Raw genomic sequence first — 63,769 nt, 5'->3', positions numbered from 1 at the left:
ACACCCTCCCCTTAGTTTCTGTGAGTCTGCTATCCCCTGACATTTCCTCTACGTTTTGCTTCCTTGCGGGCTCCTCTGTTTTCACCAGTCTGTTGAATGTGGTGGGGCTATGTTCTCTCTTCTCACCTTGGGGCCACCTTACCCTCTTTCATGGTCTGTTTCCTATCTCTGTGCAGATGACACACTCTGTCCTTAGCCCTGACCTCTACTCTGAGCCCTAGACCTGGAGGATCCAGAGGCCTCATGGACAATCCCCTAACCCCAACTGGGCAATCCTTGCGCCCTTAACACTCACCATGTCCCAGATTCCAAACATGCTCTCTCAGCCTTTGTCTCAGGGGTGGCCCCTCCAGGCTCCAGGTTCTCAGAGGGAGCCATGGGCCTCATTCTGAATGCCTCCCTCCCATCCCTGCCCCCCGTCCAGCCCATCAGCTTCCAGGGCTTGTCCTCTGGGACTGCTGGACGTCTCTCACATCTTCTCCCTTCTCCCATTTTCCACTCTGCCTTGGTCCAACCCGGTCCTCTCCCACCTTGTCTCTGCCTGTCCTCCTCCCTGGGCTCTTGGCCTCCCATCTCACCATTTAATGCAATTAAACCTGTTGTAGGGGGAAAAGTAAACAGGAAAATAAATCACATTATGTGTCAGCTTAAGATGAAAACAACTTTCAGGAATCACTTTATTACTTTAAAAAATCTACAGCAGTAGGAAGAAAACTGAGGCCCATTTCTCTTTACACTAGGGTTGTCACACCAGAATGAAATTTTAAGGATCACTTATAAGCTTCCTTTTGAGTCACATTGATTAAGAGAATCTTCTATATTAATTATCACAATTATCCTTATAAACATGACTTACAAGGTATCTAAAAAATGTCTCACAAGCATTTAGAACAACTGAATTGTATAAAAGGATTTTGTATGTGCAAGAGGGAAGTTAACTAGATTATTAATATTGGCATTGGGAGAATTCTTCCACTCTGATATCACTGGCTGTTGGCACAGTGAGTTCAGTAAAGAGACTTATTAGTGGGCTGGGAACGGTGGCTCATGCCTGTAATCCTAGCACTTTGGGAGGCCGAGGCAGGCGGATTGCTTGAGCTCAGGAGTTTGAGACCAGTCTGGACAACATGGTGAAACCCCGTCTCTACTAAAATACAAAAGAAATTAGCCGGGCATGGTGGCGTGCACCTGTAGTCCCAGCTACTCAGGAGGCTGAGGCAGGAGAATTGCTTGAACTCGGGAGGTCGAGGTTGTAGTGAGCCGAGATCGCACCACTGCACTCCAGCACTCCAGCCTGGGTGACAGTGAGACTCTGTCTCTACAAAAAAAAAAAAAAAAAAAAAAAAAAAGAAAGAGAGACTATTAGTGAATGTGCTTTGGGACATTTTGCAGTTTTAAGCCTGGCTAGCATAGGCTTTCACAGTAACTGCCCACATTTGTATGGTGCCTTCTTCATGCCAGGCACTCTTCTAAACCCCCAGCTTGCATACATCCAGTAATCCTCACATACCCCTTAGGAGGTAGCTACTGTTATTATCCCAGGTTTTCAGTGAGGCATTTAGAGTTTAAATCAGTTACTTCAGGTTCCATAGCTAGTAAGTGCCTGCAACAGGATTTGAACCTAGGAGTCTCAGTTCTATCATGCGTGCCTTTAACCACCTTCCTCCTTGACTCTATTCTGAAAGGAGAAACTCATATTTCTGATCTTACAGTTTCTTCCTTTGGAAGAGGGGCTTAAATTGCTTTCTTCTCCAGTGACTAGAAACCTTTCAACATCACCAATTATTTGTAAAGAAAAACATTTTTAAAATGCTGGGCACCATGACTCATTCCTGGAATCCCAGCACTTTGGGAGGCCAGGGCAGAAGGATTGCTTGGGGTCAGGAGTTAAGACTGGCCTGGGCAGCATAGTGAGACCCCTTTCTCTACAATAACTAAAAAAATTGCTGGGCATGGTGGTGCAAGCCTGTTGTCCCAGCTACTTGGGAGGCTGAGGCAGGAGGATCGCTTAAGCCCAGGAGGTTGAAGCTGCAGTGAACTAGGCAGTGATCGTGCCACTGCACTCCAGCCTGGGTGACAGAGCAAGACTCTATCTCTAAAAAGAAGAAGAAAAAGTAAAACACTTTTAACTTATTTTAAGGGAAAATTTCAAACATACATAAGAGCGTAGAGAAGAGGCTGATGAACTCCCACGTTCTCATCACTAGCTTCTGCAGTTACCAGCATATGGCCACTGTTGCTTAATCCATACCTTGCACATCTTTTTCTGCTGCTCAGATTTATTTATTTATTTATTTATTTATTTATTTATTTATTTATAGACAGAGTCTCACACTGTTGCCCGGGCTGGAGTGCAATGGCACGATTTCTGCTCACTGCAACCTCCGCCTCCCAGGTTTACACAATTCTCCTGCCTCCTGAGTAGCTGGGATTACAGGCGCACACCACCACACCTGGCTAATTTTTTTGTATTTTTAGTAGAGACAGAGTTTCACTATGTTGGCCAGACTAGTCTTGAACTCCTGACCTCATGATCCGCCTGCCTCAGCCTCCCAAAGTGCTGGGATTACAGGTGTGAGCCACCGCGCCCGGCCTATTATTTTTAAAGAAAATCTAGATATGTTTTGTTAAGGGATTTTTAAATTTTCCTAAAAAAAGATAACCTGCAATTTCTTGCCCCAAGTCATTCCTACTGACAAATTGCCCACCTTCCTGATTCTCTGATCCCCTCCTTTCTCCTCACTTTCCAAATTCAGACAAGTCTGTGCATGGGGTGATATCACTGCACCAGCTCTGTCCCTGGCTCATTTTCTGTAACCCTATACTCCAGGCGTTTCTCCACATTTCTCTGAAGCCTGAAAACGATCCTTCTTAATGACCATGAATGGGCTGGAGTTGCTTGGCAATCCCGTCCTCTGCAATAGGACATTTAATCTGCTTGTGGCCTTTCGCCATGGTGGTGGCCTCTTCCCTTATTTGGGTTATTTTTCTGGATCCCTTTCCACTCAAATCGGGTCAGACCTTCCCTGACACTCCTTGTACACTGCAAATTCACATTAAGCATATTATGTTTCACATAGTCCAAATGAAACAGTGATTTGGCTACTCATTTATTAACTGTCTGGGAGTTCCAGCAGGGTCAGAATCAGGTCTGTCTGTACCGTCGGTGAGTCCCCAACATCACCCAGCACAGGGCCTGGCACTCAGTAGGTGCTCAGTAACCATGCGCTGAATGAACGAGTAAATGAAGGAGTGAATGAACGATTGCCAAGCTCAATAGCTGGACATTTATCATGAGGGCAGTAGGAAGCCACAGAAGTATTTTAGGCAGAACTGGGCCCATTTCTCTCAAACTCTGATGTGCATCTGGGATTTTGAATGTAGATTCCGCTTCGGTGGGTTGAGGAAGGGGCCTGAGATTCTGCATTTCAAGCTCCCAAATGATGCCAAGGCTTTGAGTAGCAAAGGTGTTGCCCTGCTCTTCAGTACAGTACAGGAGCCACTGGCCACATGTGGCTCCTGGGCACTTGAAATGTGGCTCGTGTGACTTGAGATATATTTTAAGCATAAATACCCACCAGATTTAAAGACTTGGTACAAAAAAATGTTTTATATTGATCACATACTAATATGGTAATATTTTGGATATATTGAGTTAAATAAAATATATTATTAAAATTAAAATTAATTTTATGGTTTTTTTAATTGGGCTATTAGAAAATGTTTAATTACCTTTGCAGCTCACATGTATGGCTCGTGTTACTTTTCTGTTGGATCATGCTGGTCTAGAACACTCCAGACTCCCTGTCACCTGTGAGCATTTGTACATGCTTCTCCCTCTTTTTGGAGCACGCTTCTCTCACCCACCTCCCCACAACTAATTCCATATACTGTTCAGGTCTCCTTTAGGAAGCCCCCTTGGTCCCCCAGGGTGGGTGGGGGGCCCGTTCTGAGCTTCCACAGCTCCTGGGGTTTCTCCCATCCCAGCCTTGACCCATCTGTCTGCCTCTCCCCTATCCCACCTTGACCAGCTGTGATGTCAGCATCTCTGCGTCTGTCTCATCTTTGGACAATAAATCCATGAGCATGGGGGCAGAGTCCATCTTGGTTGTCACATTATCTCCAGAGCCTGGCACACAGTGAATATACTGCATTAATAAATGACACGTGAGATGTGGGTCGTGCACATTTCACAACTGGACTGTGAAGCCAGCCTCGGAGGCCTCATTCTGATGGCCCAGCCACCAGCACAGCATCTCCTGCTGCTTCGACTCCTGCTGGGCGTGCATAGCCATGCCATGGATCGCATCTGCCTTCTGTAGAATTGCTCTGCCCACCTGTCTCTGAGCTACCCTGTAGCTCCTCTCAGGATTTGCCCTTTACCAATGGCACATTCCTGAACGGGGGCTTGGTCTTTTCTTTGTTAAGTTATATCAGTTTTGGTTACAACATAGATTGTGATAAAGAGATTTTTTTTCTCCAGAGATTTATTTAAATTGCATAGAAACATTGCTTTAAATAAAGTAATTTTTAAAATAGTCTGTCGGTCTTTTCCTTTGAGATTCTTTGGTTGCTTCAGTAGTTTTGTAATTGACATGAAAAGATGTTCCAACTCATCCCTAATCAGAGCAAGACAAAGATCAGGAAACTAAAATCCACTTCCTCTCATTCCAGCTTGCTTGTTCAAGTACCACCTCTGCTTCCAGCGCAACCTCCAGGCCACGTTCCCACACTCTCCCTGTCCATCATGGCTCTCCTTTTTCCATCCCACCCTGCCCACTGTCCCCTACCAATTATAGATTCATCATTACAGTCACCCTCTAAATTCCCTTCCTCCTCAATCTTTTGGTCCCAGCCATCTGACTAAAAGCCAGCCCCTAATTATATGGAACATCTAAAGAAAAAAGGCCACACTAAAATTCTGTTTCACAGCCTCAAATTGACAAAAGTTAAGATGGCTGTAGGTGAGGATGGGGATTCACAGGACATCTCATATGTTGCTGATAGGAGTTCAAATTAGTACAACCCTCTGGGAAGTAGTTTGTTGTTATTTTGAAAAACTGAACCAAATTGAAAATCTGAATCCCATATGCTTGGCATTCCTAGGTCCTTACCCAAGAAGAGATATTTGACCACATGCATCGATTGAGATGTTAAAGTTCATAGTATCTCTTCTCAGCCTTTGGCTAAGATCAAGTATACAAAGTTCATTTGTCAACTTTTGTATGCTTTTGTAAAGCATTTATCTGATAGCAAAAAGAAACACACCTGATGTCCATTTAAAGGAGAATTGATAAATGTTAGTATATCTCACATGACGGACAATTACACAGCAGTGAAAATGAAGGAACAACAGATGTACAAGAAAAAGATGAATTTAGGCTGGGCATGGTGGCTCATGCTTGTAATCCCAGCACTTTGGGAGGCTGAGACGGGAGGATTGCTTGAGGCCAGAAGTTCAAGACCAGCCTGGGGAACATGGTGAAACCCTATTTCTACAAAAAATGCAAAAATTAGCTGGGCTCAGTGGCGTGTGCTTGTAGCTCCAACTACTCGGGAGGCTGAAGTGGGAGGGTTGCTTGAGCCCCGGAGGTCGAGGATGCAGTGAGCTATGATCCTGGACACTGCACTCCAGCCTGGGCAAGAGAGTGAGAGTCTGTCTCAAAAAAAAAAAAAAAAAGAAAAAGAAAAAAAAAAGAATTATAGAAACATAATGTGAATAAAACAAAAGACTCCATATAGGATGATACTATTTATAAAGCTCAAAGCCAAGCAAAAGGAAACATTTTTAAGCATACAAAAATATGTGATAAAACTGTATCTTAAAATCACAAGGGATGAGGGAAACTTTTGGGATTTATTGCATTTTATACTTAAAGTGGGTATATGTTATTGCATGTAAATTATATCTCAATAAAGTTGAATCACAAAAAGAGAGAGAGGCTAGAGCAGACTCCCTGTTCTGTCCCTGGAAATGCCGTGTAAGCAGGTGATGCTGGGGCGGTGGCCACCATCTGGTGATGCAGGTGTCATGCTGAAGATGGCAGTGCAGAAAAGACAAAGGACCTAAGTTCTTGATAATGTCACTGAACCACCTAAGGGACTTTGCTTTCTTCTATGCTATATCTCCAGATCCTGGAACAGTGCCTGACAATCGGTTGGTACTCATGTATTTTTAAATAAAATTTTTACTGAAGTAGAACTAAAATGTTTGAATAGATAAATTAATGAATTTAACAACCCTGGAACCCACCTCTGCTTTTCTTGCTATGTGAAACAATGCAGTTCCTTTTTTGTTTCAGCCCCTTTTGGTTCAACCCCTTTTGGTTTTTTTTTTTTTTTTTTTTTTTTTAGATGGAGTTTTGCTCTTGTTGCCCAGGCTGGAGTGCAGTGGCATGATCTCGGCTCACTGCAACCTCTGCCTCCTGGGTTCAAGCGATTCTCCTGCCTGAGCCAAATGAGTAGCTGGGATTATAGGCACGCAACACCATGCCTGGCTAATTTTTTGTATTTTTTTTTTTAAGTAGAGATGGGGTTTCCTCATGTTGGCCAGGCTGGTCTTGAACTCCTGACCTCAGGTGATCCACCCGCCTCGGCCTCCCAGAGTGTTGGGTTACAGATGTGAGCCACTGCACTGCTGATTTGGGGCCATTTAGCTGCAGTCAAACACATGTTATCTAGTGATCCACATGATACACACGTTAAAACTAACATTTTAGGAGGCACCTACTATGCATCAGGACCTGCATTGCAGGCTTTAACTGCATGAATCCTTACAACATCCCTGTGAGGTTGGTTCCAGGTCCCCCATTTTACCGAGTGGGCTCTAAAAGAGACCACAGATTATCATGCTTGTTCTTGCCATCCATTGGAAGCCTTCTGTGCCTAGACACACTGCTGTTTCCACCCATCACTTTTAAGAGATTTCCAACATTGCAGTCATACATTTAAGATCAGGAGAAAGTTTTCGATATTTACAGAAGCTGTTGGAGGCAGCCCACGGTTTAAGTTATCTACTGCTACACCAAATTTTGCTGTTGAAAACAACTTAATTATTATCACTCATGGTTCTCCAGGTTGACTAGGCTCAGCTGGGCGGTTCTCATGCCATTGCAGTTGGATATCAGCTGGGACCACAGTTATCTAAAGGCCCCACTCTGAAGGTCAAGATGACTCGCTCACATGGCTGGAAGCTGATGCTGGCTGTGGCCTGGAATGCCAGACATAACCTCTCCAGGTGACTTGGGCCTCTCACAGTATGATGACTGGGTTCCGAGAGGGAGCGTTCCAAGACTGAGCTTTCCAAAAAAGCCCAATCAGAAGCCACACATCTTATGCTCTAGCCTCGGAAGTCCCAGAATGCCACTTCCTCTGAATTATATTGGTCAAGTAAGTCACTAAGGGCAACCTGGACTCAAGCCAAGGTATGCCAACCATCCCTTGATGGGAGGAGCAGTATGTGTGCCCCGCCAGGGATCTATTTTTTTTTTTAACAGTCACTGCAACCTCCACCTCCTGGGTTCAAGCGATTCTCGTGTCTCAGCCTCCCAAGTAGCTGGGATTACAGGTGCCTGCCACCACACCCAGCTAATTTTTGTATTTTTAGTAGAGATAGGGTTTTACCATGTTGGTCAGGCTGGCCTCAAACTCCTGACCTCAGGTGATCCGCCTGCCTTGGCCTCCCAAAGTGCTGGGATTAGAGGCATAAGCCACCGCGCCCGGCCTTCACCAAGTGTCTATTTACGTTGACTTTTTACAGTCAGTTATGACTCATCACCAAGAACTACCTAGCACCAACCCCTTCTTTTCTTGCTTCTCTTTCTCTCCACGGTGCCACCCCCTCTCCAGGGCTCTTGGCTGCAATCTTCATCTGGCATCAAGCCTTCTGATGGGAGGGCCAGAAGTGGCTTAAGTTTCATGTTTTTTTACTATATCCTGACTTTTTCTCTGATGTCCTCTAGCTTTGAAATTTTTACCGTTTTTTTCTTAAGTAAGCTTTTAAAAATTATTTTTAATTTTTCCATTTTTGTGGGTACATAGTAGGTGTACATATTTTTGGGGTCCAGGAGTTATTTTGATATAGGTGTGTGTGTAATAATCACATCAGGGTACATGGGGCATCCATCACCTCAAGCATTCATCATTTCTTTGTGTTATGAACACTCCAATTGTACTCCCTCAGTTATTCTAAAATGTACAACAAATCAGTTCTGACTGTAGTCACCCTGTTGTGTTATCAAATACTAGATATTCATTTTGTCGAACTGTATTTTTGTACCCATTAATTATCTCCACTTCCTCTCCCCTCCACTACCTTTCCCAGCCTGTGGCACCTATCCTTCTACTCTCTATCTCCATGAGTTCAGTTGTTACATTTTAGCTCCCACAAATGAGTTAAAATATGTCAAGTTTGCCTTTCTGTGCCTGGCTTATGTCACTTAATATAATGTCCTCCAGTTCTATCCATGTCATTGCAAATGACAGGATCTCATTCTTGTTTATGGCTGAATAGTACTCGGTTGTGTATATGCACCACATTTTCTTTATCCATTCATCTGTTATGGACACTTAGGTTGACTCCAAATTTGGGCGCTTGTAAACAATGATGCAACAAACATGGGAGTGGAGATGTCTCTTCCATATACTGATTTTCTTTCTTGTGGATATATACCTAGCAGTGGGATTCCTGGATCATATGGTAGTTCTATTTTCAGTTTTTCTTTTTATTTTTTTTTTTTTCTTTAAAAGCAATTTATTTCTGATTACAAAGTACAGGTGAGGAGCACGGGCGATGCCTGTAACCCCTTGGTTGTGCATCTTCCCAGTCTATTTCTGCTTCTAGAAATACCCTGTGTACAACAGCAAGCTCATGCTGTCCCCAAATGCTTGCACATTCTAACAGCTGCAGAGTATATGACCAGGTGGAAAGTCCAACAGATGCCCCACTCACAAGATAGGGCCCTCCAATCAGTCTCCTGGCTCCCTTTCACTCATAGTAACTGGTTGCTCTTCCTATTGGTCATAGATAAATGACACCTGCACAATTCTCCGAGTGCTTTCAAGCAACGTCGGGAGGCAGTGACTAAGACCCTTTCCTTGCTCCCAGCTTCCTATGTCCCAGGCTGCCTGTGGCACCTGGACTGCTGCTGCCCCTGGGTCCCGTACATTCCAGGGCGACAATGGAGGAAAGGTAGGCAACGCATGAGGAATTAACAGTCTTTATTGGGCTCAGACCAGGAGTCCGTGGGTCTTGAGGACCTCTGTGTATTTGTCAATTTTCTTCTCCACGTTCTTCTCGGCCTGTTTCCGTAGCCTCATGAGCTGTTTCTTCTTCCGGTAGTGGATCTCGGCTTTCTCTTTCCTCTTCTCCTCCAGGGTGGCTGTCACTGCCTGGTACTTCCAGCCAACCTCGTGAGCTAGGCGCCCCAGATAGGCAAACTTTCTTGTAGGCTTCAGATGCACGACCTTGAGGGCAGCAGGAACCACCATCCACTTTTTCTTGTCGTAGGGCGGTGGGATGCCGTCAAACACCTTGAGACGGTCCAGAGCGGCCTGGCCTCGCTTGGTCTTGTGGGGCAGCATACCTCGCACGGTCCGCCAGAAGATGCGGCTGGGGGCCCGGAAGTGGTAGGGCCTCGGGAAGGGTTGGTGTTCATCCGCTTGCGGAGGAAAGCCAGGTACTTCAACTTGTTTCTGTAGAAATTGCTAGAAATGTTGATGCCTTCACAGCGTACGACCACCACCTTCCGGCCTGTTTAGCCACAATGGCCGCCAGGCGGCCCAGGAGATGGCCTCGACCATCAAGCACCAGGACCTGCACCTCCGCCATCTTCGGCAGCCGCTTGGGAAAAGCTTTTTTTTTTTTTTTTTTTTTTGAGTTGGAATCTCGCTCTGTTGCCCGGCTGTAGTGCCGTGGTGCGATCTCTGCTCACTGCAACTTCCATCTCCATGGTTCAAGCAATTCCCCTGCCTCAGCCCCCGGAGTAGCTGGGATTACAGGCACACACCACCATGCCCAGCTAATTTTTTTGTGTTTTTAGTAGAGACGGGGTTTCACCATGTTGGCCAGACTGGTCTTAAACTCCTGACCGCAGGCAACCCACTCGCCTCAGCCTCCCAAAGTGCTGGGATTACAGGCATACAGGCATGAGCCACCGCGCCCAGCTATTTTCACTTTTTCTGAGGAACGTCTATACTGTTCTCCGTAGTAGCTGTACTGATTTACATTCTCACCAACTGTGTACGAGGGTTCCCTTTTCTTCACCTCCTCACTAGCATTTGTTATTGCCTGTCTTTTGGATGAAAGCCATTTTACTTGGGGTGAGATGATATTGTAATTCTGATTTGCATTTCTCTGATGATCAGTTATGTTGAGCACCTTTTCATGTGCCTGTTTGCCATTTGTATGTCTTCTTTTGAGAAATGTCTATTCAGATCTTTTGGCCATTTTTAAATAAGATTATAAGTTTTTTTTTCTTATTGAGTTGTTTGAGCTCCTTCTATATTCTGGTTATTAATCTCTTGTCAGATGGAGAGTTTGCAAATATTTTCTCCCATTCTGTAATACATGTTTGGTGTACAATTGAATACATTTTCACATCTCATTCAGTGGCTGGGATACTGAGGTGAGTAAGACAGATTGTTACCTGTCCTTGTGGAATTTGTGGTCATGGTAATAGTCTCTGAAGGTGGTCCTGGTTTTCTGGGGGTTTTCAAGACAAACATTTTAGGTGTAGGAAAATATTAGAAAGTCTATTTACAACCACTTTTTTTTTTTTTTTTTTTTTTTTTGATATGGAGTCTTACTCTGTTGCCTAGGCTGGAGTGCAGTGGCACCGTCTCGGCTCACTGCAACCTCCGCTTCCTGGGTTCAAGAGATTCTCCTGCATCAGCCTCCTGAGTAGCTGGGAATACAGCAGCGTGCCACCACAAGCGGCTAAATTTTTTTGTATTTTTAGTAGAGACGGGGTTTCACCATGTTGGTCAGGCTGGTCTCAGACTCCTGACCTCGTGATCTGTCCACCTCGGCCTCCTAAAGTGCTGGGATTACAGGTGTGAGTACAACCAATTTTGTCTCATCCTTTAAGCATTTCTGTCTTAGCGTATGTTTTATATTGTGCCTATTAATACTGTACAGTTTGTAAATTACCACTGTATCCGTATATATGTACACACACACATACATACAGCGGAGATGCAGCTCATGGATGTGATAAAAAATCTTTGAGGACGGCCGGGTGCGGTGACTCACGCCTGTGATCCCAGCATTTTGGGAGGCCGAGGCGGGCAGATCACCTGACGTTAGGAGTTCGAGAACAGCCATGGTCAACATGGTGAAACCCCATCTCTACTAAAAATACAAAAAATTGGCCAGGTGTGTTGGCGGGCACCTGTAATCCCAGCTACTTGGGAAGGCTGAGGCAGGAGAATTGCTTGAGCCTGGGAGGCGGAGGTTGCAGTGAGCTGAGATCCGCCATTGCACTTCAGCCTGGGCAACAAGAGTGAAACTCCGCCTCAAAAAAAAAAAAAAAAAAAAAAAAAAAAATTGAGGACCTCTGTCCTAGAGTGGAGGGTAGACACATAACCTGGACAATTTAAGATAAGGTAATATTTACTATAATAGAGGTATCACTAGGCCTCATGGAGCTGAGAGAGCAGAGGTTATTGAGGGAGTTTAGGATGTCATTAGTGGTTTTGTGAAGGAGAGGACAGTAAAGCTAAGATTTGAAGGAATTAATGGAAGTCTGGAACTCTGGAAATGACATTGTGGTGTAGTTTAAAAATTAGGCAACTGGGTTGGGCACAGTGGCTCACACCTGTAATCCCAACACTTTGGGAGACCGAGGTGGGCAGATCACTTGAGGCCAGGAATTCGAGACCAGCTTGACCAACATGGTGAAACCCCCTCTCTACTAAAAATACAAAAGTTTGCCAGACATGGTGGTGCACACCTGTAGTCCCAGCTACTTGGGAGGCTGAGGCACGAGAACGGCTTGAACCTGCGAGGTGGATGTTGCAGTGAGCTGAGATTGCACCACTGCACTCCAGCCTGGGCAACAGAGCAAGACCCTGTCTCAAAAAGAAAAAAATTATGCAACTGGCTGTGAGCAGCATGCAGATTTAAAAAACACAGCACTAATAGCCCCCCAGAATCCCCCGCATGCCTTCCTTCCAGTCATTGCCTCCCTGTGGCATACTATTTTACAAAAAGGACGGTGACAATCAATGTCTCCCATTCCCCCTGCTCTTCTGATCATGTACCACTCCCATTCCAAGAGCTGGAGTCTGTAACCACTCCTCTTGATCCTAGGCATCAAGACAACCAAGAGAGTATGGTAGAAATGACACTATGTGACTTCTGAGGCCAGGTCACAAAAAGGCAACACAGCTTCTGCCTGGTTCTCTTTCTTGGAATGCTCACCCTTGGAACCAAATTGGTATGGAAGGAAGCCCAGGCCGCATGGATGGTTCACATGAGTGTATTCTGGCCAGCAGCCAGCATCAACTGCCAGACATATGTGTGAGGAAGCCTTCAAGATGACCCCAGCTCCAGTCACTATCTGACTATAGCCACACGAGAGACCCCAAGAGAAAGCCTGAAGTGCAGTGACACTATCATAGCTCACTGCAGCCTCAAATTCCTTGGCTCAAGCAATCCTCCCACCTCAGCCTCCCTAGCAGCTGGGACTACAGGCATGTGCCACCACACCCGGCTAAATTTAAAAAAAAAATTTTTTTTTTTTTGAGACAGAGTTTCATTCTTGTGACCCAGGGTGGAGTGCAGTGGCACAATCTCAACTCACTACAACCTCTGTCTCCCAGGTTCAAGCAATTCTCCCACCTCAGCCTCCTGAGTAGTTGGGATTATAGGCACCTGCCACCACGCCCAGCTAATTTTTTATATTTTTAGTAGAGATGGGGTTTCACCATGTTGGCTAGGCTGGTCTCGAACTCCTGACCTCAAATGATCCACCTGCCTCAGCCTCCCAAAGTGCTGGGATTACAGGTGTGAGCCACATTGCCTGGTCTTTTTTTTTTTTTTTTTTTTGTAGAGACGGGGTCTCACTATGTTGCCCAGGCTGGTCTTGAACTCCTGGCCTCAAGTGATCCTCCCACCTTGGGCTCCCAAAGTGCTGGGATTACAGGTGTGAGCCACAGAACCTGGCCTGGGTTTTCCCTTTGATCATGATCTCTGTGCTTGGGCCCATCCTTTGAGAGTTTAATGTTGAACACATTTTGTCCTTTGAGGATGGTGTAGTGGACATTGGTTATATTTGCCTGCTCAACATTCATTTCCTTTTTTGGCCCCAGCACCCGATTCTTCTACCCTACTCTTGATCTGTGTGCTTTTAGTGCAGCTCAGCCCACTTTCTGGCTCTTTAGAGGTGAGCCCATAACCCAGGCCTAGCTAATAAGAACATTACATTTCCTTGACCACAATGATTGTTCAGAAATGCGCCTGTGATCCATGTCTGGCCAATGACAGCCAGCATGTGCTTCTGATGGGATAATAGGAAGGGGTACTTGTGGGTTTCTAGCTGGTGGAATCTAAGGCCAGAGTTGCTGGGGGCCATTGTGAGGGGAGAATGAAGACAACAGAATGAAGGCAGAGAGGAAAGCTGAGCTGAGAGATGGAGAGAAAAAGAGGGAATCCTAACTGTTAATACCTCCTGGATCCTTAGGTCCAGCTGTGCCTAGAGGCAGACTTAGCCTGTTTCAAGTAGCCTATAGATACCATTTTTGCTTAAGACAATTAGAACAGGGTTTTCTGTCATTTGTAGCCAAAAGAGTCCTGGCAAGGGGCTCTGCACATGGATTTTCTCAAAAAGCCTCAATCAACATTTCCATTTGCTGGACTAAATCCTCAGGTGGGGAAGGTGGTAAAACATGGCACAGTGGTTCTCATAGAGTGAAATTGGACCAGGAGCCTCTGAATCATCTGGCCTTGTGAGAAATGCAAATTCTCAGCCCCAATTCTAGTGAATCACAGACTCTACCAAGGGGTTCCAGCAGGAGTGTTTTCAGAAGCCCCCAGGAGTTGTGTGCTAAGGTCTGAGCAACACTGCAGTAGAGCCCAGTGGTGAAGGAAGAGCACATGCTCTTGAGGTTCAGGTTGCATCTCTCCCTCTGTCTGGCTCTCTGATTTTAGGTAAGTTACATAAATTATCCTGTCTCACAGCTCCCATCTGTAAAATGGTTCACCTTCTATTTCATAATGCCATTATGTGGAATATTCAGTTAATAGAGGCAAACACTCAGAATAGCGCCTGGTACATAGTCCACGCTCAATTAAAGTTAGATTTATGGCTCTCAGAATTTATCCAACATTGGAAAAGCCACCTTGGAGGGCTTCTTAAAACAGGGATTACTGGTCCCTCCCTGTGCCTTAGAGTTTCTGATTCTTACCAAGGGGGGGCCTGAGAATGTGCACTTCTAACCAGCTCCCTGGTCAAGCTGATGCTGCTGGTCTGGGGATCTGGCTTTGAGAACCACTGAGTTAGATATTTCTGTTATTGATCTCCAACTCCTTTCTGGTGGTTCGTCAGTTACCTCAGGTGCTCTGGAATCGCTCTTTCCGCTGAGTCAGGCCTCTGTCTTCTCCTCTCCCTCCCCTCTGGCATCAGTTTTGATAGTTGGATTCCTCATGGCTGGTAATTGGAGCTCTGAGCCTGGCTTTCCGCTGAGAGTAGCCCCAGCCTCCACCTGTTCAGGGCACCTGATTGATGGTTCCTTCAGTTGCAAGTGTTCCTTTTTTGGCAGCCTTCAGAACTGTCTCCAGCTTTCTTATATAAGCAGATGTCTTTCCTCCTAAACTCTGGGAGGCTGCAGTTGCCACATCACTTCTGACACTGTGGCTGCTCATTCCAGTCCTCATGCAACCCCCATCGCAGGCATTTCTTTGCCTCACTAATACAAATGGTTTTAAATGCAGGGCCAATTAAACCTCCTCCAACAAACAGCTCTGTAACTTGGCACTGCTGGCTGGAGCAAAAAGGTCAGAGTGACTAGAGGTGACAGGAGAGGGGGAGAATGGCAGGAGATCAGGTCCAAGGTAGGCAGAAGATGGTTTGTACAAGGCTTTATATATCACGGAATGAGCTAGGACTTTATCCTAATAGTGGTAAAAATTTTTTAATCATTTTAAAGAATTGTGAAATATAGCATATATGTGTATACCTATACACATACACACGTGCACATTTGTACATATAAATAGAGTCAAAAAATTATACAGTGAACACACATGTAGCCATCACATAGCTAAGAAATGGGACATTACCAGTCAAAGACATCTCTAGCATTTGTGGATCCTGGACAAAGAGTACAAATGGAGGCACCCTATCTATAGCTTACTCCCTTCTCTTGCCTTCCTTGTTGATGTCCTGTACCCCTAAGGAGTTATTCATGCATGTATGTGGATACCAAGCCTGCACATTGGAGCTTGGTGCATGTACCCCACATCACCTCTTGCCTACCCCTTGGGTTTGGGGTGTGCGTACCAGCATGATCTGTTCTGGGTGTTAGGTAGAAGATGGACTAGGAAGAGGCCCAAACAGTTGCTGGAAGCAGGTTTGGGAACATTTGAGTAGGGAAATCTAAGGAATTGGTACTCTGAGCATGGCCTACAATTGCATTGTTCAAGAAGATAGCCACTTATCTTCTTGAAGTTAAATATGGCTATTTATGCTTAATCAAAATGAAATAAAATTTAAAATTCACTTTCTTAGTTACACTAGCCACATTGCAAGTGCTCAATAGCCACATGTGGCTAGTGGCTATTACATTGGACAGGGCAGAGATAAACATTTCTATCACTACAGGTGTTTTACTGGACAATGCTAGTTAGGAAAGAGAAGTGCTATGGGTTCTGGAAGAAACGAAATGTTACCCTTACACTGGAAAAAAAGCAGGCAACAGAAACGTCCAGTGAAAGCAACCAGATGTCAGACTGAGCACACAAAGCCTTCAAAGTAGCCATTATAAATCTGTTCAAATAACTAAAGGAAACCAATTTTTTTTAAAAAAGGAAAGGAAAGGTATGGTCAAATAAAAAATATTGCTAAAAAGTTAGACATTATAAAATAGAACCAAATGGAAATCGAGAGCTAAAAGTATAATAACCGAAATGAAAAAATATACTAGAGAAGCTCAATAGTAGATTTGAATTGACAGAAGAAAGAATTAGCAAACTTGAAAGTAGAAATAAGGCTGGGTGCGGTGGCTCACGCCTGTAATCCCAGCACTTTGGGAGGCCAAAGCAGGCGGATCATGAGGTCAGGAGATCGAGGCCATCCTGGCTAACATGGTGAAACCCCGCCTCTACTAAAAATACAAAACTTAGCCAGGCATGGTGGCACACACGTGTAGTCCCAGCTACTCAGGAGGCTGAGGCAGGAGAATCGCTTGAACGCAGTGAGCCAAGATTGCGCCACTGCACTCTAGCCTGGGTGACAGAGCGAGACTCCATCTCAAAAAAAAAAAAAAAAAAAAGGAAAAAAAAAGAAAAGAAAATAGAAATAATGCAATCCAAAGAATGGGGGGAAAGAACAAAGATAAAAAAATAAATAGAGCCCTAGAGAAATGTGGAACACCATTAAGCAAAACAATAGGAATGGCAGAAGGAGACAAAAGAGAAAGAAACAGAAAAATTGTTCTAATAAACAGTGGCTTAAAACTTTCTAAGTTTATTGAAAAACAATAAAATACCTATCCAAGAAGCTGAATGAACTTCAAGTAGAATGAACACAGAGACACACACACACAGACACATCTTGGTAAGAATACTGACAGCCAAGGACAAGGAAAAAAAAATTGAAAGCAGGAAAAAGAAAATGCCTTGTCACTTACAAGGGAACCCCCAGTAAGAGTAACAGCTTCTTCTCACGATAAAATTAATACGCTTGTAATGCTGGCACTTTGGGAGGCTGAGGCAGGTGGATCACCTGAGGTTGGGAGTTCGAGACCAGCCTGACCAACATGGAGAAACCCTGTCTCTACTAAAAATACAAAATTAGCTGGGCGTGGTGGCGCATACCTGTAATCCCAGCTACGAGGGAGGCTGAGGCAGGAGAATCGCTTGAACTCAGGAGGCAGAGGTTGCAGTGAGCCGAGATCGCACCATTGCGCTCCAGCCTGCGCAACAAGAGCGAAACTCGGTCTCAAAAAAAAAAGTGTATAAAAAATAATTAAAGCAGTGCATTCCTGGGTTTATAATGTTTGATGCAATATGTATAACATCTAACAAAAAGTGGGAAAAGGCAATAGAGCTTCATAGGAACAATGTTTCTATATCTCACTAGGATTAAGTTCGTATAAATCTGAAGCTCATTTTGATAAGATGTATATGATAAGCCATAGAGCAACCATGGAGGAAATAATTCAGAAATTAGTGAAAAAATCAGTAAAGAAATTAAAATGCTATATTAGAAAACTTTCACTTAATATAAAAGAAAACATAAAGGAGGAATAGAAGAGCAAAAAAGACATAAGACATAGAAAAGAAAAAGTGAAACGGCAAATGTAAATCTAACTATATCATTAATAACTTTAAAAGTGAATGGATTGAATAAATCAAAAGGCAGAGACTTTCAGACTGTATTAAAAAACAATATCCAATGATATTCTGTGTACAGAAGACAAACTTTAGATTCAAAGATACAAAAGATTGAAAGTAATAGAAAGAAAAAAGATATATCATGCAAACAGCAACCACAAGGAAGCTGGAACAGAGATACTAATAATGCAAAATAGACTTTAAAAAACGTTACCAGACATAAGAAATATGTTATGATCTACAGGTCACTGTATCAGGAAGATGTAACGATTATAAACACATAGGCATCCAACAACAGAGCCCCGACATGCATTAAATAAATACTGACAGAAATGAAGAAATACACAATAAGCAACAATATTTGGAGATTTTGATACCCAACTTTAAAAAAATGTTGTAACTATATGAGATGATGAATATATTAATTAGCTTAGTTGTGGTAATCATTTCACAATGTGTATCAAAACATCACATTGTACATCTTAAATATATACAATTTTTATTTGTCAGTCGTACCTCAAGTCAGGAAAAAAATAACGAATAGAACAATTGGGCAGAAAATCAATAAGGAAATAAAACACTTGAGCAACACTATAAACCAACTAGACCTAGCAGATATCTGTAGAACAGCAGAATTTGTATTCTTCTCAAGTGCACATGGAACACTGTCCAGGATAAACCACATGCTAGGCCATAAACCTTGATAAATTTAAAGGAGTAGAAATACAATGCATACTTTCTGATAACAACATAATGAAATTATATATAAATAAAAGACAGAAATCTGGGGAACTCACAAGTATGTGGAAATTAAACAATGCACTCTCTTTTAAATTTTAATTTAATTTAATTTTAAGTTCTGGGATACATGTGCAGGATGTGCAGGTTTTTTACATAGGTAAACCTGAGCCAAGGTGGTTTGCTGCACCTGTTAGCCCATCACCTAGGTATTAAGCCCCGCATGCATTACATTTGCTATCCATCCTGATGCTCTCCCTTCACCCACCCCCAGGCCCCAATGTGTGTTGTTCCCCTCCCTGTGTCCATATGTTCTCATAAACAATGCACTTTTAAATAACCAAGAGGTCAAAGAAGAAATTAAAAGGGACATTAGAAAATACTTTGATATAAATGAAAATGAAGACATAATATACCTTATAACTTGTAGGATACAGCAAAAACAGTGCTTAAAAGAAATCTGATAGATGTATATGCCTATATTAAGGAAGTGATTGAAAATAACCTAAATTTTCACCTTAAGACACTGAAAAAGAAGAGCAAGCTACACATAAAGCAAGTAGAAAAAGAAAATAATAAAAGATTGGAGCAGAAATAAGTGAAATAGAGAATAGAAAAACAATAGAGAAAATCAACCAAACCAAGAGTTGACTCTTTTACAAACCAAAATATTGGCAAAACATTGGCTAGATATACCAGGAAAAAATAGCAGACTGGATTACTAGAATCAAAAATGAAAAAGGGACTTCAAAATATACAATGAATTATTATTTATTATAATTACCATTTTATGCAACAGATTACTAAAGTTTATTCTTCCTGTCTAACTGAAACTGGACCTTTTGATCAACAGTTTCCCTTTCCCCATCCATCTTCCTCCCCAGCCTCTGGTAATCACCATTTTACTCTCCACTTCTGTGAGTTTGACTCTTTTAGATTCCATGTATCTCACATATATATGGAGTCTATTTGTCTTTCTGTGCCTGGCTTATTTCACTTATCATAAATGTCATCATGAAAAATAAGTATGTGAGGTGACAGATTTATTAATTTGTTTTATTTAACCATTTAACAATATAAACATAGCAAAACATCACATTGTACCCCATAAATATATATATAATTATTATTTTTTCAATTAAAATTTAAATTTTTAAAAAAAGAAATGAAAGAGGAGACATTACTACCAACCTTATAGAAATAAATGCTACGAGCAACTATTTGCTAATAAACTAGATACTTGAGATGAAAAACAAATTTCTAGAAAGACACAAACTACTGAAACTGAGTCTAAGAGAAATAGGACATCTACATAAATCTATAGCAAGCAAAGAGAGTGAATTAATAATCTAAAAACTACCCACAAAGAAAACCCTAGGCCCTTCACCACTGACCCTACCAAACATTTGAAGAAGAATTAATATCAATTCTTCACAAAGGTTTCCAATAAATAGAAGAGGGAACACTGCCCAACTCATTCTTAAGGCCAGTATTACCCTGATACCAAGACCAGGCAAAGACACCACAAGAAACCTACAGCCCAATATCTTTTTACCAATACAGATGCAAAAATCCTCAAATAAATACTAGCAAATGGAATCCAGTAATATATAAAAAGAAGTACGTACCATGAAAAATGAGCTTTATCACAGGATGAATGCAAGATTGGTTTTACATCCCCAAATCAATTAATATAGTATATCCTATCAATTGAATACAAAACAAAAACCACATGATCATCTCAATAGATACAAAACAAGCATTTAGCAAAATCCCATTCATGGTAAAAACTCTCAGGAAGTTAACAATAGAAGAGAACTTCCCCAACCTGACACTGGGGCCTCTACGAAGCACATCTAACATCATACTTAGTGAAAACAGACTGGATGCTTTCCCCCGAAGATCAGGAACAAGGCAAAGGTGTCTGCTTCCACCACTTCACCACTGTACTGGAGGTTCTAGTCAGGATAGGCAAGAAAGGAAAAAAAAAAAAAAAAAAAAGCATCCATCCAGATTGAAAGGAAGAAGTAAACTCTTTGCAGATGACATGATCTTGTATATAGAAAAATCCTAAGAAGTCCAGCAAATAACTGTTAGAACTATTGAACAAGTTCAGCAAGGTTGCAGGATACCAGGTCAATATATAAAAATCAATTGTATTTCCATATGCTTGCAACGAATAATCTGAAAACGAAATCAAGAAAACAATTCCATTTACAATAGCATCAAAACCAATAAAAAATTCGGAATAAATTTAGCAAAAGAAATGCAAAACTTATACTCTAAAAATGGTGAGATTTTGTTGAAAGAAATGAAAGAGGATTTAAATAAATGGAAAAAAATCTCTCTTGTATATGGATCAGAAGCCTTGTATTGTTAAAATGGCAATACTCCCTAAATTGATCTACAGGTTCAGTGGAATCCCTGTCAGAATCTCAGCTGACTTTGTAGAAATTGGCAAGCTGAATGTACAATTCATATGGAATCGCAAGGGACCCAGAATAACCAATATAATCTTGAAAAAGAAAAGCAAAGTAGGACTGGCACTTCCCAACTTCAAAATTTACTGAAATTACTTTTGTACCAACCTAAGGCAAAAGTAATCAAGACAGTGTGGTACAGACATGAAGACAGACATATAGATCAAAAGGATAGAAGTAGAATCTATAAATAAAACCACGTGTCTACGGCCAACTGACTTTCCACTAGGTTGCCAAGATTACTCAGTGGGGAAGTAATAGTCCTGTTAACAAATGGTTCTGGGACAACTGGATGGCCACATACAAAAGAATAAAGTTGGGCTCTTATCTCAAGTTTGTGTCATTTTAAAAAACAACTTCATTGAGATGCAATTCACAAACCATAACATTTACCCATTTAGTATACAATTCAATAGTTTTTCATATATTCACAGATATGGACAACAATCACCATGATCAATTTTAGATTTTCATCCCCTCCAAAAGAAACCTTATGTCTTCAGCTATCATCCCCTGTCACTCCATCCTCCCCATCCCTAAGCCACCATCTACTTTCTCTCTATAGGGATGGGAGAGCTGCTGTCACAAACCAAGGAACACGTGGAGCCACCAGAAACTGGGGGAGGCAAGAAAGGATCCTCTCCTAGAGCCTTTAGAGGGGGTGCAGCCCTGCCAACACCTTGATTCCTGACTTCTACCCTCCCCTCCAGATTTGCAAGACAATACATTTCTGTTGTTTAAACCACCCAGCTTGTGGTCCTGTAATTGCAGCAGCCCCAAGTTAACACAATCACTTTCTACCCTTAGTTAGAAATCAGCTTGTTATGCCTCTTACCACAGGGGATACAAATTCAACCCATCAGTAGTCCTTCCCAGCTAATACCAGCTCTCTAAGGTACCTGTGTCTGAGCTACTAACGCTCATACCCCTAACCATTATGGTGAGTTTTCCTATAGCAATTCCTCGATCCTCTCATGAGAGCTGACCACTCTGCTTTAACAGAAATGTTTTAGAACTTTTGTATCTCAAAGTGAAGGAGTGTGGCTGTCAATCTGTTTACTCCCAGAATACCCACATCCCTTAAGATTTTCCCTTCCTGGGTTCTTAGCAATTGGGGTAAACACTTGCTTTACATGTGTGTGACTGAAGAGTTATTCTAGTGACCTTTTCAGAAGACAGAAGATCTGTTCCAAGAAGGCTAGTCATTTCTGCTATCCAGAAACAACTAGCTGGAATCCTTAACAATCTCTTTCCAATAAAGTAAAACATTAAAGTGACAAGGTTGTTTTTTTTTTTTTTTTTTTTTTTTTGAGAGGGAGCCTTGCTTTGTTGCCCAGGCTGGAGTACAGTGATGTGATCTTGGCTCACTGCAACCTCCGTCTCCCAGGTTCAAGCAATTCTCCGGCCTCAGCCTCCCAAGTAGCTGGGATTACACCATGCCTGGCTAATTTTTGTATTTTTAGTAGAGACGGGGTTTCACCATGTTGACCAGGCTGCTCTCGAACTCTTGATCTCAGGTGATCTGCCCGCCTCGGCCTCCCAAAGTGTTGCGATTACAGGCATGAGCCACCGTGCCTGGCCTGAAAATGACAAAGTTTTTAAGTACTGAAGAATATAAAACAAAAAGCAAAACTTCCCCCAACCCTTTTTTTTTGTAAAAAAAGAAGTCTCATTGGGAAAAAAAAATTAATGCCCAGAACATCATGTGTATCGAAAAATAATATAAATATAACTGGCCATAGTTGTGGATGCCTGTAATCCCAGCTACTCGGGAGGCTGAGGGAGGAGAATCACTTGAACCTGGGAGGCAGAGGTTGCAGTGAACTGAGATTATTGCTCCACTGCACTTCAGCCTGGGTGACAGAGTGAAACTGTCTCCAAAGAAAAAAAAAAAAGGAAAATAATATAATTAAAAGTATTTATACAGTGCTCTATGTGTGTCAGGCACCATTCTAAGGGCTGCATACATTTTTTTTTTTTTTTTTTTTTTTTTTTTTTTTTTTTGAGACGGAGTCTCGCTCTGTCGCCCAGAGACTGGAGTGCAGTGGCGCGATCTCGGCTCACTGCAAGCTCCGCCTCCCGGGTTCACGCCATTCTCCTGCCTCAGCCTCCCGAGTAGCTGGGACTGCAGGCGCCCGCCACCACGCCCGGCTATTTTTTTGTATTTTTAGTAGAGATGGGGTTTCACCGTGGTCTCGATCTCCTGACCTCGTGATCCGCCTGCCTTGGCCTCCCAAAGTGCTGGGATTACAGGCGTGAGCCACCGCGCCCGGCCACATTTTAATTTATTTAATTATCATGACGTTTTTATTTAGTTATCACAACTTTATGATGTAGACATTAACTGTTATTATCTCAATTTCCCAGATGAGGAAACTGAAGCTCAGAGAGGTGAATCACTTGCTCAAATTCATCCAGGTAGAAGTTGCAGAGATGGGACTCTCATTTAGGCTAACCTCATGGTCCAGGCCCTTAACCACAACTGTGTCATCTCAGGTGGAGGAAAGAGAGAAGTGAAGCGCCTGGGGGCTGGTTGCAGAGAGGAAGTGGCTAACGTTACCCCAGCACTTCTTGACACTTCCACTGAGACATGCAGCAGAAGGGACCAGTTTCCAGTCACTCTTCCCACTTCCCACTGAAGTCACCCTCCAGGTCCCCCTTTGCTTTAACCAAGAGGCTTCAAACTGTCAAAGGAGAAGGCATTATAAAAGTCAAGCCAGGCGTGGTGGCTCACAGCTGGAATCCCAGCTACTCAGGAGGCTGAGGAGGGAGGATGGCTTGCAGCCAGGAGTTCGAGGCCAGCCTGAGAAACATAATGAGACCTCATTTCCTGAAGAAAAAAAAAAAAAAAGAAGAAAGAGAGCAGGTGGGGTGGTATGATGTTCTCTGAACATCTCTTCCCTGGGACTCCTCTCTTGGCACCCTTTCCCCTGAGCTTTAGAAGAGTGCCCAATTTTTTTGTCCATCAAGCAGTGTAATAAACCTACTCTTAAAAATTAAGACAGTTCGGCCGGGCACAGTGACCCATGCCTGTTAATCCCAGCACTTTGGGAGGCAGAGGCGAGTGGATCACGAGGTCAGGTAATTGAGACCATCCTGCCAACATGGTGAAACCCCGTCTCTACCAAAAATACAAAAATTAGCTGGGTGTGGCGGCGCGTGCCTGTAATCCCAGCTATTCGGGAGGCTGAGGTGGGAGAATCACTTGAACCCGGGAGGCGCAGATCGCAGTGAGCCAAGATCACGCCACTGCACTCCAGCCTGGCAACAGAGCGAGACTCTGTCTCAATAAATAAATAAATAAATAAATATTAAGACAGTTCATTAAGCAGACGTGGAGACGGCCTGGAGTATGATAGGATTTTAGGATTGTTTTTTAAAGGCAGGAGACAAAGTTGTTAATCACAATTTGCCCATTATGTAGACTCTATGTGAATACAGACATGGAGAGGGCCAGGGAAAGAAGGAGACAGTTGCTTTGGGCATTGTAAGAAAACTCACTCTTCAATAGATGCTCTCTCTCTCTCTTTTTTTTTTTTTTTTTTTTTTTTTTTTTTTTTTTTTTGAGACAGAGTCTCCCTCTCTCGCCTAAGCTGGAGTGCAGTGGTGCGATCTCGGCTTACTGCAACCTCCGCCTCCCAGGTTCAAGCGATTCTCCCACCTCAGCCTCCTGAGTAGCTGAGCTGGTATTACAGGCGAGGGCCACCACGCCTGGCTAATTTTTGTATTTTTAGTAGAGACAGGGTTTCACCATGTTGGCCAGAGTGGTGTCGAATTCCTGACCTCAGGTGATCCTCCAGCCTTGGCCTTCCAAAGTGCTGGTATTACAGGTGTGAGCCACCGTGCCCTGCCTTCAATAGATAGTCTTAAACAAAAACCTTAACAAAATAATCAGAGATATTGAGGGTTTTAAAAGAAATCTTTAGCATTTCAAAGGTTTGGACGAGGGGGATTGGATACATTTTTAAAATAAATTTTTTATTTTAGAATGGTTTTAGATTTACAGAAAAATTAAGGAGACAGTACAATTACGATTTGTCGGAATGTATAGCAGAATTTGCCCATAAAACCTTCTAGGACTTTCTTAGATCTTTTACTTCCTTTGTAAGTTCTTCTTTGGTTATTGGTCCATTCAGACTTCCTATTTTTTCGTAGACTAATTGTTGCCATTAAAACTTCCATGAAGAATCTTCCATTTTCATCTTCATTAAAATTTTTAGGTTTAAAAAAAAAAAAAAGAACCCTCTGCCTCCCCAGGCCCCTGGGGATCCAACCCTCGCTCCTCATTGGACATCAAGGATAAGGGGCGAGGCTTCAGCGCTGAGTGACATGTTGAAAGTCTAGCGGGGAACTTGGACAGAACCTCTTGTTAGAAAGCAGGTTGGGGCGGCCGGGTCAACTCGTGTTTCCCGACCAGTTTGTGGACCTAGGAAACAGGGGTCCCTGTGCACAACAGGAGTGCTGCCCACCGGCAGGAGATGGCACAGAGGACCACAGCCTGGCTCAGTTCCCCTGCAAACATCATCCCAAGCGCCCCGCGCGCTTTCATGGGATGTTCGCGGAGCGCCCCCTGGAGCTCAAAGGCTGGTGGTGACCCTGGAGTTAGGCATCTGGGCTGCTTAATACATTCATTTCCCAAACTCTCAGGACATGGCTTAGCCCCAGGCTTCTAGGATTGCTCCCCAGGATCAGTTCCCACTTCCCAGTCAAGTTCCACCACCACGACCCCTTGCTTCACCGGGGGGTGAGATGCAGCTCACCAATTCCTCCGAAGACAGACATCCCTGTTACATGTAGGGAACAGCTTTTGTTGTTGTTGTTTTTTTAAAAAGCTCCCACCACACCTGCCACCAACAATTCTCAATGTTTTGTTTTTCTTAAATGTTCATGCAAACAGAATAACAAAGTAAACAACCGTGTACTCACTATTTCACCGCTTAATACAGTCGTTTATTAAATTTCAGAAGTAAGCTATGCTCACCATAAAAAATGCCTAAACATTACGAAAGTCAAAAGCAAAACTCCAGGCTGTGGTCTTATCCTCCAGCTCATAGGGTCCCTTCTAGAGAACGTGGTTGTATTTGCAAATCTGCACTCAGAGGATGGGTGGGTTACAAGAGAGCACTCTATACCAGGGGTCCCCAACACCCCCGCTCCCCACCCCCACAGACGGGTACCCATGGTGGCCTGTTAGGAACCAGACCGCCACAGCAGGAGGTGAGCAGCGGGCCAGCCAGCAAAGCTTCATCTATATTTGCAGCCACTCCCCATCGCTGGCATTACAGCCTGAGCTCCGCCTCCTGTCAGGTCAGCTCGGGCACTAGATTCTCACAGGAGCGCAAAGTCTATTGTGAACTGCGCATTCGAGGGATCTAGGTTGCATGCTCCTTATGAGAATCGAATGCCTGATGATCTGTCACTGTCTCCCATCACCCCTAGATGGGACCATCTAGTTGCAGGAAAACAAGTTCAGGGCTCCCATTAGATTTGACATTATGGTGAGTTGTATACTTATTTGATGATATATTATAATGTAATAATAATAGAAATAAAGTGCACAATAAATGTATTATGCTTGAATTTTCCCCAAACAATCCCCCACCCCAACCCACCCACCCCACCGCTGCCGTCTGTGGAAAAATTTTCTTCCACGAAACCAGTTCCTGGTGCCAAAAACACTGGGGACCGCTGCACCTCACAGTTCCGCAGCTGCTACCTTCCTGGTTTATCGATACATCTTGCGGCCTCCAGGTCAGCCCCTGCAGCTTTACCTTCTTCTTGTTTATAGCTGCATAGACTTAGATGTTCAGAGAATAGTCCAGTCTCTGTTCCATCCAGCTTTAGAGCCTCAGCGTTTCTTCACATCAGTCACTTACTTATTAATTATTTAAAGGTTCTTGCTTCTTCTTCCTGAAACTAAAGAAGAGGTACCTGATCAAGTTGAATTTCGCAAAGGTGAGTAGTGACTTTTACAGCTAACTCCTGGGATTGGCTGGTGGAACTCAAGGCCTCCAGCCCTCACTAAGTTCTCTTAGGGAATCATTCATTCCTTTAAGATCAAGCTAGACATTTTTTTTTTTTTTTTGAGACAGAGTCTCGCTCTGCCACCCAGGCTGTAGTGCAGTGGCACGATCTTGGCTCACTGCAACCTCTGCCTCCTGGGTACAAGCGATTCTTCTGTCTCAGCCTCCTGAGTAGCTGGGACTACAGGCACATGCCACCACACCTGGCTAATTTTTTTGTTTGTTTGTTTTTTTAAGTAGAGACAGGGTTTCATCATATTGGTCAGGCTGGTCTCGAACTCCTGACCTCGTGATCTGCCCATCTCGGCCTCCCAAAGTGCTGGGATTACAGACATGAGCCACGGCGCCCGGCCGAGCTAGACATTTTTTTAAAAATTAAGACATTATTATTATAATTTTTTTTTGAGATGGAGTTTCACTCTTGTTGTCCAGGCTGGAGTGCAATGGTGCAATCTTGGCTCACTGCAACCTCTGCCTCCTAGGATCAAGCGATTCTCCTGCCTCAGCCTCCCAAGTAGCTGGGATTACAGACATGCACCACCATGCCCGGCTAATTTTGTATTTTTAGTAGAGATGGGGTTTCACCATGTTGGTCAGGCTGGTTTGAACTTCTGACCTCAGGTGACCAAACCACCTCGGCCTCCCAAAGTGCTGGGATTACAGGCGTAAGCCACTGTGCCTGGCAACAGACATTATTTTTTGGAGCAGTTTGAGGCTTACAGAAAATTGAGCAGGTAGTACGCAGTTCCCATATACCACTCAGCCCCTAATACCTTTCCCTATCATTTTGGTCTAAATTTATTTGTTTTTTAAAATTGTATGACTTTATCTTGTACAATATAATGTTTTGAAGTATGTATACATTGTGGAATGGTTAAATCTAGCGTATTTATTTATTTATTTATTTTTTGAGATGGCGTTTCACTCTTGTTGCCCCGGCTGGAGTGCAACAGCGCAATCTCGGCTCACTGTAACCTCTGCCTCCAGGGTTCAAGCGATTCTCCTGCCTCAACCTCCTGAGTAGCTGGGATTACAGGCAGGTGACACCACGCCTGGCTAATTTTGTATTTTTAGTAGAGATGGGGTTTCTCCATGTTGGTCAGGCTGGTCTTCGAACTCTCGACCTCAGGTGATCCTCCTGCCTCAGCCTCCCAGAGTGGTGGGATTACGGGTGTGAGCCACTGCACCTGGCCAAATCAGCTAATTTAAAGAAATGTGTTACCTCACATAGTTATCATCTGTTTTTTTGTGGTGAGAACACCTAACATCTACTGTCTTAGCATTTTTCAAGAATGCAATATATCACCATTAATTATGGTCATCCTGCTGTTCAATAGATCTCTTGAACTTATTCCTTCTATCTAAATGTAATTATGCATCTTTTGACCAGCGTCTTCCCAACCCCCCTTTACCCCCAGTGACCCCAGATTCCTTTAACCACCATTCTACTCTCTACTTCTATGAGGTCCACTTTAAAAAATGTATTTATTTTTTCAATTTTTTTAATGTATTATTTATTTATTTTTTTTTTCAGACGGAGTTTCCCTCTTGTCGCCCAGGCTGGAGTGCAATGGTGCGATCTTGGCTCACTGCAACCTCTGCCTTCCGGGTTCAAGCGATTCTCTTGCTTCAGCCTCCTGGGTAGCTAGGATTACAGGCGCCCACCACCATGCCCAGCTAATTTTTTTTTTGTATTTTTAGTAGAGATGAGGTTTCACCATGTTGGCCAGGCTGGTCTCGAACTCCTGACCTCAGGTGATCCACCCGCCTTGACCTCCCAAAGTGCTGAGATTACAGGCGTGAGACACTGCGCCCAGCCTTATTTATTTTTATTATTTTATTTCAGTAGGTTTTTGGGGGAACAGGTGGTGTTTGGTTACATGAATAATTTCCTAAGTGGCGATTTCTGAGATTCTGGTGCACCCATCACCCAAGCAGTGTACATTGTACCCAATGTGTAGTCTTTTATCCCTCACCTCCATCCCACTCTTTCCCCTGAATCCCCAAAGTCCATTGTGTCATTCTTATGCCTTTGGATCTTCATAGCTTAGCTCCCACTTATGAGTGAGAAAGTATGATGTTTGGTTTTCCATTCCTGAGTTACTTCACTTAAAATAATGGTCTCCAATCTCATCCAGGTTGCTGCAAATGCCATTATTTCATTCCCTTTTTATGGCTGAATAGTATTTCATGGTATGTGAGATATATATATATATATCTCACATTTCCTTTATCCACTTGTTGATTGATGGGCATTTGGGCTGGTTCTATATTTTTGTAATTGTGAATTGTGCTGCTATAAACATGTGTGTGCAAGTATCTCTTTTGTGTAATGACTTATTTTCCTCTAAGTAGATACCCAGTAGTGGGATTGCTGGATCAAATGGTAAATCTACTTTTTGCTCCTTAAGGAATCTCCACTGTTTTCTCCAGTGGTTGTACTAGTTTACATTCCCACCAACGGTGTAAACGTGTTCCCTTTTCACACATGCACAACACCTATTATTTTTTGATTTTTTGATCTTTGATTTTGTTATTTTTTGATTATGGCCATTCTTGCAGGAGTAAGGTGTAAGTAAGGTGTCAGGTCCACCTTTTAGGATTCCACATGTGTGTGAGATCATGTGGAATTTGTCTTTCTGTGTTTGGTTTATTTCATTTAACATAATGTCCTTTAGGCTCATCTATGTTGCAAATGACAGGATTTCATTTTTTAAAATTATTTTTTAATGGCCAAATAGTACTCCATTGTGTATAAATCACACTTTTTGTTGTTGTTGTTTTTAGATGGAGTCTCGCTCTGTTGCCAGGCTGGAGTGCAGTGGCGTGATCTTGGCTCACTGCAACCTCCGCCTCCTGGGTTCAAGCAATTCTCCTGCCTCAGCCTCCCAAGTAGTTGGGACTACAGGCATGCGCCACCACACCCAGCTAATTTTTGTATTTTTAGTAGAGACCAGGTTTCACCATGTTAGCCAGGCTGGTCTTGAACTCTTGACCTCAGGTGCTCCACCCTCCTCGGCCTCCCAAAGTGCTGAGATTACAGGCGTGAGCCACTGTGCCTGGCCTATTATTTTATTAAATACTTTCTTACCCTTTTCTCTCTCTTTGCCTTCTGGGACCCCAGTAATTTGAAAATTTGGTTGTTTTATGGTATCATATGCCATGAAGGCTTTTATCATTCTTTTAAAATTCTTTTTTATTTTTGTCTTCCTGGGTTATTTCAAAAGATGTGGCTTCAAGTTCTGAAATTCTTTTTTCTACTTGATTTAGTCTGGTGTTGAAGCTTTCAAATATATTTTGTATTTCATTCAATGAAGTCTTCATTATAAGAATTTGTTTGGTTCTTTTTTATGTCTATCTCTTTGGTAAATTTCTCATTCATATCCTGAATTGTTTTTCTGATTTGTTTGTATTTTTTTTCTGAGTTCTTTTGTATCTCACTGAGCTTCTTTAATATCATTATTTTGAATTCTTTACCCAGGTATAGTCTCTGTATGATTTATTTGGCTGTAAGCAACATCAGTAGAGTTATTTCCTCCGTGGCTTAAGGTGCAGTTGTTGGTGGAGGCTGTGAAGCTTTTCTGGGATAGGGGATGTCAGGTGGGCCGGTTTTCGGGCCCAGTGGTGGCAGTGGTGAGCCTGTCCTTGAGCCCCAGGGTGGTGTACGCTGGCACAGGTTTAGCAGGTTTAGGTAGGCCAATTCCCAGGCTTCCAGGTGGCTTTCTTGGGTGCTGGCATTGCCAGCCATAGGCCAGGTAGGTGCGTAGTTCCTGGGGCCACTGGGCAGCAAGGGTGGCATGGGCAATGGCAGTAATATTGGCAGGACAATCTAGCTCCCAATCAGCTTGTGCTAGTGTTGGTGATGGCTGCGACGGGCTGAGCAGGCCAGTCTCCAGGCCTGTAAGTGGCACATGCAAGTAGATGCCACCTGAGGTGGTAGTGGCCAGCTAGGTGTGTTCAGCCTCAGGCCCCTGGGACTATTCTCATCTCCTGGAAATGCTTGTGCATCAGTTTAAAATCACTTCTTTGCTGTGATCTAGGGAGCCTAGTGAATGTCAAATCCCTTCAGTTCCCAGAGATAGGTGATTTAGGATGCCGTGGAAGCTGCAAAAATTTGGGTGCTCACTGCATGGAAAAACTCCTTCCAGGGAGAGTCTGTAGACTTACCACTAGAGCAAGCAAGGGCAAAAGGCTTGGACAGTGTCTGAACTCCCATTCAGGCTCCCAAGGATCCAGCATTTGTCTGCCCTGTTGACTTCCAGATACAGGCTGGTTAAAAGCATGACTATCAAGCAGCAGCTGGAAGAGTGTGCTGGCAAATCCTTTTTGAGGAGTAAGTGGGAGCTGTGCATTTTGACCCCTTCTCTGCACTGCTCCGGTTGGGGGAGTGTGGTGGAGGAAGGCTAGCCCTGAAGTGCTTGTGTGCCTGCTTAAAACCACCTTTTTCTTCTGTGAGCTAGGGAGACTCACATATGCCTAATCCCTTCCATTTCCAGAGCTAGGGGATTTAGGATGCAGTCCCTTGAGTGCAGGTATAAAAGTTGGGGCGCTCAATGTGTGGACAAACTTCTTCCAGGAGGAATTGATAGACCTGGATTTATTGCTGGGCTGAGCTGGGGTGAAGCCTTGGGTGGCACCTAGCTTCTGTTCAGGCTCTTGTAAGTCAGTAGTTTACCTACCTAGTCAACTCCCTGATGCAGGCTCGTTAGGAACTTAACCATCAACAGTTAGGGTGCTATATGTGTGGTTCACTGCTTCTCTCCTGGGGGAGAAGCTGGGAACTGGGGATTCCTTCCTGATTGTATGGCTCAGTGCCCAGGGTGGGTTTAGTGTTTCTGAGTGCTTCAGCTTTTGCTGCCTGTTTGATAAGACATCTTTTTATTGTCTTTTCTTCCTTTTCTTTTCTTTTTTTTTTTGAGATGGCATCTTACTCTGTCGCCCAGGCTGGAGTGCAGTGGTGCAATCTTGGCTCATGCAACCTCCGCCTCCCGGGTTCAAGCAATTCTCTTGCCTCAGCCTCCCAAGCAGCTGGGACTACAGGTGCCCACCACCACACCCAGCTAATTTTTTGTATTTTTAGTAGAGACAGCGTTTCACCATGTTAGCCGGGATGGTCTTGATCTCCTGACCTCGTGATCCACCCACCTTGGCCTCCCAAAGTGCTGGAATTACAGGCGTGAGCCACCGCGACTGGCCTGCTAAGACATTTTCTTAGTTGCCTGGTGTGTAGGAGTCTCTCCACTCACTTCTGACTTTCTTCCAGAGAGAACTGATCTAGGCACAGATGTTTATTCAGTGCATCAGTCAGGAACCTCCTATGTCACTGTGTTCCTGGCGTCACTTCTCTGAATACAATCTTTAATGCTGAAATTTGGGTGAGGAGGCACTCAAATGGAGTTCAGAAAATGCAGGCAATGATGAAAGGTAGGGGAGTTCCTTTATTGTTTTTTCTACAGAAAAAGATAAATTCCCAGCCCCTGATCTACTTAGACTGGGGTCAAACCATTAAAGATGTGTGGAAATATGTCTCAGTGGGTCAGATCCAGACCTCCCCTAGAAGTGATGTGTAAGAAGTTACACTGAAGATTGGAGCTGGTCATACTCAAGGCATACTGGAAAAAGATATTGATTTAGGCTGCTGGTGTCATCTTCCCCTGGCAAGTCATAGATCTTTACAAATTCATCTATTTCAAAGAGAGTGGAGGCCCAAGGAGGATTTGAAGCCCCCAGACATATCTGTTCAATGTCATATGACTGAGAATCCCAGGATGAAACCCTCGCAGAGGCGCTGGCTCCTCCAGGATTCTTGATACCAGAAGGCTCACGTAGATCATGGTCATTTGCATCAGAGATTCCAGGACTCACTGGACGAATGTTTGCAGTAGTTATGGCTGAGGGAGTCTCCTCCTTCTTCACTGAAATTGTCTGGTTTGCTGGTCCTAGTGATGGCTGTGTCTGCATTTGCTGCCGCTGCTGCCTCTTCCATTTGGCACGCTGGTTCTTGAACCAGATCTAAGGAGGGAGGAGGGGGGAGGTTAATCATGGAGGTTGAGTATAAAGGGGCATCCTCATGTTCCTCAGGAATTCGGTTTTTTGGTGTGAGAGAGAGTCTCACATTTATTGGAACAAGGGAAGCCCTTTCTACCCTCTGCTGTCCTGGGTTTCAAGGGAAAAGTGGGTGTAGGATTGTACTAGCAATGGGTGGAATATGACCTAGATCGTGATGTATTAAATAGAAGGGTGTTTTTATTAGTGGTGTATTTTTTTTTTTTTTTTGAGACAAGGTACCACTCTGTCACCCAGCCTGGAGTGCAGTGCTGCAATCATAGCTCACTGCAGCCTTGAACTCCTGGGCTTAGGCAATCCTCCTATCTCAGTCTCCCAAGTAGCTGGGACTACAGCCATGTGCCTCCATGTCTGGTTAATTTTTAATTTTTGTTTGTAAAGACATGGTCTTGCTATGTTGCCCAGGCTGGTCTTAAACTGGGCTCAAGCGATCCTCCTGCCTCCACCTCCCAAAGTGCTGGGATTACAAGTGTGAGCCACCATTCCTGGTGCCCAGAGAAAGTATTTTAAAGTCAGAGTATGGGGTGAGAGTTTAGCTTGGGTCATCTTTAGGGTTCATCCAGGTGTTCTCCCATGAATACTTTGTGGGAACTTAGTGACAGGCATCTGGATGACTGCGATGGTCCTGATTAAGCAGAACCCATCCTGAATACACAAGAACAGACCCAAATGGGAGTATCTGAGATCCAGCCTCAAAGAGTCCTGTGTAGCATGGTGGGTCTGGAGTTGGAAAGGTCTGAGTTCAAATTCCAGCTCTTGTGTTTATAATGCTTGGAAGACAGCCCTTCTATGTGAGCTTTAGTGTTCCTCAATAAAGTGGGTGCTCATGACAATAAAAATATAAAGTGCTTAACATCTGTCCTTACACACAGCAATTGCCAATAAATAGGAACTGTTATAACAATGATCAAAAGTGTGTGTGAAGCTCTGGGTTAGGCGTGCTACCTACAGACACACTTGGGAACAGACCTTTACTACGGATAGATCAAGTTGTAGCTTTGAAGCCAGTTTCCCCATTGTAGCCAAACTTGGGTGCATGGTCTTTTCAAGCAATTCTCTCAATGCTGTGAGTTGTTTGGAGAGAAATCTTGTGCGTGGCCGACGATAACGCCTTGGCCCTTCTGCAGAGGGAACAGATAAAAGGCTTTCATTAAAAAAATTCAGAAGAAAATGAGGAGAGTACTACATCAAGGGAACACCTGTGGGACCAAAGAATCTGAACAATAGCCTTGAGCCCTAGACCGTCCCTCTGACAGAGCCTACACAAATGAGAAGGAACCAGAAAACCAAATCTGGTAATATGACAACACAAGGTTCTTTAACATCCCCAAAAAATCACATTAGTTCATCAGCAATGGATCCAAACCAAGAAGAAATCCGTGATATACCTGAAAAAGAATTCTGAAGGTCAGTTATTAAGCTAATCAAGGAGGCACCAGAGAAAAGTGAAGCCCAATTTAAGGAAATTAAAAAAAAAGATACAAGAAATGAGGGGAGTTTTTACTGTGGTTTAGAATATAAATAAGACCTCATCATCTAGTAAAACCTGACTCTCATGGTCATCTATTTTATAGGAAAGTTTCTATTTTCAGGATGCTCTTATTCCTCATGCAAATACATGGAAAAAAAGAAGCCAACATGCTGCCCAATTATCGCACAGTGAAGACAAGTGATCAGGCACATGGGTTTCTCTTAGTGTCTCAGCATTTGTTTAGACACAAGGGGAGAACAAAAATTTACAGGACATTGAAGAAAAATTCTCAAACAGGAAGGGGACAGCAAGAAAGGGAGAGAGGGAGAGACAGAGATAAAGAGAGAGAAAAGAAAGGGAAGGTGGAAGAGAAAAAGAAAGAAGAGGAGGAAGAGGAGGAAAGCAGCAAATAACCACATTTTTTCTTAAGAAAAGAAATAAGGCTGGGCGCGGTGGCTCATGCCTGTAATACTAGCACTTTGGGAGGCCAGGGAGGGTGAATCACTTGAGATCAGGAGTTCAAAACCAGCCTGGCCAACATGGTGAAACCCCATCTCTACTAAAAATATAAAACAATTAGAAAAAAATTACAAAAAAAAAAAGAAAATCTATAAATGTTAAAATTAATATGCTCGGATAAAAGATATTGCACTCATACATCAAGAAAGTCTTGAAAAGAAAGGAAAACCTGATAAGACAAATGTTCTTTGAAATCAGTAGCTAAAAAGAAACCCTTAGGCAATAATAGAAGAGTTGGAAGACAAAGCTATTCCAGGAAGTAGAAAAAATATACAAAAGTGGACAAAAAGAGTGAAAAGGTCAGAAAAAAATAAGATCTCTGCTCAGGGATGTCCAGCACTAGCAATATTTATGTGACTAAAAATATCTCTGACTAAAAAATGTTTCAGAGAGTATCATGAAAATATTTATTTAAAAAAATTCAAGATTTGAGAGATGAGGCACAGGGGTTTCCAGAATGAAGACATTCCACGATGAGCACAATCAATGAACAAAAGGATCGTTGTTGCAAAAATATCAGAATACCAGGAATATATAGAAATTTCCAGAAGCTTCTAAAGGGAAGTAGAATTTCCATCAAAGGAATGGTAATTAGAATTCTACTGGTCTTTAGAAAAGCAACACTGCACATTGATAAGTTATAGGAGGTAAAATCGAGGAAGGATGTGGCTTTGAGTTTAAAATCATCTACCAAGCTGAGAGGTCAATATGTAAAATCGACTAATTAGTATTTTTGTAAGTTTAGTATTAAACAATAGGAAAATGTATTAGAAGAGCCAGGTACAAGTTTTGATAAGTGAGCTTGTTGATGCATAATTTTTCTATTAGAATCAAATCATTTTAAGAAGTTAAAATAAAATGTAACAAAAATTACATTTATGTCCCCAGCCAAGAAATACACTTTTTTTGTTTTTGAGACAGAGTCTTGCTCTGTTGCCCAAGCTGGAGTACAGCGGTGCAATCTCAGATTGCTGCAACCTCTGCCTCCCAGGTTCAAGCAATTCTTGTGTCTCAGCCTCCCAAGTAGCTGGAACCACAGGCACATGCCACCATGCCTGGCTAATTTTTGTATTTTTAGTAGTGACAGGGTTTTGCCATGTTGTCCAGGCTGGTCTTGAACTCCTGGCCTCAAGAGATCCGCCTGCCTTGGCATCTGAAAGTGTTGGAATTACAGGCATGAGCCACCATGCCCAGCCAGTAATATACTTCTAAACTACGTTTTACAAGTACAATTATAAAAGGAAAATGTTGATAAATATCACAATGACAACTTTTAGAATATTTGTACAACGGTACTCATAAATAAATTGAAAAACACAAGCCAGGCTGGGAGAATATATTTGCAACACATATAAGAGATAAATTATTAGTGTCTAGAAGACAACAAAAATATTCTACTAAGCCTCAAGAAAAAAAACATACTAAAAACTGGGAAATTATATAAATATAAAAATTAGCATAGGGGAAAAACAGAATGGCCTTTAAAATAGAGTGAACAGATTCAATCACACGGGTTAGTAAAGAAATGGGAATTAAAGATCACATACTATTTTATACCCATCAATGGACTGACATTTAAAAAGTATGAAAGTTACCAGGCATTAAAAAGGATGTGAGTTCAAGACGACCTTAGGCAACAGAGTGAGATCCTGTCTCTACAAAAAATTTAAAAATTAGCGGGACATGGTGGCACACACTTATAAGTCCCAGCTACTCCTGAGGGTGAGGTGGGAGGATCACTAGGGCCTAGGAGCTCGAGGCCAGCCTGGGCAACATACCAAGACCCCATCTCTTTAAAAAAGAGATGTGGAGAAACAAACTCCTAAGTTACTAGAATCCCTTGCAAATTGTTTTTCAAACAATCCTTGTTGGTATAACCTGGTGGTTTCTAAATTTACCCAGTGGTTTCTAAGAAGCCACCACAAGGTCCCACACCTCTCACTTGATTTGTCTGCAACCCAATCACTGAAACCCCAGCCTCTTGCCTTCGCCCAACTTACCAAACATGGTGTCCTCTAGAAATGAGTGGGTTCGATCAGCTGTGTGCCGCAGAGCTCCTGAGCTGAGTCTATGTGACTGCTGGGCTAAAAGACCCGCTTATTTAAGCAGAATTTTAATGTAATCATGTCCCCACCCTGTCCTACCCTAATACCACGCCCTCCAATAATCCATTCAATATCTGTTTATTTAGAACCCATCATATGCCTGATGCTGTGTAGGGCACTGGGAATAAAACTATGTTTAAAAAAAAAAAAAAAAGACTGATCCTTGACTCCAGAGAGTGGAAGAAAACAAAGGAAAGTGGAGCGAACTGAAAATGGATAAAATGTTCAAAAATGTCACTTGGGATCAATGAGTAAATAAACAAGGCGCTGAGAGAAAAATAAGTTGGTAAGATGATTCAAACTTGGAAGGTGAAGGAGGTGCCCTGTGCGTGGACGGCTTCCAGTGAGACCCGGAGTGCAGCAGGAGGCATCCTGCTAGGAGTTTGGGATGATGGGAGGTTAAGCCCTTCACCCGCCCATCTCGGTTCAACCTCTTCCAGTTGAGACAGCAATGGATGACGGTGAAGAACTTGGCAGAGCCTAAACCACAGGGGATCTTGTATCTTCTCTTGAGTATGGATTTGGGGGCAGCTGGGGAGCCCATAACGAGTTTTCAGCAAGGAAACTTAAAATATAAATTGCATTAAAAAAATCATGCTTCTTTCTTTCCTCTGAGCATCCCTCTCTCTGTCCTTCTGTTACTCATTTACTCCACCTTTCAGGCACCTTATTAACTCATTTATTTATTCCTCCCCCTAACGTTCTTCTCCATGATGGGTCTTATTTGTGGGGTGAGTGTAATTTGGTGGGTGAGACAGATCTAGTCTCTATCCATGAGATATGGCCTCCCCACACTCAATGTGGACCCAAGCTTTCTGAAGCAGAGATGGGACTCTGGTCTTGGCCCATCTTATACTACCCCTCAACTCTGTCCTCTCCCGCAACCTCCACACCCCCACCAGGTTGGTTTGGAGAAGTCTTGGACTAGCGAAAGAACTCTGTCTCTGGGAACATTGCAGGTAGCCTGAAGGCCAAATGATTGAAGGACCCATCTGTATCTTTTTACGTTTTGTTTCAGGGTCTCACTCTGTTGCCCAGACTAGAGTGCAGTGGTGCCATCATAGCTCACTGCAGCCTTCAACTCCTGGGCTCAAGAGATCGTCCAGCCTTGGCCTGCCAAAGTGCTAGTGAGCCATTGCACCTGGCCCCATCTATGTCTTTTACAGGAATAAAATTCAGGAACACTTCTAACACAGTCAAGGGTAGAAACTCCCAAATCCTATCGGAAAGGATAAAGTGGGCCTCAAATTTTCCGTTTAAATTTTAGAATCAGTCCCTGGAGTTGCCCTATGACACTAATGAGGATGGAAAGAGAGTGATATATTCAAAGGGTATGACCTCCCCAATAGCAGGGAATTTTGCAGAACTTAACGTTAAAACACCCCTGACACTTCTTCATTTGTTTGCTTAATTATTTGAATGCCTGCTCTGCTAAGATTTGTTCCAGTGACTAGGAAATCGGGATTTACAAAAATAGAACTCACTGCCGCCTTCCCAAGTGCTGGCATTCTAAGGAGGGAAGCAGGAAATAAAAAAGGAAACAAGACAATACGCAGTTCTGATTATGATACTACTGGTGTTATGAATGCCACCAACAGCACTGATTCAGAGGATGTGCAGTAGTTTTAAGGTAAGGTAAGATGTCTCTGAGGAAGTATCATTTTCACTGAAGGAGAGGGAAGAGTGTTCTAAGCAAAGGGAACATCAAGTGCAAAGGCCCAGAGACATGAAAAATCTTTTCATGTCTGAGGTGCAGATAAGAGGCCACTGTAGTTGAGGTGTGTTGTGGGAGAGGAATATCGGGAAAAGCTCAAACTGGAACGGCCAACCAAGGTCAGGGCAAGGTGAAGAAGTTTGAATTTTATTCCAAGTGAAGGACAAAGCCATTCAAGGGGCCTTGGGAGACACAGAACACTCAGTTCACTTTTCTTTCCCTTTTTTCTTTCTTTTTTTGAGATGGGGTCTCTCTCTATCACCCAGGCAGTGGTGTGATCTCAGCTCAGTGCAACCTCCGCCTCCCAGGCTCAAGGGATCCTCCCGCCTCAGCCTCCCAAGCAGCTGGGACTACAGGAATGAGCAACTGCACCCAGCCTCAGCTCACTTTTCTTACCACAAGCTACTTGAGAAATGAAAGAAAAAAATAGCCTCACCTTGAGAAAGTTGCTTGAGATTCCAGGTGCCCACCTGACAGGCAGGTTCCACGGAGGCATGAGGCTGAAAACCGTTTGCAGTTACAGTTTCTCTTTTTGTTGCATTTGTTTTGAGCACACCCTCCCCTTACTTTCAGAGGCCTCATTCCCTACTTTCTCATCAAAGGCTTCTCTGATCCCCCCAGGCCAGGTCAGAACTTCTGTGTGGTGCTGCAGCACTCCCTGAACTTCACCATACCTCGCTATGTTTATTTGCGTGGGTTTTCTGGGAATGTTGGTCTCCATGAGGGAGGATGTGGGTCTTTCCCTGTGATCCTCAGAGCCCTGCACAGGACCTGGTCCATGGTAGTTGCTCATTATAGGAGTTTAGGAGACATGAATAAAATATTGGACTCTCCCTGGGGGAAAGCGGCTGTAGCTGACCTTGCTACTGTGAGATTTCAAATGTAAATAAAATGTTTGCCTATTTTGGCATGCACTGAACTATTAGGAACATGTTTCTACAGCACTTAGGATGGGACACAGTGGTACAGGATGCTGTCCACTAGCCTGATCCAGGCATGCCTAGCATGTGAACCGTAATTCCATTTTCTTATTCTAAATTGCACATACATGCAGAAAAGTTCACGAGTGATTAGTGTAACATCAGCGATTTTAAGCCCCCATGTAGCCAGCACCCAGATCCAGAAACAGAATATTTCCAGCATCCCACAAGCTTCTTTCCATCTCTGCCTATGCAATGGGACCAACTTGCCTGACTGTCATCGCAGATCAGTAATGCCAGCTTTTGAACTTCATATACATGGATTATAAAGACTTTTTTCTCTTTTATTTTTAATTGACATGGAATAATTGTACATATTATATTTATAGAATACAGAGTGTTTTTTTTTTTTTTTTTTTTTGAGACAGGGTCTCACTCTGTCACCCATGCTGGAGTGCAGTGGCACCATCTCAGCTCACTGCAGCTTTGACCTCCTGGGCTCAAGCAAGCCTCCCGCCTCAGCCCCTGAGTCTATAGGCATGGTGACAAAAGAGACTAAAGAAGCATAACAATGAAAGGCATGAAATCTGATTGGATGATGGATTTTAAAACAGCTATAAAGGACATGCTTTTGGACAACTGGGGAAATTTAAATAGTACTGTGAATTAGATGCTAACTTTTAAGTGATGGCAGAGTAGAACCTATCAGTCTTGTGGAGCTGAATGTACAAAAATGGTAGGTTGGTGCCTGCCAAGTGGGAGAGGGAATATTAGGCTTTTATTTATTATTACTTTGAATTTTTGTTTTAAAACAATTCTTCATCTTTTCTGTTGTATTCTTCTCAGACTGCTTTCAGGAGCTACCAGAAAATAACATGCAAAGTTTGAGACTCTGGAAGATTTTGCTTTAACTAAGTCACACTGATGTATTAAATTTATCATTTTAGCATTCCCTGTAGATCTTGTCATTCCTTACAAATGACACCCTTTGTCTTGGAGAAGAATACTAAGTTAGAGCTGGTGGGTTTCTAGTTTAGGAGAGTAGCTCGAAAATATAATCTTTAACAAATTGAAAAATAAAATATGAAATAAGAGGGTGCTTTCTCTTTTTGTGCTCACCTATATTAAGCAATTTCCTTTCACAGATAGCTCCCTCAAAGGGAAATCCTTTTAATTTAATTTTCTTTTTGGATGATGATTATTCAAAGTCTATGTATTTATTTATTCAATTAATTAAAATTTTTTTTTTTTTTAGGTGGAGTTTCGCTCTTTCACCCAGGCTGGAGTGCAGTGGCGTGATCTTGGCTCACTGCAACCTCCACCTCCTGGGTTCAAGAGATTTTCCTGCCTTAGCCCCCCAGGTAGCTGGGACTACAGGTGTCTGCCAAGATGCCCAGCTAGTTTTTTGTGTTTTTAGTAGAGACGGGGTTTCGCCATGTTGGCCAGGCTGGTAGCAAACTCCTGACCTCAGGTGATCCACACACCTCAGCCTCCCAAAGTGCTGTGATTACAGGTGTGAGCCACTGTGCCCGGCCTATTTATTTATTTTTAAATATTTGTTTCAATAGGTTTTTGGGGAGCAGGTGGTTTTTGGTTACAAGAATAAGTTATTTAGTGGTGATTTCTGAGATTTTGGTGCACCCATCACTGCAGCAGTGTACACTGTACCCAATGTGTAGTCTTTTATCCCTCATCCTCCTGCCTTTTCCCCCAATTCCCCAAAGTCCATTGTATCATCCTTATCCTTTTGCATCCTCATAGCTTAGTTCCCATGTTAAACTTTTAGTCGCAGCGCTGAAAGGACTGTGCCCTACACGAACAGGTGTACCAATCAGTACTTAAATCAACCAAACTCTGAATCTAATCAACTTAATCCCTATTTAGATTAAAGTAATAAACCCCCATTCTCACTGCCTGAAATGTTAATCCACTCTAGAAGCAGATAATGTCTTTCGAGCATTAAATATGCATGTACTTTGATATATTATGCACCATTAAACACGCGATTGTTTTCAATAAAATTTAGCAGGCATTCCAGATTTATTTCACAAGTCTACTTGTACAGATTAGATTTATAAAATCTAATTGCATTCAACGGCCTCACAACTCTGAAACCATCATTCTATGATTATTTTATCTAGTTGAGGAGATAACACACACTCTTCTATAATAAGAGTTAATATTTACTGAGTGTTTACTTTGTGCAAGGCACATTTCTAACGCTAAGGTGATTTTCACGTATTTCTTTTGATCTTCACAGAAACCCTGTGATGCAAGTCCTAATATTATCTCTAGTTTACAGATGAAAACTTTCAAGCACAGAGAATTTAAGCATCTTGTTACTATTCATGGGCTAACAAGTGGCAAAATCAGGCTTTGAATCCAGCCAGCCTGATGCCAAAGTTTGCAGTCTTTTTTTTTTTTTTTTTTTTTTGAGATGGAGTCTCAGTCTGTTGCCCAGGCCGGAGTGCAGTGGCATGATCTCAACTCACTGCAACCTCCGCCTCCCGGGTTCAAGCGATTCTTCTGTCTGAATCTAATGAGTAGCTGGGACTACAGGCGCCCCCGACAACGCCCGGCTAATTTCTGTATTTTCAGTAGAGACAGGGTTTCACCAGATTGGCCAGGATGGTCTCGAACTCCTGACCTCATGATCTGCCCGCCTCGGCCTCCCAAAGTGCTGGGATTACAGGCATGAGCCACCGTGCCCGACTAAAGTTTGCAGTCTTTAACTGTAGTGGTGTAATTGTCATCAGCCTCTCCTCTGAGCTTAAGACTTGTATATCTCATATGCCTTAAATTACTATAGGTTATAAAGTCACGGCATCTCGTTAAGCCAGGTTGTCATTCTATCTTGTTCTTATTGATGTGTGTCATGGTCCTTCCATTTAGAATTGCTAGGTACCTCTGCACTCATAATTCACATTCCTATTAATGCCACGTATAGAAAGTGGCAATATGTTTGTCATGGGTGGGGTAGAGAAGAATTGATGAGTAGGAGGCTCCTTAGAAAAATGTTGCCTGGTGTCCAGATGTGTGCTACGTGCATCAACATGTATTTAAAAAGTAAACTAGTTTTCCCTTCTTGTTACGCTTTGAATATGTTCTCCAAAGTTCATGTGTTGAAAAGTTAATCCCTGATGCAACAGTGTTGGGAGATGGGGCCTAATCAAAGGCGATTAGGTTAGGAGAGCTCGGCTTGCCTGACTGGATTAATGGATTAATGTCATTATCTCAGCATCTCGGGAGTGAGTTTGTTATAACATCGAGTGTCTCTCTCTCTCTCTCTCTTTCTCTCTCTCTTTCCTTCCCTTTCTTCTGCCTTCTACCATGGGCTGATGAAGCAAGAAGACCCTCCCCATATGTGAGCCCCTTGACCTTGTACTTCCCAGCCTCCATACTGTAAGCAGTAAGTTTCTTTTCATTAAAAATTGTCCAGTCTGTGGTATTCATTATACTTTAGGATAAGATACTTTAGGATAAGATATGATAAGAAGTTGTATGTGGATGAAAATAAGTGTGAGGAATATCAATTTAAGGCAAATCATGTTGAAAGACAAAATTATAGCACATTTAGATAAAGATCTTATTGGCTTTTATTTGTAATTCATGAATCCTTTTATTCATCCTTCATTCTACGAAATAGAATGAGAGCTCCCACTGGCCAGTTGCAGAACAGTGAATTTTGTAAGGTGGGAAAAAGGAAACAGAAAAATAGGAAAAAAAGCTGATTGGTTCATGTCAAATTACTTCCGGTTACTTTTTAAATAAGGGTTAAAGCAGAGGGGACTTCCTTCTTACACTGACTGAGGTAAAGTGGGATCTCCTATTGTCAGGAAAAACTGATCTGTTTGGGGATTTTTCTGCCATCTTAAAGTTTCAGTTGGATAATGTGGCATTTAGCGTGAGTGACTTTATTTTGGTTTGGTCTGGTCCGTTGGGTCTAGTATAGGAGCTCAGTCCAAAACAATGGCCTTCTACAACTTTTGCTTGACAGTATTATCAAATGATCTGTATGAGTTTCTTCCCTGTGAACCTTCATATACAGAATATTGAAGAAAGATACATCTGATTTAGCATTGAAATTCAAATGCAATGCCCTGGGTGAGAGACTGAAGGGATTTGCAACACAGGTGGCCTGGAATAACAAGGTTTCCTTCTGGACTGAGACTAACAAGGTAAATGTTCTCCCTTGGAGGGATGGTGTTACAGATTAGATTCCTGAAGCACAGCCTCAGACAGGGATTCTTGTTCAAGTGATTTATTGAAACAGAGCTTCCAGAAATAGAGATGTGAGAAAACTGAAATACAGCAAAGGGAGCTGAGCTGGAATGTGGTCTCAGCTGGATGTAGCTTAGTTTAATTCCAGGGAGAAGCACTGGAGGTTGAACTGCACCTCACAGTGGCTCTTTGAGGTATGGGAGTGGTCTTCTGTACCCCCATATCACCAAGTCATTGACTGCATTCTGCCTTCTGGGTTTGTAACCGAGCCTGCATTATGAAAATAATGAGAGATTTGTTTTCCTTATTTTCCCGTCTTCCTCCATGCATGCTGGCTTTCACATAGTCATTTTGGTAGAGGGAGTCACGAGTAATTGGCTAACTTCATATCCTAACTCCTGGGGCTACTTGCAGGGTTAATGAACTTGTTTTTCTAAAGAACAGTGGTCCATGGGGCTGGGTATGGTGGTTCATGCCTGTAATCCCAGCATTTTGGAAGGCCAAAGCAGGAGGATCACTTGAGCCCAGGAGTTTGAGACCAGCCTGGGCAACATGGTGAGATCCTGTCTCTATAAAATGTTTTAAAAATTAGCTGGGTGCCAAGCGCAGTGGCTCACGTCTGTAATCCCAGCACTTTGGATGCCGAGGTGGACAGATCACAAGGTCAGGAGCTCGAGACCAGCCTGGCCAACATGGTGAAACCCTGTCTCTACTAAAAATACAAAAAATTAGCTGGGCATGGTGGCACATGCCTGTAATCCCAGCTACTTGGGAGACTGAGGCAGGAGAATTGCTTGAACTGGGACACGGAAGACAGAGGTTGCAGTGACCCGAGATTATGCTACTGCACTCCAGCCTGGGCTACAGAGTAAGACTCTGTCTCAAAAAAAAAAAAAAAATTTTGCTGGGCATGGTGGTGCACGCCTGTAGTCCCAGCTATTTGGGAGGCAGAGGCGAGATGATCACTTGAACCCAAGAGTTCGAGAATACAGTGAGCTATGATCATGCGCCTCACTGCATTCCAGCCTGGACAACAGAATAAGATCCTGTCTCAAAAACCAACAAACAAAAAAGAACCTGATTCTTAGGTCACACAGACCTCCTTCACGGCATCCAGAAGTTTGATCAGGCCCAAGAATGCAATCAGTTTTGATTATTAGGGGATCTCACCTCCCACACACCTACCTTCCTCATAAAAGCCCTATTATGTTCACAGGCAGGTTAGATCTGAGAGACTTTCTCTCCTACCCTCTCACTTTGGCCAAATGGGATAATCCTCTCTACTCCTAAGCACTGAAGTGTCAATGTTTGGCTGACTGCACGTTGGGAATGTGAACCTAAATTTTGGGGTTCTACAACAAGTTGGGGGAAGTGAGGGGGACCTTCACCTCCGAAGTGAAGTGACTTCTGTTTGACCAAGGACAATTCTCCAGAGCGGGGGGAGCCAGCTTCTCGTGACAGCATCTGAGGGATGAGTGCCCTGATGGGTAAGAAGATCTGGGAGCAAAGTTAATAGCATGCACTACAGATGCAGGACACAGAGCTCAAGAAGGCATGAGAAACAGTAAGGAGGACTTTCCTCCTTCTCCCCTTCAACAGAGTCCCAAGGACATGAACTATAAGGGATTTCTGGACAAAATAGAGGGTAATTTGAGAGAAAGTCTCATGTGCAGACCCCCAAATTCAGATCAAAAATAGAATTTCTGTAAAATTCTCTGGAATGTTTGGGCTTGGGGAAGTCAAAAGGAATGCAGTACATTGTATTTAGAAAATATCAGAACATAGGGAGTCGCTCAAGTTTCCTGTGGATCTGAGAATAAGTTTGAGGGGTTTATTATATCCATCATCGGCCCACAAAGAATAGCTTTGAGCTTTTTTTTTTTTTTTTTTTGAGATGTAGTCTTGCTGTGTCACCCAAGCTGGAGTACCATGGCCCAATCTCGGCTCACTGTAAGCTCCGCCTCCAGGGTTCACGCCATTCTCCTGCCTCGGCCTCCTGAGTAGCTGGGACTACAGGTGCCCAGCTAATTTTTTGTATTTTTAGTAGAGATGGGGTTTCACCATGTTAGCCAGGATGGTCTCGATCTCCTGACCTCGTGATCCGCCCGCCTTGGCGCCCCAAAGTGAGCTTTTATGCATTCTCAAAACGCGACCCTCTAGGAGTGAGGTCATATGCTTTGAAGACATTTTCAGGTTGTAGCCATCAAGGGCGAGAGGATGGGTAAATTTCTATTGGAGCTTCCTTTCCTGGGAACGGAATGAGAAACTGTGCCATCTTCCAGAGTAAAGGCATCAGCTAAGACAATCTACAAAGAGGCCATCAGCAGCTGAGGTTAGAGCAGTCCCACCCTTTTTCTGGATTTCCTGGAGCTGTAGTTATGTCCGTTGTATAGATTTTAAAATTCAGCATTATGGAAAGAAGAGGGTGGATAAAGCTCAGATATGAAATTCTAATCTGGACAAGAAAACAATTAATGACATTCAATTTATTTTATTAGCAAAAGACATGTACATGGTCTTTTTTGAAGAATAAAAAATCAACGTATGTAATTTCATAACATAACTAAGAGGTAGTTGGTATTATCCCCATTTTACAGATGAGGAATTAGCATGGATATGTTAAGAAATAACTTGCTAAGGGCACATTTTAGAAGATGACATGGAACTGTACCCAGGCAGTGTGTCTCCAGAGCCTGGGCTGTTAACCAGAAGACTATATTGCCTGTTGTGACAAAACAAAAAATAAAGACTTGGTCTTTGTCCAGTTTCCTGGCACAGAGCTCCAAAATCCTTGGATTCTCTGGAGTAAGGAGTGTCTTTTACATGTGAATGAGATGACGGGTGGCTGGGGGCCCCTAGGTAGCTTCAGGATGAGGGCTGGTCGCTGGAAAGACCAAGACGTGATTAGAGGGTTGGAATTTTTAGCTCCACCCCGACCTCCAGGGAGGCAAGAGGGACTGTAGATTGAGTTAATCACCCATGACCAGTGATTTAATCAATTATGCCTAAGGAATAAAACCTGTCAGTGAGTTTCCAGGTGGGCTAACACTTTAAAGTACTGGGAGCATGGCACACTCAGGGCCTGAGAGTTCTGCACCATCCACCCAGCCCCCCATTTCTTGCTCTATACATCTCTTTCATTTGGCTGTCCTAAGTTGTATCCTTTATAATAAACCAACAATCTAAGTAAAGTGTTTTCTGAGTTCTGCAACCATTTTAGCAAATTATTCAACCTTTGGAGAGGGTCACGGGAACTCCCCAACTTATAGCCAGTTGGTCAGAAGTGCAGGTGGCAATTGAGACCTTGTGACTGCCACCTGAAGTGGCAGCGATTAGGTGGGTCTGAGCCCTTTAACTTGCGGAGCCTGACGCTGCTATTGTTGTTGGCTGGCCAGTTCAGGTTCTTGACTTCACCGCACAAAAGAATTTCAGAGTCAAGTGCAGAGTAAAAGTCGGCAAAGGAGTTGATTGCAGAGCGAAAGTGCACTCTGAAAGCTAGGTCAGAGGCGGCAGCTTGAGAATGAGACAGCCCAGACTGGCACTGGGAAACTCCCTTTATGGAAGTCTTCCATGATTATTCATAAGGGCATGGAAAGGGGTATTGTTTTTAAGCATGTCGTGGGTGGTCTCCTGGATGCGCATGTGCTATTGCTCTACATATGAGTACATACATCACATGTCTTACTGGTATTTTATTTTATTCATTTTTAGAATGTTTTCTAAATTTCAATAGTTTTGGGGGTACACGTGGTTTTTGGTTACATAGATGAGTTCTTTAGTGGTGAATTCTGAGATTTTTGGTGCTCCCATCACCCAAGCAGTGTACACTGTACCCAGTATGTAGTCTTTGTAGTCATTTTTTTTTTGATGGAGTCTCGCTCTGTTGCCCAGGCTGGAGTGCACCACTGCACTCAGCTTACTGTGATCTCAGTTTACTGCAACCTCTGCCTCCTGGGTTCAAGTGATTCTCCCACTTCAGTCTCCCGAGTAGCTGGGACTACAGGCACCCACCACCACGCCCAGCTAATTTTTGTAATTTTTTTTTTAAGTAGAGATGGGGTTTCACCATGTTAGCCAGGCTGGCCTCGAACTGCTGACCTCAGGTGACCTGCCTGCCTCGGCCTCCCAGTGCTGGGATTGCAGGCATGAGCCACTACCCCCAGCCCAATACGTAGTCTTTCATCCCTCACCCCTCTCCCAATTTCCCCACTCCCTGAGACCCCAAAGTCCATTATATCACTATGTATGCTTTTGTGTACCCATAGCTTAGCTCCTACTTATAAGCGAGAACATGCAATATTTGGTTTTCCGTTCCTGAGTTACTTCACTTAGAATAATGGCCTCCAGCTCTATCCAAGTTGCTGCAAAAAACACGATTTCATTGCTTTTTATGGCTGCGTAGTATTCGATGGTGCATATATACCACATTATCTTTATTCACCCGTTGGTCAATAGATGCATAGGTTGGTTCCGTATCTTTGCAATTTCAAATTGTGCTGTTGTAAACATGCATTCCACATCTTTTTTTTTTTTAAGGGGAGTCTCACTCACTCTGTCGTGCAGGCTGGAGTGCAGAGTGGCGTGATCGCCGCTCACCGCAAATTTCCGCCTCTAGGTTCAAGCGATTCTCCTACCTCAGCCTCCTGAATAGCTGGGATTACAGGTGCACACCAACACACTCAGCTAATTTTTGCATTTTTGGTAGAGAAAAGGTTTCGCCCTGTTGACCAGGCTGGTCAAAATATCGCTGATGCATCCTCTCCCACCGCTAGAGGGCAGCATCCTGGGAATCCGTTTCCAAAGGGCTGAAATTGAGTTTTTAAAGGTCACAGACCCTTCTGGTAAACAAATAAATGTCCTGGACTCCTAATTTTTAGGGCATTTTCTCATGTTTACGGGTTCTTCTATATTCAGAATTTTAAAATATCATTCTCACCAGGAATTGGAACTTACTGAAAAAGAAGAGAGTGAAAGAATTTCTGAGCCAGTGGGAAGTCTGGCCATGTAGTGCAGTGGAATGAAAACTAGGACTCCAGGGGGCAAATGAGGGTAAGCGCTGCTCCTGAAGCGGGGAGTAATTAAAAGACGACAATCACTACCTTAGGTGGAAGGTTGGTGAGTTTAGCCCATGGGATAATATGTGTGCTTTTCTTTTGCGGTTAGGGGTTGAGCCTCAAAATGCTTTAAACTTCAATTTAAGAAGAAGAAGGTGAGAACACTTGGGACATTATTTTCCTTGGTAGCTAATTCTGTTTTCCTAACCCCAATTTGATTTTTTTGGTTATGTAGTGTTTGGCTTCCCCTAGTGGCTTCTCAAGACATATTGGGCCAATTTTCACTAGATTCCCACTGTGACATTATGTTGTCCATGTAATAGTTCAACAATCAGACTCAGATTTGCTAAACATGAAACCTCATTGCTGCATCTGACATTAAATTTTGATTCTTCTCAAATATAACCTGCCTTCTTCTCAAGATAGCGTATACGTGGCCCCTTCTGGAAAGGAAAATGTTCTTTCCAGAGAATTCTTGATTTAAAAAAAATCCATAAGACACTGGGCGCGGTGGTTCATGCCTGTAATCCCAGCACTTTGGGAGGCTGGGACCCCAAAAGAGAAGCACATATATTATCTCATGGGCTAAACTCACCAACCTTTCACCAATCACCTAAGGTAGCGATTGACCTTTTTTAACTGATCCCCGCTTTAGGAACAGCATTTACCCTCATTTGCCCCCTGGAGTCCCAGTTTTCATTACACTGCAGTGCATGGCCAGGTTTCCCACGAACTCAGAAATTCTTTCACTCCCTTCTTTTTCAGTAAGTTCTGATTCTTGGTGAGAATGATATTTTAAAATTCTGAATATAGAAGAACCTGTAAACATGAGAAAATACTCTAAAAATTAGGCGTCCATAGCATTTATTTGTTTACCAAAGGGTCTGTGACCTCTAAAAACGCAATTCCAGCGCTTTGGAAACGGATCCTTAGGATGCTGCCCTCTAGCGGCGGGAGAGGATACATCAGAGACATTTTCAGGCTCCATCCATTTCCAGCCTTGGAAAAGAAACTGTGTCCTATACTTAATAAGACAGACTGTCTGTCCAGTGATGCCTCTCCAAGGCATAAAGTTGTCTTATAATTATTTCTTACTTAGACTATGTCTTTGTCAATTCAGGTTGTTACAACATCATACCACAGACTCAGTGTCTTATAAACAATAGAAATTTATTTCTCACAGTTCTGGAGGCTGGAGGTCTGAGATCTGGGTGCCAGCATGGCTGGGTTCTGCTGAAAGGCCTCTTCCAGGTTGCACGCTGCTGATTGCTTGTTGTATCCTCACATGGTAGAGAGAGGGCGAGAGAGCTCCTTGGGGTACTTTTTAGAAGGGCACTAATCCCATTCATAAGGGCCCTACCCTCACGAGTTAATCACCACCCTAAGACCCTACCTCTTAATGCCGTGACATTTGGGGGGGGGGTTACGATTTCAATATAAATATGGGGGGACACAAGCATTCTGTTTATTCCAGACCGTTGCCATACCTTAGATATTCATCTTATGAGCTGAGACATTAAATGAGGGAGTGAATGAGCCTGAGCTTTTATTACAATAATTAAATGGGGACCTGGGAAATCCAGCCAAGCTGTCAGTGCCCACTTCTTTTACCTGAAAAACCAGTCCTGAATTCCTAATTTAACTCTGCTCAGATGACCAAGAGATACATGGGTCTTTATTGACCCCAAGGCATCTAGCACAATCGGCGTGTCTGTAGAAACAAGGAGAAAACTTTTTCCAAATACTTCCTGGATGTCTTCTGATGTCCACATCCTAGTCCCATAAATACTATTTGCTTGAGGAAATCCATGTGATAATCTTGAGGCAAGACAGGTAGTCAAGGAAGAGACCATGTTTTTGGGATGCAGCAACCTTGGTGGCCATACAATCAACACAGTAAGCCTCAGCATTCACATCGTAATAGAGCTCATTCAAGCAAAGCTCCCTTCAGTAGAGGATTTCGTTTCTAGAAAGAATGTGCATTTTAATTTTACCTGTCCTCAAGCAGATCTGTTGCTCATTATAACAGTAAAAAACACATCTCTGGGTGGAGATTTAAGATGCTAATGAGACACATGATGTATGAACAGGCATGTACAGCTACTGTGCGTGTGCACCCAGAAGACCTCCCAGAACATGCTTATTAGTAACACCTTTTCCCACCTCCTTATGAATAATCATGTAAGTTTCCCAGAAATGAGGTTTCTCCAGCAAAACGCAACACTGTCTCATCCTCATGAGCAAACTACTCTGACCTCTCTCTCTTAGGGTGTACTGTCTATTCTGCACTTAACCTTCAAAGTATTCTTTTGCAATAGATTACTCTATGCTGCATCTCTTTTGCTATGTGTCTCTTGTTTAAATTCTTTTTTCTTAAATCAACTTTTATTTTAAGTTCCGGGGTGCATGTGCAGGAAGTGCAGGTTTGTTACATAGGTAAATGTGTGCCGTGGTGGTTTGCTGCACGGATAATCCCATTGCCTAAGTATTAAGCCCAGCATTCATTAGCTATTCTTCCTGATGCTCTCCCTTCCCCTGCCCCCCTGACAGGTTCCAGTGTGTGCTGTTCCCTCCCCTGTGCCCGTGTGTTCTCATCATTTATCTCCCACTTATAACTGAGAACATGAGGTGTTTTCTGTTCCTGCATTAGTTTGCTGAGGATAATGGCTTCTACCTCCATGCATGTCCCTGCAAAGTACATGATCTTGTTCCTTTTTATGGTGGCATAGTATTCTATGGTGTATATGTACCACATTTTCTTTATCCAGTCTATCATTGATGGGCATTTGGGTTGATTCCATGTCTTTGCTATTGTGAATAGTGCTGCAGTGAACATACGTGTGCATGTATCTTTATAATAAGAATAATTTATATTCTTTTGGGTATATACCCAGCAATGGCATTGCTGGGTCGAATGATATTTCTGGTTCTAAATCTTTGAGGAATCGCCACACTGTCTTCCACAATGGTTGAACTAATTTACATTCCCACCAACAGCATAAAAGCATTCCTTTTTTTCTGCATCTTGTTTAAATTCTTTTAAACTAAGAAGACAAGAACTGAGTTATCACAACAGCCGTCAACAATCTGTGTGTGTAGACAATCAACAATTTGTTGTTCTCCAACGCCTCTGGAGCCTGAAGTTGTCAGATGAACCCTCATGGGTCAGCTGTAAGGTGAGGCAGAGCCTGGGCCAGTGCTTTGAGGCTGTATGTGTAGTGGTAGTTGTGTCCTATATAAACTGCCTCATTGGGAAGGGACACAGACTTATCATCAGTAACATAACATTGTATACTTTCAAAACATGCTAATAGGCTGGGCCCATTGGCTCACGCCTCTCATCCCACCACTTTGGGAGTGCCTCGGCCTCCCAAAGTGCTGGGATGACAGGCGTGAGCCACCATGCCCAGCCTATGACAATTTTCTATCAGACGAAAATAAATTATCTTGAGGAAGAGTTCTTTTTTCAGTTGCTACACTGATGTTTAATTTAAAAGATATTGCTCTTTCTCCTCTTTTCTGCTGGTGCTCAGCAATTCTGTGCCATGCCATTTCTTTGTCTCAATCTTAACAGTTGCCTCGAGGGTGGGTTTTTTACCTTCTAAGGGTATATGTTTTTTGGGTTCTGCTTTTGCAAGGCCCTTTCTGTATTCCTAGATGTTCCCTGCTGCAAATATCATTGCATCCTTGTCATGCTGCTGTCTGCTGTGAGTCCCAACACTGATTTTGCGGGTTCCAAGTATGGTTGTTATTTGATGTTGTGGTGGGGGAGGGAGTGGGGGATGGAATTTCTCATTCCTAGAGCCTTCTCATGCTTCTTCTATTCAATTCTTAAGGATCAGACTTTTGAAGGGCTTGGTCTTGGGTTCCCCATGTTTCCACATCTGTGTTAGTTTCCTTTAGGCCATATCAAGTCTGCACATATTTAAGATATGTGCTGAATATGCCAAGTTTATCTCTACCATAGACCTCAACCTTTTCTACTGGAGCTCCAGACATATTAACATGTAATTTCTGCCTTAACATCACTACTCACATTTCTTCTGGACACCTGTCACTATTAATGCAAATCAGGTTCTCCTCCATTTTTCCCTGTACCAATATGGAAACCCTCTCCACTTAGCTGTTCATGAACGGGAGTAATCTTTGACATACTCTCCCTCACATTGAATAAGTATAAATCCTGCTCTCTCCCTTTCTCTCTCTCTCTTTTTTACCATGTAAATGTTTCAAAAATCTGGTCCATTGGCTGGGCATGGTGGCTCATGCCTGTATTCCCAGCATTTCAGGAGGCTGAGGCAGGTGGATCACTTGAGGTCAGGAGTTCAAGACCAGTTCGACCAACACGGTGAAAACTTATCTCTATTAAAAATACAAAAATTAGTCAGGTGTGGTGGCACATGATTGTAGTCCCAGATACTCAGGAGGCTGAGACAGGAGAATCGCTTGAACCTGAGAGGCAGAGGTTGCAGTGAGCCGAGATTGTGCCACTATACTCCAGTCTGGGCAACAGAATGAGACGCCATCTCAAAATAAATAAATAAATAAATAAATAAATAAATAAATAAATAAAATAGAAAAAGAAAAAAGAAAAATCTGGTCTATTTCTATCTCCTTTGAAACTGGTATTGACTCCTTGGATGTACAATTTAATGTGGGATGCTGTCTCAAATTGATTTAAGAATGGTTCATAAAAGTAGGTGATTGACACTACCAGTGAGAAAAGATGGATGTGTCTATCAAAGCCAGTATGCCAGGACTAATAGAATAGCACATGCCTATTTTGTATTGTTTTTAATTTTTAATTTTATTTATATGGGAACATTGTAGGTGTATATATTTATGGGGTTCATGAGATGTTTTGATCCAGGCATGCAATGCATAATAATCACATCATAGAAATTGGGGTTTCCATCCCCTCAAACATTTATGCTTTCTGTTATGAACAATCCAATTATACTCTTTTAGTTTAGGGTTTTTTTTTTTTTTTGACAGAGTCTTGCTCTGTTGCCCAGGCTGGAGTGCAGTGGCACAAGCTCAGCTCACTGCAACCTCTGCCTCTCAGGTTCAAGGGATTCTTGTGCCTCAACCTTTCTGAGTAGCTGGGACTACAGACATGCGCCACCACGCCTGGTGAAATTTTTGTATTTTTTGGTAGATACGGGGTTTCACCATGCTGGCCAGGTTAGTCCTGAACTCCTGGCCTCAAGTGATCTACCCACCTTGGCCTTCCAAAGTGCTGGGATTACAGATGCGAGCCACCGTGCCCGGCCTCTTTTAGTTATTTTTAAATGTACAGTTATTGACTATAGCCACCTGGTTGTGTTATTAAATACTAGGCATTATTCATTCATTCTAACTATTTTTTGTACCCATTAACCATCTGCATCTCTCATCCCCAGCCCTCTACTATCCTTCCCAGCCTCTGGTGACCATCCTTGTACTCACCATTTTCATGAGTTCAATTGTTTTTGATTTTTAGATCTCACAAACAAGTGACAACATGTGATGGTTGTCTTTCGGTGCCTGGCTTATTTCACTTAGCGTAATGAACTTCACTTCCATTTATGTTGTTACAAATTGCAGGATCTCATTCTTTTTTATGGCTGAATAATACTCCCTTGTGTATAAGTACCACATTTTCTTTATCTATTCATCTGTTGCTGGACACTGAGGTTGCTTCCAAATCTTGGCTAATGTGAACAGTGCTGCAATAGACATGGGGGTGCAGATATCTCTTCAACATACTGATTTCCTTTCTTTTGGATATATACCCAGCAGTGGGATTGCTGGATTTCCATTTTTAGTTTTTTGAGGAATCACCAAACTGTTCTCCATAGTGTTTGTACTAATTTACATGTATTCTTTAATAAAATTTTACTTTACTGTGGTAAAAATGCTTTACATGACATCTACCCTCTTAACACATTTTTATGTTTGCAGTACAGTGTTGTTGACTATTGGCACAGTGTTGTACAGACAATTTCTAGAACTTATTCATCTTGTGTAAGTGAAACTTTATGTCCGCTGGTTAGCAATATCCCATTTACCCCTCCTCCCGACCCCCGGTAACCACGATTTTACTCTCTGCTTCTCTAATTTTGACTATTTCAATCACCTCATATAAATGGAATCCTGCAGTATTTGTCCTTCTGTGACTGGCTTATTTGCTTAGCATAATGTCTTTAAGGTTCATCCATGTGGTTGCATATTGCAGGATATCCTTCTTTCTAAAAGCTGAATAATTTTCCATTGTGTGTATACACCACATTTTTTTTTTATTGAATCATCTGTCTATAGTCATTTAGGTTGTTTCCGTATCTTGGCCATTGTGAATAGTGCTGCAATGAACAATGGGATGCTAATATCTTTTTGAAATCCCGATTTCAACTTCTTTGCTATATTCCCAGGAGTGGGATTCCTGGGTCATATGGTAGTTATATTTGTAATTCTTTGCAGAAGTTCCATACTGTTTTCTATAGTGGCTGCACCATTTTGCATTCCTACCCACAGTGCACAAGGCCTCCAATTTCTTCACATCATTGCCCACACTTGTTATCTTTTGTTTGTTCGAAAATAGCCATGCTAACAAATGTGAGGTAATATCCCACTGTGGTTTTGATTTGCATTTCCCTGGTGATTCAGCATCTTTTAAAAAAAGTATCAATTCACTGGATGCTCACAACAACTTTATGAGGTAGATACAACTATCCTCATTTTTCAAAAAAGGAAACTGAGGTATAGAGAGTTTAAGAAACTTGCACAAGGTCACAGAGCTAAGAATTAAGAGAGCAAAGGTTTGAACCAGGCTTGCTCCAGAACCTGAACTATTTTTGTTTGTTTTGATTCAGCATCTTTTCATGGTTATTATTGTGGTAATAGATAGACACATAAGCAATATCAAAACTTCTTGGGGAGCCAGACGTAGTGGCTCACTCCTGTAATACCAGCACTTTCAAGGGCTGAGGTAGGAGGATTGCTTGAGTCCAGAAGTTTGAGTCTGCAGTGAGGTATGATCCTGCCAGTGCGTTCCAGCCTGGGCAACATAGAAAGACTGTCTCTACAAAGATAAAAAAAAGTAGCTGGGCATGGTGACATGTGCCTGTAGTACCAGCTATTAAGAAGGTTGAGGCAGGAGGATCACTTTAGCCCTGGGGTTCGAGGCTTCAGTGAGCTGTGATCACACTGCTGCAAGCCAGCCTGGGTGACAGAGAAAGAGCTTGTCTCTAAAACACAAAACAAACAAACAACAACCAAAAACACAAAAAAACATGAACAAAACTTTCTGAGGAAAATCATGGAAGAACACTCTTAGGGCCTAAAGATGACAAAAGCAACCATTCTTTTTACATGAAGTGTCTGGGAGTTTGTGGAAACTCAGGGACCACAGAAACTTGGAGGATAATTAGGTCTACAGGTTTTGGTTTTTCTGTATGTCTCCAGAGGACCTCAGGCTAGAGAGGTCTGGAAGGGTCTGAGCCCAGTCTCCTGGATCACACTTCGTGACCCCTGAAAGCTTTTGGGTGCACCCTGAGTGGTCCTGAGTGGAGGGAGGGGAGATAGACCTCCAGAAAGCCATGCATCAGGGTTCAAGGCACATCTGCCTGACCATCTGACACTTAACTCCTGAGTTAAGGAGCCCCTCTAAGAACAACTTCATCCCTAACTCATCAGTATCAAGTTCCTTTTGCCAATAGTATCATTTCCTGGTCCTCTCAGCTCCTTAAACCAGTGATATGGGAATGTCTGGCATACATAGAGGTATATGACAGTAAGGGGTCAATAACTATGTGTTGAATGAACAAACAACTCAAAAGAGAGTCACAAGCCCAAAGCCATATTTCTTCCTTCCATAGCCCAACACCCTTCCATCTTCTGCATAATATCCTGCGATGCTTTGGCTCTGTCTCTATTTCAGGGGCAACCATTGACATTTTAACCACCTGCACCTTTCCCAAGCCACACTCTGTACACCCTACCCAGGATGAATTTCCACATGTGCCAAATCTTCCCTTGGGATCTTTCCTATTAGCAAGAGCCAAGTCCTGGCTAATACTAGGAAGATTTTACTATCATTAGCTTAAGTGTGGGGATTGGGAGACACTCTGGCACCTTCTGGGAGATGCTGTGATCATGCACATTATAAAAGAGTGTAATGCGGTGGATATTTTTATTGCAAGATTCTCTGCCCCTTACAATATATCCACTGAAGTCAGGAAAGTATCTCCCTTCACCTGCACCATTTTCACAGACTGTGGTGAAAGGGAGTGGGCAAACATATAGGTGGACTTCCCATTCACAAACACCCGGGGAAAGAGATGTACTGTTTGTGAGCTCAGAACATTCAGACCTCCACCTTCCCTTTCCTCAAATGCCTTTCCTCTCATTGCCTGTAAAAATTTCTATTCTCCCTCAAAACAAAACAGCTCAAATATCTCCTTCTCCAGGAAACATGGCCAAGCCTTGGCTGCAGTAAATCATCCTCCATTGTCCCACTTCTTTGCTTCCAGAGCTTCTCATCCCTGGTCTACCCTGATGACAGCGAGCCTGTAATTTTCCCTCAACATTCCTGACTGTCCTTGAGGGCAGGAGATGTGTTGGATTCACCTCTGAATCTGTACTTGCACAGCACACACTGCAGTGCTTAAAAAGTTGTCTTCAATATTTTCCTCAGGGTCAAGACTGCTGCCATGCACAGGAGACATGTCCTCCACCCTCAGGGATGAAGGACTGCAGTGGGGAATGTGTCTGTGATCTGTGTTTTCTCAATGAGAAAGAGACAGTGACCAATAAGGTTCAGAGTTTTGATGTTTCAGCTCCATCTGCAAGAATGAGCATGTTTTATGGAGAAGACAAGGAAAGCACCAGAACCAGAGGTCAGCTTTTGTGGCTGGGGCTTGTGTGTAGCAAAGGGCATGGTAGGATATGGAATCCAATTTTTCTACTGAGACCAGATCAGATTTGGACTCAGTTCCTCCACAGCAGCCCCACCCCAGCCACTGAGGTCCATGCCCCTCACCCCTTAGGGCCCACATACCTGGTACTGATTGTCCAGCACCAAAACTCACAGCTCAAAAGACTTCCCTGTCACAAAGCAGCCAGAGAAACATGTTTTTCTCATTCCATAACCCTTTCTGGATGCTGTTCATCACTACCACATTGCTCGAGTACACTGGGAAGTGGAATGTCATGGTGGTGCCTTCCTTGGGATATTCACAGAAATCCACCTGGAATTCTGGACTCCTTCTGCAGAGACAGGAAAACGACTTTCTCCATAAAGCCATTACTATAGGAAATGTAACCTCCTGAGAGCAAACACAGTCCTGCTTGCTCTGTCTGTCTCAAACATCTACTTACCTTTATTAGTTTGCCCCCACCCCAACACACACAGGCACACACATGTGGAAAGGAAATCCTGCCTGGAGAGTATCTCAGGCTGTTACATCAGCCACCTCTGCTCATTTTGGTGACTGGAGAAGTCTGAGTTGTCTCTATTGTGGGTCCCAAGGCATGCTAATACTTCCCCCTTTCCCATCACCCTCCATTACGCACAAACTGCAGTCTACTCCAGTAGAGGGGGACATGAGATTTATCATGATCTTCATCATATGACCCACAATCAGGGAAACAGACAGTCAGCAGGGGTTGAGATGTGGGAGAGATGAATGCATCAGTAGGTGAAAGCCAAGACTTTTTTTCCTACATTGATGCCCAGGTAGAATCAGGACACAGAGCATGGTTTCCTCTTGCAGCTAAGAGACGCAGGCATGCCCCCGACAAGGAGATATTAATCTGAACCAGACACACACACTCAGGGGCACAGACACACATTTTATATACAACTAATTCCAAACTTAGATAAAAATACAAAAAAACAGAGAATTAGGCAAATCCAGCCATTCTCACTGACAAACATATACACATTCTCTTTTGCACTATAGGCCAGTATGTGTGTAACCAAATCTAGGTTCAGCTGCTCGCCACTCAAAAGCCAAAGTCAAGAGACGAGAGTTGGTGTGAGGAGAAGCAGGTTTATCGGGAAGCAGAAACCCAAGGAGGTGGCAGGCTAGGGTTGCAAAGACCATCTCAAGTTTCTTAGGCTGGCTGGAGGGTTCTTATGGGAGGGCGATATGAGGAAACTATGCTCAGGGGTTGGGATCAAGAGGTGACTGAGGTCTGCAGACATCTGGGTACCAGTGAGGCTCTGAGAAGATTGGGAACTTCTTTGTCCTTGGTCAAGTCACAATGCTTCTATAAATCTTTAGGAAAACATAGTTAGTTGTTTCCATATCTCCCCTTTAATTGTACAGTTTATTTAAAAAACTATATGGTTGCTTTTGTTTTATCTCAGTGCTTTAAAATTATCTTAACTTACATGCAGCAATGGGTAAAAGCCTCTTAAACAAAAGTGGAGTTTGTTTTGGTAGTTCCTGTTTCACTGTTACATGTGTTCAATGATTTGTGCCCAGGTGACCTCCTCACTCAGAGGGAGATGTAAGATTTGCCTTGAACTTTATCAAATGACTCAGGGAAACAGTCAGTGAACCTTGGAGAAAAAGGTTCCAGACAGAGATATTAGCTACTGACAAGGACCATTATGAGGAAGTGTCAATAGAAGTTTTAAGGAGCAACAAGGAGGCCACTGTGTCTGGAGTAGAGGGGGAAAGAGGTAGGAGATGAAACTGAAGAGAATATGGAAAAATAGATCACAGAGAAACTTATGGACCATTATTAAGGAATGTGGCTGTAAGTGAAAGATGGGAGGCATGGACAGAGGACAGATATGATCATGCTTATATTTTAAAAGGATCCGCCTTGCTGCTGTGTACAGAATGGACTACGGATAGGCATGGACAGAAGAAGAAAGAGTATTTGTAAGGCTATGACAGTAATCCTCCAGTGACAATGGTAACTCAGATCAGATTTGTGGAAGTAGAGCTGGTAGAATTGGTAAGAATATTTATATGTTTTACAGGAAAAACAAACTGTATTTCCTGGTGAATTAGATGTGAGATGTGATAAAAAGAGAAGAATCAGGAATGACTACCGGGATTTTGGCCCAAGACACTGGGCGGGTGAGGTAGTCATAAATTAAGATTGGCAAAGCTGTGGATGGAGCATGTTTAAGGGGGAAGAATATCAGGAGCTCAGCTTTGCAAATCTTGAGTTTGAGATGCCTGTTGTATGTCCAAGTGCAGGGAGTTGAATACATGAGTTTAGAGTTTGGTACAGAAGTCTGGATTGGGGATATAAATTTGGAGCTTGTAACAGATAGATAACATTTAAAACGTGAGAGGCTGAGATCACCAAAGAGTAAGTACAGCTGAAAAAGAGAAGGGAAATAGCATTGGGTCAACCCAAGATAAAGAAGTCAAGAGAAAAGGAGGAAGCAGTAAAGGATATTGAGATGGAGCGAACAGCGAGATGAGAAGAAACTAAGAGAGTTCAGTGTCCTGGTGGCTAAGTGAAGAAAGTTTATCAAGCAGGAAGAAATAATCAACTGGCAGGTTAAGTAAGATGAGACCTGATAACTGACCATTGTGTTTAGCAATACGCAGGCCATTAATGACTTTAACAGAATCATTTCTATGAGGTGGAAGGATAGAAGGCCACTTCAGACTCAGTTTAAGGAGAAATGAGTGAAGAAATTAGAAGAAAGTAAGACTATGCAGTTTATTTTTCATATTAAGTAATCAATATAATTTTTTCATCTATTATATGAAAACTTGTGTGGCTGTTCTTTATTTTATCCTTTAAATCCTTTACAAAGATGCTCAAGATTCTTTTTTTCAAAAACTTTAGATTCGGGGGTACCTGTGCATGTTTGTTACATGGGGGTATTGCACAATGGTAGGGATTGGGCTTCTAGTGTACCCGTCACTCAAAAACTGAACACTGTGTTCAGTAGGTAATCTTTCAATCCTCACTCCCTCCTCTCTCTGCCCTTTTTTGGAATCTCCAGTGTTTATTATTTCCATTTTTTATGTCCATATGTATCCATCATTTACCTCTCATTTTAAGTGAGAACATGCAGAATTTGATTTTTTTGCTCTGAGTTTGTTCTCTTTGGATAATAGCCTTCAGCTTCATCCACATTGCTGTAAAGGATATGATTTTATTCTTTTTATGGCTACATAGTATTCCACAGTGTGTATGTAGCATATTTTCTTTTCTTTTCTTTTTCTTTTCTCTTTTTTTTTGAGATGGAGTTTCACTCTGTTGCCCAGGCTGGAGTACAGTGGCATGATTTCGGCTCACTGCAACCTCTGCCTTTTGGGTTCAAGTGGTTCTCCTGCCTCAGCCTCCCGAGAAGCTGGGATTACAGGTGTGTGCCACCACACCCGGCTAATTTTTGTATTTTTTGTAGAGTCGGGGTTTCACCATGTTGGCCAAGCTGGTCTCGAACTCCTGACCTCAAGTTATCTGCCCAGCTCGTGATCCTCCCAAAGTCCTGAGATTATAGGTGTGAGCCACTGTGCCTGGCCATATGTAGCATATTTTCTTTATCCAATCAACTGTTAATGTACACTTAGATTGGTTCCATGAATTTTCTATTGTGGATAGTGCTGGAATAAACATAGGAGTGCAGGCAGGGTGCTGTGGCTCATGCCTGTAATCCTAGTACTTTGGGAGGCTGAGACAGGTGGATCATCTGAGGTCAAGAGTTTGAGACCAGTTGAGCCAACAAGGCGAAATACTGTCTCTACTAAAAATAGAAAAATTAGCTGGATGTGGTGGCATGCACCGGCAATCCTAGCTACTCCACTCAGGAGGCTGAGGCAGGAGAATCGCTTAAACCTGGGAGGCAGAGGTTGCAATGAGCCGAGATCGTGCCATTGCACTCCAGCCTGGGTGACAAGAGCAAAACTCCATCTCAAAAAAAAAAAAAAAAAAAAGTAAATAAAAATAAACATAGGAGTGCAGGTGTTTCTTTTCCTTTGGGTAGGTACCCAGTAGCAGGATTGTTGGGTCGAAGGGGGGCTCTATGTTTAATCCCTTGAGATATCTACATACTGATTTTCGTAGAGGTAGAACCAATCTACCTTCCCATGAACAGTGTACAAGCATTCCCTTTTCTCTGCATCCATGCCAACATCTGTTGTTTTTTTTGACATTTTATTAATAACACCCAAGAGGAAGCAAAGAAATGGAATCACAGCTAGCAGAAGAATGAGATCAAAAGATGGACTTCTCTCTATTGTCTGGATTAAAAGTTTTAATTGACGGAGAAGTTGCAGTTTTATTGAAGCAGCTGCACAAATAGAAAGGCTTTTATTTTTTGTTCACTATTTGAAGAAAAATTTTTCACCATTTTTTGAGAAGCATTCTTAAGATTGTTGGCCTCACTATATTTTTATTTGCTAATATCCTTAAATCGACTTTCTGCTTCAGACAAGCATTGAAAGAAGTGGCTTATAGACCCTGAATCTGGAAAACTGTCAGTGGAGAAGTTTAACTGTCTTTCTTTTTAATTATTTCAATTTCTTTGTTAAATACACTTGAAAGCATTCTGAATTCCATCTTTGTGTTATCTTGAATTTCTTTGAGTTTCCTCAACACAGCTATTTTTCTCTGCCTGAAAGGTCACATCCCTCTGTTTCTCCAAGATTGGTCCCTGGTGCCTTATTTAGTTCATCTGGTGAGGTCATGTTTTCCTGGATGGTGTTGATGCTAATAGATGTTCTTCATTGTCTAGGAATTGGAGGATTAGGTATTTGTTGTAATCTTCACTGTCTGGGCTTATTTGTAGCCATTCTTCTTGGGAAGGCTTTCTGGATATTTGAAATAACTTGGGTGTGGTGATCTAAGCTGTATCTGCTTTAGAGGATACCCCAAGTCCAGTAACATGATGCTTCTTGCAGACTCTTAGAGGTACTGCATTGATGGTCTTGGACAAGATCCAGGAGAATTCTCTGAGTTATGAGGCAGAGACTCTTGTTCTTGTCCCTTAATTTCTACCAAACACACAGAGTCTCTCTGTGCTGGGCTGCCTGGAGCTGTGGAAAAGGTGACACAAACACCATTGTGGTCACCACCACTATGACTGTTCTGGGTCAGACCTGAAGCCAGCACAGTACTTGGTCTCCTCAAAGGCTTTCTGTAACCACTGCCTGGCTGCTGCCTATGTTTGCTCAAGAACCTGGGGCTCAATATCAGCAGGTGGCAAATATCCCCCAGGCCCTAGGTGGGTCCAGAAGTGCCATCCAGGAGTCAGGGACTGGAGTCAAAGACCTTAGAAGCCTACCTGGTGTTCTATTGTACTGTGGCTGAGCTGGCACTCAGACCACAGGACATAGTCCTTCCCACTCTTCCTTGCTCTTTCCAAAGGCAGTGGTCACCCCATAGCCACTGCCACTCTAGGCCACAAGGAATACTGCCAGACTCCCTCTGATATTCTCTTAGGGCTCAACAGCTCCTAGGTCAGCTTGTAGTGAATGCTGCCTGGCCTGGGGCTCACCCTCCAGGGCAGTGGGCTCTCTTCTGGCCCAGGGCTGGTTCAGAATTGCTGTTCAAGAGTCAAGTCCGAGTCAATGACTCTAAGACCCCGATTGGTGCTCTACTCCCTGTGGTCATGCTGGTACCTAAGGTGCAAGACCAAGTCCCCCTTGCTTTTCCCTCTGCTTTACTCAAGCAGGAGCCTTGCCTCATAACAGCCACAGACGGGAATGTGCTGAGTCTCTTCTGAAGTCACAGGTCTCAGAGGCTCACCCAAGGCCCTCAACGTAGTACCTGGGTATCGCTGCTGGTTATTTGGGGTCCAAGGTGATAAATAGCTATTCAGTTAGCAGGTGATGAATGCTTCCAGGAATGGGTCCTTTCCTTGAAGACAGCAAGTTTCCTTCTGGCGCAGGGTGTGTCTAGAAATGCCATCTGGGAGCTAGGGCCTGGAACGGGGGCGTCATG

The 63,769-nt window shown here is 43.0% G+C and overlaps 1 protein-coding gene and 1 pseudogene across 1 annotated transcript; both read right to left on the bottom strand.

Moving 5' to 3' along the window:
- Positions 1–9,202: 9,202 nt before the first annotated feature.
- LOC129394726 (large ribosomal subunit protein uL13-like) lies at positions 9,203–10,075 on the bottom strand (annotated as a pseudogene).
- Positions 10,076–30,977: 20,902 nt separating this feature from the next.
- On the bottom strand, positions 30,978–34,027 carry LEUTX (leucine twenty homeobox). Its single transcript, XM_034945642.3, has 2 exons — positions 33,831–34,027; positions 30,978–32,807 (listed from the first exon to the last, which is right to left on the bottom strand). The coding sequence occupies exons 1-2, from the start codon at positions 33,897–33,899 to the stop codon at positions 32,370–32,372; spliced, it is 507 nt and encodes a 168-aa protein (XP_034801533.1). The 5' UTR covers positions 33,900–34,027; the 3' UTR covers positions 30,978–32,369.
- Positions 34,028–63,769: the final 29,742 nt, after the last annotated feature.

The sequence above is a fragment of the Pan paniscus genome, chromosome 20 (assembly GCF_029289425.2).
Source record: "Pan paniscus chromosome 20, NHGRI_mPanPan1-v2.0_pri, whole genome shotgun sequence".
Classification (NCBI taxonomy): Eukaryota; Metazoa; Chordata; class Mammalia; order Primates; family Hominidae; genus Pan; species Pan paniscus.
The sequence above is the reverse complement of the archived record's forward strand: the minus strand, read 5'-3'. Positions and strand labels throughout refer to the sequence as shown.

Coding starts and splice junctions, on each gene's coding strand:
- LEUTX (XM_034945642.3), bottom strand. CDS start 33,899: ATGCACCCAAGTTTGGCTACAATGGGGAAACTGGCTTCAAAGCTACAA. Junction 32,808..33,830: donor TTGATCTATCCGTAGTAAAG/GTCTGTTCCCAA, acceptor CTCCCTCCTTAG/ATCTGGTTCAAGAACCAGCG.